This window comes from Balaenoptera acutorostrata, chromosome 18, assembly GCF_949987535.1.
Source record: "Balaenoptera acutorostrata chromosome 18, mBalAcu1.1, whole genome shotgun sequence".
Lineage (NCBI taxonomy): Eukaryota > Metazoa > Chordata > Mammalia > Artiodactyla > Balaenopteridae > Balaenoptera > Balaenoptera acutorostrata.
Window position 1 is genome coordinate 60137631 of NC_080081.1, and position 72089 is coordinate 60209719.

The following is a 72089-nucleotide window of genomic DNA, read 5'->3' on the forward strand; positions in this document are numbered from 1 at the left end:
ACCCCCGACTCCGTCGGCCAACTCTGCCCCCCCCCCCATCCCCGCCCTTTCCCTGTCTTAGGCAAAATCCAGCTTCAACTCTGCTTGGGGTTTGGAAAGTTCTCATCCCCGGAGCTTCATCATTGGAGCTGGCATTCTCCAGCCACTCCCTTCACAGTTCTGAGATTTTGTTAAAACCAAACATTTTCCAAACTCAAAATTCGCCATCTTAGTTTGCTACTTTAGAAAATCCCTGGGGAAACTCAGAATAATAGTGGCATACCTATGGTGGTTCTAGGTGTCAACTTGGCTAAGCTAAACGGCATCTTCTAGCATCTCCTTCCCGGTAGGTTTCCAGGCAGAGAGAAACCACAGGAGTTAAAACTGCACGAAGCATTAGTCCTCGCTTCTTGCTGGAGACTGAGGGCGCGCAGAGCCTGGCGCAGCGCATGCGCATTGTCATGGCTCTGCCGGCTTGCCTTGCAGACGCGGGGCGGCGGCTGCGCACAAAGCCCCTCCAGCTCGCGCGAGATCAGCAACACAGAAGGAGAACACTTACCGTGTACCGTTCACTTGTCCGGGAAAGCCAGTACTTTTAGTACAATGCGTTCTTTGTACCAGCATAGTTATTGCATATGCATTTGTGTTTACTCTCCTCTTGCAGTTGTATGAAACTCATGACAAAACTTTGTTTTGTGAACACCGAAACGACGAAGTCTCAGCGGCGTATTTCATGTTTCTTCTGGTGAGACTCATTTGGTTGCAAGCAACACAAGACTTCAAGCTAACTCAAGTAACGGGACTTCATATAAGGATACGAATAAAGTAATAGGGACGGTGGGCTGTCTTTCAAACTTGAAAGCACGTGCTCTTACAGGGACTGGGTCTGGAGAGGGTTTCTGGATCCACAGGCACCCTAGGGGTCTGAGTAGCAGACGTGGCATTCCTTCACTCTTAGGCTCTGCTTTTAATACGACTTATCTATACTCTGTGGGTCCCTTTATTCTTGTCCTATGGCCAAGAGTTTTTTTTTTTTTTTCTTTTCTTTTCTTTTTCTCTTTAACTTTTCTCATTGCTTTACCTTCACTTCTGTTTTATGTGAGACTTTTTCAGTATTATTTTTCAGCCCTTTAATTTTTTGGAACTGTATCATTTTTAACCTCAAAGAAATTTGTCTTCCTTTGATTATTTTTATAGTATCTCATTCTTGTTTGGGATGCACTACCTTCTCAACACACTGAGGATATTCGTTTTTTAACTTTCTATTTTGAAATAATTATAGATGGTTGGGAAGTTGCAAAGATGTATGAAGATGTAACACCAGGAGGTCCCAAGTACCCTTTACCCATTTTCCCCAAATGGTTATATCTTAGGTACTTGTGATACAATATCAAAACCAGGAAACTGACATTGGTACAATGTGTGTGTATAATTCTGTTATTTTATCACATAAGATACATCACCACCAAGATCAGCCTGTGCTATCCCTTTATAATCTTACCTTCTCTCCTCCACCATAGAATGTTAATTTTTTTCTGTTTTCAGCATGATCTGTTTCCTCCATGTTTGTTCTTTCCTTCCTCCCTCCCTCCCTCCCTTTCTTCCTTCCTTCCTTTTTCTTTCTCTTTCTGTCTCTCTCTCTTCCATTTTGTAGCTACCCACAAAATGTCTGGTGATCTTGCCTATTCTTTCACATTTAAGCACGAAGTAATTGCAAGTTCAGTTGTGAGTATTTGTGGGGCATCACCACAGGGAGATCAATTGGCAAGTTCCCGTTTTCATTTAGGGGGAGGGAGGTCCTCCGGTGTTGGTGCCTGGGATCTTTTTTCTTGGTTTATTCACAGGCTTCAGAGAAGAATCCTCGGAGTGTGGGGTGGAGGATGAGAGCCTACTATTCAATGGGCAGATTTTCACTTAATTCCCTTGTTTTCAGCTTGTATCCCATCTCTCCCCACCCCACTTCGCTATGATTCTCCCGAGTTTCTTAAGGTCAGTTTCTGTAGAGAATAAGCCTCCAGACTCTGAGGGGTGGGGAGGGCAGTTGCCAGACTTCACGAGGATGGGAAGGATGGCGAACTGCTCCAGAGACAGACTTCCAGAAAATCCCCATTCTCAGCGTGTTGCCTTGTGGGACTGCATACCTTGGGAAGCCTTTCTGTGGGTCCGAAGAGGAACCCTTGGCTTCCCATCCTGCCCCCTTCTTTGCAAATCCTCCATCACCCAAAATTGTGTTGAAATCTCTCTCATCTGATGCTGTTTCCTGTCCAATTCACTTTGTCCTCTTGGATTTTTGTTTTTTTTTTTTTTTTTACTACCTTTACAGTCATTTTAATAAGATTCTAGGAGGGAGGGTGGGAAGGGGCATGTAGTTAATCTGCCATGCTTATGCAGCACACAACAGTCATTTTTTTAAAAACAATATTTGAAATATATGATGAAAACCAATTTTTTCTGAGTGCATTTTCAATATAGATGTAACATGGGAGTTTAGTTCAGACAAGGTATTACAAAAAAAGATAAAGCTTCCTTCCACAGCTTCAGAACAGAAGTAATATTTTTTCCTCATTTGCCTTTAAAACTTTGTTGGGTGATATACAGCTCTATCTTCCACGTATATTTACCCCCCTTTGCTGCTATTGCATTATCAGTGTTGTGAAATTTGCCAGGATATGTGAGGAGGGCTAAGTTTAAATGAGCTCCAGACAGTAGGTACCTTTTGTCTCTGGAGTTAAATTACCTCTAATGAGAGACACGGACCCGCAGGGCTCTTTCTTCGGGTTCTTGGCAGATGACTTGAATGAATGATGATTTTGTCTGCTCTTCTTTGTCTTCTAGAATCCACACTGCTTCTGACTGACCATGGCCCAAGGGGATGTCAAACAGGGTGGGAGGGGGCTGAGTACAGGGGTTATTCATTGAAAAGTTGGCTTTGAAAGATATGAGTAAGGTCTCCTGAAGGTTGAAGACTGGCAACAAGCATGGAAGCAAGAGAGAGACCCCATCAAGAAGAAAGAAGTTAGTAAGAATGAGAACAAAGAGATAAGTGGACAGTAATGGAGAGAAAGACAGTGGAGAATATGTAAGAGAAAACTGAAAGCAATATGAAAGACAAGACACACACCAAACAAGAAGAAAGCTAGGACCATTAACCAGCAAATACTGATCTGAACAGAATTGAAGTCAGCACACTCATTCACTTAACAAACATTCATTAAATCTCTATTGAGCAGCTACTATGTACAAGCCCTGTATAGGAAGGAATAAAACAGACCATAAACGTATTTTTTTTAAGTGAGAAAGGAAAATATCAGATAGTAAGAATTAAAATAAGGTGAAGTAGTTAAGAGTGACAGGTGTCTCAAAGTGGTGATGTCTAAGCTCAAATTTTAATGACCAAAGGGAACCAGCCCTGTAGCTATCAGGGCAGGTGATCAGCAAAATGCAACTTTTTGTAATTTGGAAACTATCTCAAAAACGTTTAAAAAATTAAGGTATTAGAGCTAAGGGAGAGAAAGAGAAGTAGGGAGAGAAAGAGAAAGTGAAGGAGGAAGAGGAGGAGACCTTGGAGGAGAAGGAGGAGGGGGAGGGGGAGGAGGAGGAGGGGGAGAAGGAGGAGGGGGAGGGGGAGGAGGAGGAGGGGGAGGAGGAGGAAGGGGAAGAAGGAGGAGGGGGAGGAGGAGGAGCGGAAGGAGGAGGAGGGGGAAGAGGAGGAAGGGGAAGGAGGAGGAGGGGGAGGAGGAGGAAGGGGAAGGAGGAGGAGGGGAGGAGGAAGGAGGAGGAGAAGGAGGGGGAGAGGAAGGACTGGGAGAGGGAGGAGGGGGAGGGGAGGGAGGAGGGGGAGGAGGAGGGAGGAGGGGGAGGAGGAGGGAGGAGGAGAGGGAGGAGGAGGGGGAGGAGGAGGAAGGGGAAGGAGGAGGAGGAGGAGGAAGGGGAAGGAGGAGGAGGGAAGGAGGAGGAGGGGGAGGAGGAGGAAGGGGAAGGAGGAAGGAGGAGGAGAAGGAGGGGGAGAGGGAGGTGGGGGAAGAGGAAGGACTGGGAGAGGGAGGAGGAGGGAGGAGGGGGAGGAGGAGGGGGAGGATGGGGAGGAGGATTATTCCCTCTGAGCACATACATACCCACAGGCTCTCCTGCAACATGATTCCACTCCATAAACACACACCGTCAATGCTGCCTTTGCCATGAGGTTTGTAGTCTGACACCACCTTCAAAACTTTATCTTCATTGAGGAATTTAGTTGTAGGAAACTAGAGACCCAAACAAATTGCTTTGAAAAAAAGTGGGGGACAGGCTGCTGCAGAAGCCCCCCATCTCCTTTAGCCCTTCCCTGTCACACGGTCTCGTCCCGCCCACGGCCCTTGCGCCTCTTGCGGTGCGTGTACTCCTCTGTGACACCTCAGCCCCGTCCCCTCCCCTGCCGGCTTGGTGTGGTCACTCAGGCCACCCCTGCCCCTTTCTGCTCATGACTTGTCAGCTGAGCTCCCACGGCTCATCACCTCTGTCTTTTGATAACTTAGATCTCAGGGAACAGGGGACCCAGCTCGTCCATCCCACCGGGCCAGGAGCCACAGGTCCAGCCAGTTGAAGGACCGGACACCCTGGGCTCAGGTGTGACTGGAGAGGAGGGAGGAGGACAAAATATGGGTGAACGAGCCCCAGGGACTGTGGGTGGAGCAGGTTCCCTTAAAGGGGCCCTGGGTGTGAAAAATGCTCTCAGGCTCAGCCTGTCAAATGCCATCTTGAATACGTCAGTCCTCCGAGCTCGTCCGGAGAAAAGGAACAGTACAGAATCCGGTGTTTCTCTTTTTTTTTTTTTCAGTCTCTCACACACACACACACAGACACACACACACACACACCAGCAGCTGCCTCAGCTTGGCACTGCTGTTAACCCATTTGATGCCGTTCTTCCTTCCAGAAAGATTGTTTCTGTCCTGCCATCCAACTTCACAGAGAATGTTCCTGGAGTAGATTTCCTGCCACTATGTTGGTTTTGTAGGTCATGCTCACCAGCTCCACAGTTAGCCTCCTGTGGCTATAACTGCAAAATCCGGTGGTCGGATTCCGTCATCTGCAGGGTGGGGAGGTTGGACCAGGTGCAAATTTAGGTTCCACTCTGCCTCTCCATGGGCTTGACGTGTAGCCCATTCTAGAAGCAGGGACACACCTTATGCCTCTCTGTCGGTTCTCACATCTGTGGTTCAGCAGCTCAGGAGAAATCCGACGCAGGACGCGGGCAAAACTGCCTGCAGGGCTTTCCAACCGGATTTGAAAAATGCCTGGAGGCAAAACTGTGTGGCTGGCGCCCTCTTGTGGGCACATCTGACACCTCGAACAGCCACAGAGTCTTGAGGAAATCACAAAATCAGAGCACCAACAAAACACTTAAATGACAATGGTTAACGTTGAATTGAGGGCTTAGTAACTGTGGCTGCTGGCCGTTATCTCCGTTAACCCTGTGGCAGCCCTGCCTGGTGGTGATACTACTACTTCCACTTTAGATGAAACTTAGGAACCCCAGGCTGAAGAGACCTATCCACCAAAGTCACATCTCACAGAGCGATCCCACTCAAGAAGCAGGATTCCAAGCTATATGTCAGAACTCGACATTATGCTGCCTCATCAGAGGGAAATGTCTTTAAATGTTTTTTAAAATGGAAAAACCACTTTGGAGATCATCTTGCCAGCATTTCCCCAAAGGGCCCACTGTCTGGAGGTCATTCTGCATGAGGAAAATAAAGTTACGGGTCTGTGATGGTGGGGGCAGGGAGGCAGAGTGTCCCATGATCAAACGAGGTTGAGAAACTCTGGGTCAAAGAGCACGTATGGTGATGCTTCTGTCTTCATCATGCTAATGTGTGTGGAGAAAGAGAGTGATGGGATACGCTCCGTAAATCTCAAGCTCGTCAGACCAGGGTTTCTCATTATATCTTAGTTCCTCAACCTTATAATGCTCTGGGAGGGGTCATTCTTTGTCTTGGGGACTGTCCTATGCATTGTAGGGTAGATAGCAGCACCCCTGGCTTCCACCCACTAGAAGCCAGGGCAGCCCCCCTTTCCTAAGCTGTGACCATCAAAATGTCTCCAGACATGGCCCGATGTCCCCTGAGGGGCAAGATTGAAGAGACTGCTTTAGACCACAGAACTCTTTTCTTCATGGAGCAACTCAAAGGACTAATGTTCCAGGGAACTCACTGCTGGAAACACTGATTTACTTCATTTCTGCTCAGTTTAAAGGCAAGGAAATGAAGGCCCAGAGAGGTGAGGTGACTTGTTTATGTCAGTCATATAACTTAAATGATGCATGTAAGACCTATGTTTCCAAATCAACCCTGGCCCTTTGGGCTTCAGGCCTATCCTAGCCTCTCTTGGGTGACACTGACAATGTGGGCTGGGGGCGGGATCAGGAGACAGCCCTCACTCAGCTCTGTGAAGCCCTATCTTTGTCACTGGTGCTGCTTCACAGATATTCAAATACTGTACACATTTTTTTTCTCTCTCTTATTGATGCAGCTCATGGACCCAGGGCACTTAGACACTCACTGAAGGACAGACCAGCTCATGGCTGACCCTGTGGTCCTACTGTAATGAATTTCTGTTTTTCAACCGAAAGGAAGAAAAAGGCCAAGTTCAGAAAGAGTCCCTTTTCCTTACTGAATTCTCCAGTAGTCACTTTTCCTTGTGGATTTCCTAACAGTGGTAGTGTTGGGGCCAAAGTTGGCATCTCACACCTTCTTTCCCTCAAGAAAATTCCTTTGGAATGGGGGCAGATTTCCATTTATTGAGGCTGATTTGAATGTGGAATTAAGATCAGGGTGTAAATGACGGGGTCAGTTGACTTTGGGAGAGCACACACCGTGCTTTCTGAGGCCAGGACGCCTAGGAGCGGGAGGTTGGACCAGGTGCAAATTTAGGTTCCACTCTGCCTCTCCACGGGCTTGACGTGTAGCCCATTCTAGAAGCAGGGACACACCTTATGCCTCTCTGTCCACTCCAACTTGGGGTTTCGACCAACTGGATTCTACCCTTGGGAAAATAAGGAGGTATTCTGTGGCCAGTTGCTCCTGGCTTGGGGTGATGAGTGCTTGGTGCTCTGCAAAGCCGTTCTCACCCTTGAAATGCGCACACGCAATAGCGACAATATTCACCATCACTTGTATCGTGCTTCCCAATGCAGCCAGTGCTGCTCTGATGCTTTACACTTACAACCCATTTAATCTTCACAACAACCCCATGTGGCAGACGCTGCTGTTATGTACATTTTACAGGTGAGGAAACTGAGACACAAGCATTACATAACTTGCACAAGGTCATAGAACTAGTAAGTATGAGAGACTAGTACAGTACTAGTAAGTACAAGAGACACTTGAAACTCAAGTGATCTGGATCCTGAGGCTCTTAAGCTTTGTTCTGCCCATCACCCCTGCTCCACCCCCCCACCCCAGCCCCAGGTCTAAGAACAGCCCTGGGAGTTCCACCTTTAAAGAGGTAAAGATACTGTAGATTTACCAGGAAATCACTCCTGGTGCAGTGTGGTGCTTTGTAATGGCCGGAAAGATAGGATAAACCAGCTCTTCCTTATAAAAAGGTGATATGTTGTCCTTCTGGGAAAATGACATGTTTAAATTACAATCTGATCGACCACCTTCCTAAAAGGTGATTTTCTAGATGATGATAATGATTGATTCGCTGCTTCTTTGCCTGTAGAGACACCAAAGTGAGCTTGAAATGCTGTTGATTGTGGTAGCCTTGGTGTGCACGCTGCATTGCTTGGGCTCAAACTCAAAGCAATGCTGCCACCTGCTGTTGAGATGGATGATATTTTTTTTTTCTTTTTTTCTCTTTCCTCAACAATGTTAACAGTCATAGAAACAAAGGAGGGAGAGAGGAGATTATCAGTCTCAACCAATCTCCCCAAGTGCTGAGTGGGTGCCTAGCTGCGGTCATGGCCAAAGATGTAATTCTGTTACTGCATTTCTTCTCACAATTGAGCATAAGTATACTTCGAGGTCTTAATCACAACATTGATGCCTGGACAACAGACCATCAACTTCTCTCAACTCCACTGCTGCCATTGCAGTTTTCGGCACCATTAGCTCTTGCCTGGACTTGGGTTGCCTCCAGCTGATCACCCAGCCGCCATTTCTTCCCCTAAACATGCCCTTCTCCGGGGTGATCACTTTATTTATTTATTTAACTTTTTATTTTATATTGGAGTGTAGCCGATTAACAATGTTGTGATAGTTTCAGGAGCAAAGCAAAGGGACTCAGCCATACATGTACATGTACCCTTTCTCCCCCAAACTCCCCTCCCATCCGGGCTGCCACATAACTTTGATGATCACTTTTAAATGTAGAGCAGAGCATAATAATCACGTAATCCTCCAATGGGCTTCTGCTTCACACAGAACAAAATCCAGACTCCTTCCCGTGGCCTCGGCAGCCTCACGTGATCTAGCTCCTGCCTGCTCTCTGATCGCTGCCTGGGTTGCTCTAGCCATGATCTTCTGGTTTTTGGACACAGCAGGCTCCTTGGTACTTTGGGTCTTTAGCCTTTGCCATTCTTCCTGCCAAAGAATGCTCAGGCCACAGATCTTTGCATGTCTTTCTGCTCTTTGTTATTTAAGGCTCAGAATCAACGTCATTTCCCCAGAGAGAATTTCTCTGGCCATTTATTTTTAAATTAGAAAACCTCAGTCTCTACCACATAATAGATGCACAGTAAGTATTCATTTTCTCCCTTTTTCCAGACATCCCAGGCTCTGGTGCTGTTAACACAGACAAAGCTGGGGGCGAAAGAATTATCGTTTGAAGTCCTTACCTGCCCCCAGCTCTGAAGTTGGTACAAAACTGGGAGAACACAATAACCTGTTAGCCTAAGTTAGTATAGCTGGGAAGGCTGAGGGGATAGTCATAAGAAGGTGAGTTTGGCTTGTGTCAATGTGAGGCTGAGGTCCTCAGGACAGGGAGGTCTAGTTGGAGCACCAGAGGACCTCGTTAAAGGAACTGGACTAAACTAAGGGAAGGCCGGGATCCACAGCCATCCTCCCCCTACACACCTGCCTGTTCTCCCTTACAGTTACCCACACCCTGGGTCCCCCACTGCTACCACCAATCCACATTTATAAAAACAAACACCTCCAGATTAGGTCTCTCCTCTCAGGCTGAACATCAGAGAGGGGTCTTGGGGCAGAGAGAAATGAGAGTGGAAGGAAAGAGGATATTTCAAGGCCAGACCAGAAGTAATGGGCATCACCTCCACTTGAATTTCACCGGTCCCTCTTTTGCTACATTGGCTGAGCCAGATGCATGGGGCTAGGACCATGTGCCCAGGAAGAGAGGAGCAATATTGGTGGACGTGCTGCAAGCTGTAAACACATCCTTCTTCTTGGTTTTTTGTTTTTTGTTTTTAATTATTATTTATTTATTTATTTACTTTTGGCTGTGTTGGGTCTTCGTTTCTGTGCGAGGGCTTTCTCTAGTTGCGGCAAGCGGGGGCCACTCTTCATCGCGGTGCGTGGGCCTCTCACTATCGCGGCCTCTCGTGTTGCGGAGCACAGGCTCCAGACGTGCAGGCTCAGTAGTTGTGGCTCACGGGCCCAGTTGCTCCGCGGCATGTGGGATCCTCCCAGACCAGGGCTCGAACTCGTGTCCCCTGCATTGGCAGGCGGATTCTCAACCACTGCGCCACTAGCGAAGCCCCTCCCTGGTTTTTCTCATAGGCTCATGGTTCATGGGATCCACTGTCCATTGACTTGATGTAATAAAGGTTGCCCACCAGCTACTGATAAGCCATCTTCTGTTCAATGTTAATAGAGAAGCTGTCCCCAGAGGCCTCCCCCTTCAGTGGGAAGGCACGGTGCTCTTGTTTGCCACTTGTGGGGTCCATAATGAGAAGAGTTCAGGGCAAGGAGTTCAGATCCAGGTAACTAGGGTCTGGAGTCTAGCCCTTTCCCAAAGGTACCTTTATGTGCCTGGCGAAAGCACCCCCCTCAACAAATGGCCTATGGAATAGCTTCGTTCATTTGTTTTTCATGTTGCAACTTGTTTAAAGTGAATGGGACCGAGGGCAAGAACGACAGAGTGGGGATAGGGCGGTGGCAGAAGGGGACACTTCCCAAATGAGCAAGTAGAAGCTTCTCTGCCTCTGCCTGGGTGTGGCAGGAGGGCTCTGTGGGTGGAAGGCTGCTTTGCAGGCTCATGGCTCTGGACGCCAGGACTGGTGACCTAACGCATCCCGGCGGCCTCCCTGCAGCCGCCTTCCTCTTCTCGCCGAAAGGAACAGTGTAGACACGTCAGCGAGGAGTTGGGAACCTCAGTCCCTGCCGCCACGGCTCAGCTGGTTTCACGCCAACCAGATAACACATACGGGAAGCCTCCGTCACGAGACTTCTCAAGGTCATTTCCAAAGGGGGATATGGGAGAGAATCTCACTGTCTCACTGTCAACATCCTTTATAAGGTGCTTCCCCAAAACAAACGTTTAAGGATCTCTGTCTTTAAATAATTCCCCAACTGGTTTGGAAAGAGGAATCAGAGTTCTCTTTTTCACTTCACCAGAAACTAAAATAGTGCTTTCACGAGTGATGTCACAGATGGCAGACTGCAAACACAACTGGAAAACCTCAGCCTAAAACCGAGAAAACACGCTTCTCCACTTCCTCACACACGTAGGGCCAGCTCTCCTGGCCGAGAGGACTAAGGATCTGAGGGATTAACCCCAGAGTTGAGGCAAATCCTGTGCTTCTCTCTGCACTTTGTCAGGCCCCTGCCTGCACCTCGAGGCACCTCTCCTCCCAGGGCTGCTCCTGACCTTCATCCTGCTGCGTGCCTGCCTCCGTGCTCCTGCCTCTGCTGGGTGCTTCATTTTCATGTCAAATCCTCATATCCACTACCTTTCGTTATTATCCCCCAGTTTTCAAACAGAAGCTCAGGTGCTGATAATTTAAGTAGCGTGGTCAAAGTCACACAGGTAGGAAGTGGCAGATCTGGGATTCAGTCCATAGTTCTGGCCAAAGATTCTTACCCAAGTCATCGCACCAGAACGACTTTGGGATGGCTCAGCCTCCTCGCCCCATGTCCCCTGGGATAACTCCCTACTTGCAGCTGAGAATCACAACCGTAAAGGACATGTTATTGCGATTTTCTAAGTAAAGAGTATAAAGGCAGAAAATCGATCCCTGAGATCCTGGGACTGAACCTCGGTGCCTCACGGTGGGCGATGGTCTGATGAGAAACACTAGGTCTTCATCTACCTTCCAGCAGCCATGGGAAAACCAGGCAAGGAGTAAATCCCATTAAAGAGCAATATATGGGGCTTCCCTGGTGGTGCAGTGGTTGAGAATCTGCCTGCCGATGCAGGGGACACGGGCTCGAGCCCTGGTCTGGGAAGATCCCACATGCCGCGGAGCAACTAGGCCCGTGAGCCACAAATACTGAGCCTGCGCGACTGGAGCCTGTGCTCCGCAACAAGAGAGGCCACGATAGTGAGAGGCCCACGCACCGCGATGGAGAGTGGCCCCCGCTTGCCGCAACTAGAGAAAGCCCTCGCACAGAAACGAAGACCCAACACAGCCAAAAATAAATAAATAAATAAAAAATTTTTTAAAAATTAAAAAAAAAAAAAGAGCAATATATGTGACAACTAATTTCGTCCCTCCGGGGTGGGCTGAGGCCACTTCTCTGTTCCAACAGGTGCCTTACTGGGAAGGAGCCTCTGTTACCAGGGCAGGGAGGAACCATAGCCCAGTCAAAGCTGTAGACTGGTTATTTAAATGGCCTCGTTCTTCCTCAAAATAAAAACCCAAAAGCATCACTTCCTGGTAGCTCCTGTGCACTCTTCCTCAACATCAAAAATGTGTCTCACACCCATACGCACATGCACACACACACACACACACACCCACTCACCAGTGCCTTACAGACCTGGCAGCCTGAACACAAAGCCCTTCAAGCCATGCATAAGCCACAGCAACTCCCTCAAATCAACGCACGGGAAGAATGTGAGAAAGTACTCAGCCAATGCCACCAACTGAGGTTTGACCAGCACTTAGAAGTTAAAGTGTTTTTTTTGTATAATCTAAAAAAGATACCACGGAAGAAGTGGGGGGTTGGAACATGGTCTTTGGAGGCAGGCAGCATGCATAACTTGTGGGAACCTAGGTAAGTTACTTCTCTTCTCTAAGCCTCAGTGCCCTTACCTGTAAAATGGAGATATTGACATGAACCTCGTAGGACTGTTATGAGGAATATCAACATGCCCCTCGGATCCTAGATTCCTAAGACAGAATATAAGCTATGGGTAAAAATGAAAGTGTCTTAAATTTCATCTCATTTATCTTATCCTATGTGCTTGAATTTCTATTTAAAAGAGACCTAGCGTGGACTTCCCCGGTACCCAGTGGTTAAGACTCCCCGCTCCCAATGCAGGGGGGGCCGGCTTTGATCCCTGGTCAGGGAACTAGATCCCGCGTACATGCCACAACTAAGAGTTCGCATGCCACAACTAAGAGCCCGCATGCCACAACTAAAGATCCCACACGTGGCAACAAAGATCCCGCGTGCTGCAACTAAGACCCAGCACAGCCTAATTAATTAATTAATTAATTAATTAAAACACACTGAGATTTTTTTTTAAACTTAAAAAAATAAAAAATAAAAGAGACCTAGCTTAAATAATGAATGGGGGTACAGCTCCAGCAGAGGCATCTGGGACAGGAAAACAATTGATAGGATGAGAAGACACCAGATTTAGAGTAGACACTCATTTCTTGCAAGTACTCAATATCATCCCACTGAATGAAACACACACACATACACACACACACACACAACTGGATGGGGTGAGGGAACGACCTGTCCCACTTTATTGCTTGCCTGTGCTGTTTGACAAGTTCATTCTGAGTAGGTTTACTTAGGGTGTGAGAATCCTGGGGACATGACACCACATTCCAGACTAAAGATGTGCTGAGAAGGGACCCAGCCCCAGGGCCCTTTCTCAGGCAGGAGAAAGTATATAGGAGGTGGAAGAAAAGCATGTAAATGTAAGAAATAGTAGGAAAAAGAAATTCATAAAGGCTTAGTGATTCACTTAACCTTGTTAATGGCATGTCTATGATTTTAAAGTTATTACTAGAATCACATTGTTCATTAACAGCATTTCCCCACAGCGTATTTAAGTCTTCAAATATCTTATGGTCAATTTTATACCTATGAGACAAAACCCTGAAGGCCAGGGATAAAGTTCTACCCACCCATGCGTCCCTTGACTTCGTGGAACAGAGGTGACAAGTACAGGTTGTGCCACCTGGAAGAGCGCCATCTAGAGGCAACTACTTCAAACGGCACCTGCATGCCCGCTAAGCACCTCAAACTCATCTTGACACAGATGTAACAGCAGAAGTAATACGTACCCTCTGTACAAACCCTGGAATAAGTAAATCTGTAAGACTGATACAATTACAAAATGGGATTTAAGTTGGAAAAATAAGCCTGAGCAAACAGATTTTTGGTTGCCTTTTTGTTCCTTGAAAGTACCAATCCCTTTCACAAAACAAGCTTTACGGGAAGAGGAACTGAGTAATTTGTCTTGTCAGTTACAATTCATAAAAAATAGGCTCCACCATTAGCTAAATACAACTATTCAAATGCAATGTAAGAAGTATCAAAAGAAAAAAAACCTTAAAAAACCAGTAGCAGCAAAAACATTGAACATTTGTAAACAAAATCACCAGTAACAACCCTATGCTTAAAAACAAAGAATCTGCGTTCTTGTAAAATATTAAATATATATAATAAAGAGAATATTGGCCATCTTTTTTCTTTATAGACAATAGTCAATAATAAAACAGTCTTATCAATAGGAGACGTGATCATAACAAGTGTTTCACAGTCTTTCTCACGATAGTCAAGGGCACGACGTCGCCACAGAGGGCAAACTTTCCAAAAGTCTTCTCCTTGCTGTGATCCTCGCACACCGGGGGCACTCGGAGGGCCGGAAGCACTGCTTGTGAAAGCAAGCCCTGCATGCTGCAAGCAAGGAGGACAACCGTCAGCAAACAGGTAGCTGGTTTTCTCAAATACGTACAGACGCTCATCCCCATCCCGGGGAGAGGGGGGATCTGAACCCAGAAACCAGAGTCTTCCAAAGAGAAATCAGGCAGGTTGAAACTCAGAGGGACTAATAAAGTCCCCAGTAGGTCATGAGGGCCAGTAGAACATGAGGTTCAGAGAGCTTGATGTAGTGGAGGATGCTGCAGTGTGTCCCAGATCCGTCCAAAGACCACCCCCCAGGGTGCTAAGAGTGTCAGTGGCTGATGGCTCAGGAGGAGGCATCCCTTCTCTGGAAATGGCCCTGACTAAAGAGAGCTGGCTTGATCAAGGTCATGCCCCCTTGCTGGCCCCAGCCCGCATCTAGTGACTGGTCAATATGAGGTTTAAAGGCCTGGCTGGCTCTCTGTCTCCAGTTTGGGAAAATGCCGCGACACCATCCCAGCTCCCCCTGAGATGCACTGAGTCTTCATAGCACCCCCACCACAGTTCAACTTCTCCCTCTGCCCAACCCTGCTGCCTTCAAACTCTCGCAGGGGTTGAACCTGAGAAGTGCCCTGGTGAACTTGGGATTGACTGTGATTCGATTACAAAGCAGGGGCAGCTGTAACTTGCCCTGATGTGGAAGAATTGGGGGGACAGGCCAAACAGGGACCACCGCCTCTCTCCAAACCCTGTTCCATAAGACATCATCCGTTATCTCTGCCCCACTCAAATACTCCTCCCTATGCACCCAAAACTTTATTGGCTCCAATTCAACATAGAAGCACACACCAGCATTATTATACTTTAAAGAAATAACACAGTGCTTTAGTTATTAAGCTGTTTTAAGTCAATTTTGTGCTTAAGTCATCAAACTTAACTTTGCGCTTAAGTTATTAAGCTACTCTAAAGCTTAAGGTATTATCGCATTATGATACCTGAACATCTTCTACACGTTGCGGTCTGAAATGGGAAGATGACAGCTGTACTCCGGCAAAATTCACAGATGAAGCCCTTTCCTTGACACAGCTGTAAGAATAGGAGTCAAAAAGTGAGAGTCCTCATTGGTAATGTTTCTCCTGACGCAGAAGCTGAGTTACAACTTTCACAGAACTTTATAAACACCAGTTTTTCCCTCAGGTATTGAAATCTTTTATTCTAGCATCCCCCAGGTTGACTGTGGAAGTAACAAGTTTCTGCATTTAAAACGTTTATATAAATTCGGGAATTGCAATTTTCATAGAAGTCAAATGAAACATTCTGCATGGGACAAAAGATATGCCTAAGCAACATATCATATTTGCACAAGGCCACTGAATGTCATGGATATAAGTAACAATTAAAAAGCTTGTCTACGGCAGATGATGTAAAGATTTCAGTTTGGTATTCTATAAGCCAAGACTGTAAATTACTCTTAACTATACAAGAGTTCTAACGAGACAGAGTTCTGTAAACACCAGTTTTTAAATGTCTATGATTCTAGCCTCTAGAAGGAACGGGATGCTATATCCTGCCACAATGGAAGAATCAGAACAATAAATGTGCATTTGTTTTGTCTGGAGAAATTGCACATCAGGGCAATTTGAGGCACCAGAGAATGATCACGATTTTAAACATGTGTTCTTAAAGGATCTCATGTTGTTTCTGATAGCTCCCCTGTAATTCGTCAGTCTGTGAAGACACAGAGCTCCTGATCCACTGGATCCTGAGTCTACACGGCTGCACTTGGCACGTCAGGGCAGATGGGAGTCGAGGGAGGTCCCACGCAGCACTGGGCGCCCAGACTACCAGTCGCTTGGCCCAGGCTTGCATCCCAGTAGGATGCTCTTGGTCTGGTACTTAACAGCTCTGAACCTCATTTTTCTTATCTGCAAATAATGTTGCTGGCACTTTCCTCAGAGTTTGTGAGGGTTAAACGAGGCAAGTGCAGAACGCCCTGCCCAGGCCTGGCCACAGAAGGGACAGTTCAGGGATGCACCCACCAGGGCAGACAAACCTCACCTCACAGCTGGCCACGTGCGTGAGGGAAACTTTCAGAATGTCCTTGAGCAAGGGCGCCAGCAGCCCTTTCTTGACCCGGACCAGGTCCTCCAGGGAGAACAGGTGAAGCTCATCAGTCAAGTGTCCTGGCACCTGTTCAAACTCCTTTAATGTGCTGCCGGAAAGGAAACCAAGGGGAAATCAAACCCCACCCCCGACACAGGCCAGGGCAGAAACAGGGGGGTGTTTTTTCCTGGCACTCACACTGAATATTTTGAACTCAACTTTTAAAAAAATAGCCCCAGGAACAAGTTAACTTTACTCCCCGCTTTACATTTTGCAAATCTGCTCGGAAGCCAGGAAGTTAAAATTCCATAAACACCGATTTCAAAAAGCTGAACAGGGGCTTCCCTGGTGGCGCAGTGGTTGAGAGTCTGCCTGCTAGTGCAGGGGACACGGGTTTGAGCCCTGGTCTGGGAAGATCCCACATGCCACGGAGCAGCTGGGCCCGTGAGCCACAGCTGCTGAGCCTGCGCGTCTGGAGCCTGTGCCCCGCAACGGGAGGGGCCGCGATAGTGAAAGGCCCACGCACCGCGATGAAGAGCGGTCCCCGCACCGCGATGAAGAGTGGCCCCCACTTGCCGCAACTAGAGAAAGCCCTCACACGAACCGAAGACCCAACACAGCCAAAAATAAATAAATAACGTAGCTATAAAATTAAAAAAAAAAAAAAAGACTGTTTAAAAAAAAAAAAAAAAAAAAAGCTGAACAAGAAAAGTGTCTCTGGCAGCCTGCCCATGTGCACGTTAAGCAAAAGAAAACTGAAAATTTGTTTCTCCAGTCCTGAAAACGTGTACTGAGATAAAAATTACCACTTGATTCATTTCCACTAAATTTCAAGTCCATCAGCATCACTGAGTGATGCCTCAGGAGAGTTACTATGACTCCCAAACCACTGATCCAGCACTGAGATTAAGATTCAGGAATCCAACTGCAGGCTGGTCAAAGGCACTTGGACGTCCCAAGAGCATTCAGAACTGAACATAATCTTCTCCGAGCCCTCCTGATCTGCTCTGGAATTCCCTAAATCTGTTAGCAGCACTGCATTCCCAAGCCAGCCACTGCCTACAATGGACTTGACATTCTAGGGATGCCAGACCATGTTTAATTCTCTGCCCAGCCCAGGGTCCTCGCTCACACTACTTCGTCGGCCAAAGGATCCCTGACCCCTCATCTTCGCTCTGAATTGCTCTTCAAGCTCAGGCTTTGTCTCCAGAAAGCCTTGTCTGCTCGCTTCCCCACCTCGCCCCATATGAACTACATGCTGCCCGCCCCCAGCACTCTCAGGGCACGTGCACAGTGACGGACACACATTCTGGCACAAATGTCTCTGTGCCGACTTTCTCCCCAGACTCTCCCTTAACATGTGTACTGTTGCTTGTTTATCTGAAGCACAGAGTGGATATTCAAGAAATTTTCGTAGATGGTAAGATTGTGAATGTTGTTACATGTTACAGAGAAAATTGAGGTCCTGAGAAGAAATGAACCTCTCACCCCAATGTCATGAGGTGGAGCTCAAGGACAAACCACTACAGAAAACAAGTTCCTCCAGGAGAAATGTAATTCAAAAGCAATGCAGCGTCATCAAATAAAGATCAGAAACGGAAAGCAGCTTTAAAACAGAACAACAATTTTTTAAAACCTATGATCCCAACTATTATAACAAATAATCTTAACTCCTTGAGTAACCTACTCTTCCTCCACTTAAAAATATCTCTGCTAAATGAATTCATGCCTGTGCCTTTAAGGCCATGGTCTTCAGAAGTTCATCCTCAGGCCATACCTATGGATGTGGTCAGAGATTTAGCTAAAGCTTAGTGCTTTTTTTTTTTTTTAATAACAAAAGATATTTAAAATGTATGAGGCGTTCAGTAATAGGACAATACTTAATACCACATCATAGTACAGACTGTTACACAGCCAGTAAAAGTTGACATGCCTCTCTATCAGTATAGCAACACTAGTCACAATAAGCAAAAGAAAGCAACCCAAGAAGGATGGATGGATCCACAAAAGGTGGAATATACACACAATGCAATGTCATTCAGCCTTACAAAGGAAGGAAATCCTGACACAGGCCACAGCGTGGGGTGACGCTTAAAGACATGATACTACATGAAATAAGCCAGTCACAAAACGACAAATACTGTTTGATTCCACTCATATGAGGTACTTGGAATAGTCAAAATCATAGAGACAGAAAAGGGAAGGGTGGTTCCCACAGGCTGGGGGAATAGAGGCTGGGGAGATGGTGTTGAATGGGTACAGAGTTTCAGTTTTACAAGATGAAAAGGGTTCTGTGGATGGATGGTGGTGATGGTTGGCCAGCAATGTGAACGTACTTAACCCCTTAACTGGACACTTACAAAGGGTTAGGATGGTATATTTTATGTTATGTGTATTTTATCACAATTTAAAATAATGATAAGAATAATAATAGCCCACTGGCTAGAGTTGTTTCATCCTTATACTGGTCCATTCTTCTTAACATGTTAAATTCCCTGCTAGTGAGTTACAAGGCTTAGCAACATTCAAGAGGGGGTCCGCATCCCCAAGGAGAGTCACAAGGTGACGGCTATGTACTGGAGGAGCTGGGCCTGGAGGCACAAAGCATCAGCAAGTACGAGGGGTTATCAGACCTCCCATTCACAGGCCCGCCCACCAGTCCCAGCCAGCAGTAGCACCTTTCAGCAAACCTGCAGGTCTTCAACAGCTTCCCGATATGAAATAGCTGCTCCTGGATTTCCTGATGTGAGGAACCAAACAGGGGGAAAAGTAAATGTGATAAAAGAACACTGGAGGATAGATGTATACATATAGCTGATTCACTTTGTGATACAGCAGAAATTAACACACCATTGTAAAGCAATGATACTCCAATAAAGATGTTAAAAAAAAATAACACTGGAAATGTGTAAGTCAAAATTAAATGTCATTTCTAACCTTGAAATGCTACAACTCTAGAAAATAAGCCTTTGAAATACACAGTCTTTATAGCAGGGGTTCATTACTGAGTCCAGAGATCTACAGAGGGTCCAGGAGGGACCCAGGTCTTGGGGAACCTGAAGCTTATACAATGTTGGGGGCCTTCTTTAAGAAAAACACCAAACTATGTACAAAAGGAGGAGGTCCTGCGATTTAAGACACCAGGGATGAACCTGGAGGACATTATGCTAAGTGAGATAAGCCAGACACAGAAAGACGAAGACTGCATGATCTCACTTATATGTGGAATCTAAAAAAGTCAAGTACATAAAAGCAGAGACTAGAAGGGTGGTTCCTATGGGGGAAGAAGTGAGGGAAATGGGGAGATGCTGGTCCAGGGTACAGAGTTGCAGTTATGTAGGAAAAGTCTAGAGACCTCACGTACAGCATGATGACTACAGCTCATGAGACTATATTAAATACTGGAAATCTGCTGAGAGAGTAAATTTCAGGTGTTCTTACCACACACACCCAACAGGTAACCGTGTGGGGGCATGGATAGGTTAATTAGCTTGACTAGCAATTATTTCACCATGTATACGTATACCAAATCGTCGTGTTGTACACCTTAAACACGTACAATTTTTATTCAAAAGATAACAAAATTCAAAAGCTAGGTATAAATGAAAACTACGCATAAATGTGAAATTCGGTTTGGGACCACGGAAAGAGCCCAAGCAGGCGAGGGTCTCTGAAGCATAAGCTCCATCCGCTGGATGGTAAATCTGCCCCTTAGAGGGTCTGTCTGGATGTCCTGAGCTGGGGGAGATGTCCATTTACTGCCACAGGACCCTTTCAGCCGCTGGACTCCCTTCCCCGGAAAGGCAGCTACTCACCCTCACTCTGTCCAGCTCCTTGGCCTTCGTATACAGGCCATGGCCGACGTGCAGCAAATTGAAGATGGGCTGCTGCCATATGCTGTCCAGCAGCCGTTTGGAGAAATTGCTGACATAGTACCTCCGGAAGTCCCACATCCTGAGGATCCGGGCAGGGATGCACGACTCCGCGTACGAGTGGCAGCAGTCACAGAAATACTTGCCCAGGTATTCGCAGTACCGGAGCCGCTTCACAAACTCTGCGGGACACACAGGAGGATAAGCGCTGATCACGTGACGCTGGAAACCCTGTCCCCCACCTCCAAGTCCCACCCAAGGGCAAGACTCAGATCGCTGTTTTCACGACGCTGAAGCCGCGCTGGGGAAGCTCTGGCAGACACCGGAGGCCTTGAGTCATGGCCATTCATGAGCTTTGCTTTCGTGTAACAGATGTTGGGAAATAGAACCCTCCCAAAACACTCTTGGATTTGGAAGATGGGCCTTTTAAACTGACGTGTGGCCAAAAGAATATGTGATTCAGGGTCTGGGGATTTGGTGGGAGTCCGGACTCAACCCCTTACTGGCAGGAAGACTCTTACAAGCCCGAATCTCTTCAGGCTAACTGTCCTGAAGCCACAAAAACAACTCAGAACTGGATTCCGTGATATCACATGTATGAAAGATGCTTTGGAAATGATAACGCACTCTATGTAGACTGTTAGGAAGTAGCACCCCAAAGAGTTCCTGAATAAATCAGCAAGGAAAAAAATAAAAACATGCACAAAGGATGGGAACATATAGGAAGAGGAAACACAACCAGCAAAGATGTAAAAAACACTCAGTCTCAGTAACAAAGACATGCATATAAAATGAGTGAAATACTTGGCTTTGCCTCAGACTGTCACACATTTAAGAGATCCAGAGGTGGTGAAGTGTAGAGTAGTGGGCACTCACTCACATGGTTGACAGGAGAGCTACCTTTTAGGACATTTCCGTGATACAGTTCAATTCTTAAACGTGAGGCAGTAATCTTAATTCTGCAGCATTAGACAGAAATGCTAACTTGCACGTGTGGCAATAGAGAAAAGTGTTCATTACAGCACATTTATAATAGATGGGGGGGGCGATCTAAATATCCATTAAGAAGCAACTCGTTGAATAAGCATGACGCACTCAACAGTGAGATGCCTGAGGGCCTATGAAATACAGGGAAGAGTGTGGGCAGTGGACGTCCAGGTATAGGTGTGTATAATGTGATCTGTATTTTGTTTTTAAAAACAACCACACACAGTCCAAAAAAGTGCCCACCAGAAAGCCAGCACTGAATACTTCTAGAGGGTGGGGGAAAGAAAGGAGTTTTGCTCTTTGCACTTTTTAATTTGCTAAAATGAACATGCATTGCTTTTGGAAATATTGTTAGTAAAACATATTGACAAGCAAAAGGTATAGAAATTAATGCAACCAATACGTGGGTGCCCACGACCCGGCTTAAGAAAGAAAATGGCAGTTCAGTTAAGCCTCCTATTTGCTCCTCCCTCACGCCTAGGGTCTAAGACGAGCCGAGGCTGACATTTGTCATTCATGAAGGAAGCTGATTTTCTCCTTAAAGCACATCACAGCCTTCCTGTGCTTAGGAACACCAGACAGCACTTCAGCGCTATGCTTGGGGGCCATTATAAACAGCTGAAACCACCCCAAAATGCAAAAATGTAAAAACACGTGGCACTAAATAAACTGTGAAAAGGACCTGTTTACAGCATGAGAGCTGAAACCAGAAGGCAGAGCTGCCTTGTTCAATTTCAGCTGGGAGCAAGTGCATCGGGCAACTCACATTTCAGGCGATCAATTTTTCGGTGCTTTGCACATACCTGTGAATGCCTGTGAAAATGCCGTGAGTACTGACTTTGGAGTCACAAGTAAATTTTAGGGAGTAGGCAAATTTGCAAATACGGAATTCGTGAATGATGAGGGTCAACAGTAAGTACGTATGTACATACGCTATTGTCAAACTCTAACATATGACACTTCTCTAGGGTTGACAAATTATTTGTGAAGGACTTATTAAGTGCTTAATGATTTATGTCTGAGCTCTCAAATTGAAACTTTGAAAAGTCTATTGTACTGCGTCTATTTCCCACCTTGGATTAAGATCTCTGATATGAAGAATAATGAGTATTATTTTGCGTATGATAGGGCCTCAACATATTTTTTATTAAACGGGAAAAACACAGGGATATCCTGGCCCCTAAACTCTATTTTTCTGATCGAACTTAGCAAGATGTGAAGACAGAGGCGGACAGAAGGGGCCAATGCATTTTCCTGTTAGAATGCATCTTTCCCTAACATCTAAAATCCTAACGTTTCAACATCCCGCCACTCATTCACCAAATTTCATTGAATACGTACTAAGCATTATACTATCAATACAGAATGAATTACGTCCATCTCTTTTGGTTTCCTCAGTCCTTGAACTAAAACAGAACAAAACAAAGCACCCTAAACCTGGGTGGTTCTCGACCAGGAGTGATTTTCCCCCTAAGGGACATTTGGAAATGTCTAGAGACAATTTTGGTTGTCACAACTGGGGAGCTGCTAGAGGCATCTAGTGATGCCGCCCAACTTCCTACAACTCACGGGGTAGTCTCCCCCGTGCCCCTCCCAGCAATGCACAGCATAGTCTCTTCCACCCCATCCCCCACACATAACAAAGTCAACAGCACTGAGGTTGAGAAACTCTGCTCTGAACCACAGCTGTTCTCATCTCAGGAAAAGTCAGTGTCATAGAAAAAAAATAAGGGAAAAATTCTAGAACAGCGCTGTCCAACAGAGCTTTCTGTGAGGACAGAAAGGTTCTTGATCTGTGCTGTCTGATACAGTCACTACTGGCCAGAGGTAGCTGCTGGGCACTTGAAATGTGACCGTGTGCTGGAGGAACTGGATTTTTCATTTTAATTAATTTTAATTTTCAGTAGCTGCAGGGGCTAGTGGCTACCACGCTGGACAGTGCAGTTCTAGAATAAAGCTGACTAAAGAGAAATAATGACGAAATGCAATGTATGAAACTTGGTTGGAAACTGGGTGGACAAATTAGCTACAAGCGTCAGCTTGAGGACCACGAATGAATCTGGACTAGTATTAGACAATATTAGAGAATCGTCATTAATTTTCTTTGGTGGGATAACTGTTCATCATCCTTGTTTTTAGGACCTGCTAAAGGGTAAAATACCATCCTTTCTGCTGCTTACGTTTCAAATGATTCCGTTTGTGTGAGATTGGAGAAGAGTAAGAAGACACGACAACTAAATTCAATGTGGAATTCTGGATTGGACCCTGGAACGGATAGCGGTCATTAGTGAAACCCAAATAAACCCTGTAGGTTAGTTACTAGGATTGTATCAATGCTAATGTATCAGTTTTAATAATTATACTATGATTATTATAAGGTGAAGGATGGGTGAAGGGTATATGGGATGTGCTTGTACTATTTTTGCAACTCCTCTGTAAGTCTAAAAATATCTCGAAATGAAAAGTTAAAATTATCCTAAGAACTATAGGAAGTTCACAGGAAAAGTCCAAAATGATTTCCACGGTTGCTAACGCTCCGGCCCTCTGTGCTCTGCCTACCTCTGCAGCATGTTGTCTGCTCTTGTTCCTACTCTCCAGTCATACAGGACTTCTTTGCAGTAGCCTTGGGCCCTTTACATATGGTGACCACCCCCCAACCCGTACACACACACACACACACACACACACACACTCTCTCTCTCTCTCTCTCTCTCTCTCTCTCTTTTGGGGACAATCGCTTCCTTATGAAACCTTTCACCCCCAGCCCCCTGAGCCCAGATTAAGTTCCCTGGCTGTAAATCTCATAGCACTCTTGCCTTTCTCTTTCGTCGCAGGCATCACCCTGTTATTTACTTGGCTGATGACTTCCTGTCAGCAAGCCCCATGAGGGAAGGACCATGCTATTATCAGTGGTGCAGGCCTACGTCTCCACATGTGAACAAACTCTGGGAAGTACTTTAAAAGTTGGTGGAATCATAGTCACGCATTCACAGTTTCTGAGTCATGCATTCAATATTTACTGAGGCACCAGGATACAGTGGTTAAGCAAAGAGACATGGTCCCCACTAGACTAGCGGGGAAGAGGGTCATTCAAAGAAAATTAGTTACAACTGTGATGCATGGCAGGCATTATCATTCAACATGGCAGAAGGAAGTTCAGATAGATTTCTGCTTTCTATTTTTAGTTCTTGAGGTGGAGATGCTCAAAGTCTTTTTCCTTCCAAGCCTATCAAAGGAACCCTTTCCCACAAAGCTCCTCTTCCCAGCCTTCTCAGGTTAGATCTATGGATGCCTTCACAGCAAAACAAGTGATTCCCAGTCTCAAGTGAGCAACTCGCCTTTCTGACGGGGTGAAAACTAATTTTCTAGGCCCTGGGGCCACTCCCTCAAACCCTCTCAGAGGAGTCTGGCTAGCTCCTGTGTAAGCCATTCAATCATTCAACGAATATCTTTTGAGTCCCAACTGTGTGCCAGGCACGCTTGTAGGAGCAACAGATAAAGCAATGGATAAAACAGACCACATATCTGTCCTCATGGAACTTAGAGCCTTCTGAGGGAGACAGACAATAGTAAGAAAAATCAGTAAAATAGGAAAGAATATTTTAGGGAGATAAGTGGTTGAATAAAAAATAGAAAGGAAGGGGAATATAAAGTGTATATGTGTGTGTTTGTGGCCAGGAGGGTGGTGAGGTGGACAGTTTCGATAGGGTAGCCAGGGAAGATCTGTGAATGAAGAGGGGAAGGAAGGAAGGGAACCAGTCAGGGGGACGTTGTAGGGAGGGCATTCCAGGGAGAGAGAAGCACAAATACAAATCCCTGACTCAGGAGAGAGGCTGCCGCCTTCAAGGACAAACAGGGAGACCGTGTGGCTGGAGCTCAATGCCGGGCGGGGAGAAAGCTAGAAGAGAAGAGTCGGAGAGGTAATGGGCAGTCACAGAGGCTTGTAGGTCACGGTGGCCCCTTCACGAAAGAGAGGGCAGCATCGTGAAGCGCCTATAACTTCTCATCAAAGGCATGTCTGACAAAAACGATGCACCGCCCAACTTTGGATGTATAGAGGGATAAACAGGAAATATAAGAATTGGTTATTTGGGGGTGCTTTTTAACTTATAGTATTTTAAAATGCAAGGGTATGGATATGAAATTATGTAAATTTCATTCACATGCTTATGACTCGAATCATTGTTGAACAAAAGATTTGTTGCTGTGTAATTATTGCTTGTATGCATTTGAGAGAAAAATATACCCATACTTATGTTTTAAGAAAAAAATGTCATCCCCTAATAATCAGGCAACCCATTATCCATACTTACTAGGTTCTATTGGAGTTCCACAGCCAGCACAGAAAAAATTTTGGGCTGCTACCATGAGATCCCTCCTGAGGGCAGAAAACGATAAGAGTTACATTTCAGAAAAGGCCAAGGGGGCATTTTTCACTGATTGGAAGAGAAATTGACATCATCATACTTTTCTTGGCATGGGGGCTTAATTTTATCATTTTTCATTTGGAAAAGAAATAGAATTATTCAATAGAGTTTTCTAGTTGAACTATCTAGGTCTTTTAAAAGCCCCTGCTGCCACCAAAGCAGAAGTCAGTATCACAAGTAACTATTCCACCAAGGGGTCTTTAGAGACTTCTCACTGGGCATACACAGAATTCTCTCTCCACGGAGAACTAGAGGCACGTAATACATGGGAGAAAGTTCAGGGGGACGAGACACCAAGAGATGATGCACTTGGGTGGCTTACAGATGGATCCAAAGACATTTAGATGAATAAGAGGTAATATAAGACAATGCTATCAAACCTTTTTGGTGAAAGATAGTCTATTGAAGTGTTTGCTATTGAACTGTTAGTGTCACAGTTCCACATGGGATTTGGAAATACGGAGGAAGTTGTAAAATTTCAATACAGTTTAGGGTCAGCAAAAGTGGCCACAGTAAAAATATGTGGAACCCTACTCATGTGCCTTTGAGAGGACCCAGGGAAATCCCAGAGGAAAGACATCCCACACCAAGGGAAATGACCCCTCAACAAGGCTTGGAGAGGGGGCTCTTCTGCCCAAGCAGCCCCAGAGAACTTCCTGGCATTCTCTCGAAAGAAAAAAATAAACAGTCAGTCTATAAGGCACCTCCACAGGGAAGGCAATGACCCTTACCAGTCCCTTCATAACTCTGCAGTTTGTACACTATATTAAATACCAACCAAGAGGAATGAAAAAAACTGTATTTCGTTACATGTCCCTTTGTCTACAATGTCATCTACTCTCAGAATAAACACTACTTTAAATTATTATATATATTTATATACAATGTATTTATTTCCTTTTTTTTGCACCATCTTAGTTTTTTTGTCTTTTAGGATTTTGTTACTTCATAGAGAACAAAGATATTTTTATTTGCATTCTGTTATGTTTCTTAACTATAGGTGCGCTTTTCAAGATTAAATTTTCCTTTAAAAAAAGTAATTCATTGATTTTTACTTCACATTGCACTGGAAAATAGAGTGGTCTAGTCTTAAAATTATTGTATGTAATTTTTAAGGCTCACTATTAGCCACTTAATATGAGCCTATTTACTTTTCAATTGTGATGCAGTGTTCATAATTAAGGACACATAGTTAAATTCTCAAGTTGTCAAAACTTACAGAACCCAAAAGCCCATGATAAACAGGGTGCCAAGAAAGCTAACTCAGAAAAAATATGCCCAACTTTACTCTTCCTAAAACAAATTTTTCTTTGTCCCTTGGTGTATTATTTTTTGCCTTCACCTATTTTCAGAACGAGTCAGGTGGGACCCATCACCACTTGTTTTAACGTGACTGGAGGGTCCAAGCAGCAACCAAGACTTACTTGAGTGGTGGGTGAACATTAAATATGATTTGAAACCTAGGGGGCGCCCAGTCTCCAGTCTCTCTGATCCTCGACTTCAATTTAATTTCCTGTACTACATCCGTGCTGGATTCAAAGTCTTTCTGGACACATTCTTCATTTACAACCTGCATAAATAACCCAGAAGAGGATTTAGGAGCAGCAAGCATATTTCAGGAACTGAAATAAAAGAACATTCAAATGTGTTCCCAACATTCAAATTTACCTTGAGAAATGAAAACTGCTTTCATCTGAACTAAAGGACCTGGGCAGAGAGCCCTGGTCTAAAACCCTCTGCAGGAGAATTGCTTAAGACACCACGCAGCTGAGATCACTTTGCTTGGTATTTTCAGTTAGTTCTTTTGTTTCCAGACTTCGAATTGCTGTAAGTAGGTCAGTGTGACCTGGAATGCTTTCGTGCACAGCAGAACCTTACCCTGCTGAGTCAATAGGCTGACAAATGCTGCGGATCAGAATCCCCTGTTGCAGTCAGACTTTTCCAGAAGCAGCTCTCTGCAGACACTTCCCGGCTTACACAGGTGCAGAGGCCCCTCTCCCAACCATTATACTTTCCTCTTAGCATCTAAAATCCAAACTCCTGAACTTAGCATCTATGCCCTCCATAGTTGGGTCGCTTTTGAGCTTAATTTCCAAGGAAGATTAAGATTAACTGTCCCCAAAACACACCCAGCTACACACAAACACACGTTTTCCAACCACACCGAATCACTCTGCTCAAGAAACACGCCATGTGGACTTCCCTGGTGGTGCAGTGGTTAAGAATCCGCCTGCCAAGGCTTCCCTAGTGGCGCAGTGGATGAGAATCTGCCTGCCAATGCAGGGAACACGGGTTCGAGCCCTGGTCTGGGAAGATCCCACATGCCACGGAGCAACTAGGCCCGTGAGCCACAACTACTGAGCCTGCACGTCTGGAGCTTGTGCTCCGCAACAAGAGAGGCCGCGATAGTGAGAGGCCCGCGCACCGCGATGAAGAGTGGCCCCCACTTGCCACAACTAGAGAAAGTCCTCGCACAGAAACGAGGACCCAACGCAACCAAAAATAAATAAATAAATATATTAAAAAAAAAAAAAAAAAAAAGAATCCGCCTGCTAATGCAGGGGACACGGGTTCAAGCCCTGGTCCGGGAAGACCCCACATGCCGCAGAGCAACCAAGCCCGTGCGCCACAACTACTGAGCCTGTGCTCTAGAGCCCGCGAGCCACAACTACTGAGCCTACGTGTCACAACTACTGAAGCCCGCGCGCCTAGACCCCGTGCTCTGCAACAAGAGAAGCCACCACAATGAGAAGCCCATGCACCGCAACAAAGAGTAGCCCCCTCTCGCCACAACTAGAGAAAAGCCCGCCAGAAGAAACGAAGACCCAAGGCAGCCAAAGATAAATTAATTAATTAATTTTAAAAAATATTAAGAGAAAAAAAGAAACACACCACAGGGACTTCCCTGGCGGTCCAGTGATTAAGACTCTGAGCTTCCACTGCAGGGGGCACAGGTTTGATCCCTGGTGGGGTAACTAAGATCTCGCATGCCCTGCGGCATGGCCAAAAAAAAAAAAAGGGAAACACACCCCACACCTCCCTGACTTTTGCTCCAGCTGCCCTTTGCCAAGAGTGCCCTTCACGTGCCCCTACCTGCTACAGTTCTGCCGGGCCTGATGCTTAACTTGAATTCTGAGATCGCCTATCAGCCTTCCCAAGTTCCCCTGATGAAATGGAACACTGCCTTCCCTGCACTTCCAGAGTGCTTTTCTCCCACCCCGACTTTAGCCTCTGCCACACAGTCCTCTGCCCCAGTGGGTGGCCTGCTCGGCGGGCAGTGTGGAAGGGAACCAGCCTGGGCTTTCAAACGAGGCAGCCTGGGGCTCGACTCCCGCCGCTCTACCACTGACCAGCCCCACTGAGGGTCTGGAACTAACACTTGAAAATTAAAATAACAATAGCATCTACCTAATAGGAGACTTGTGAGGATTAAAACATGAACTGCTGGGCTTCCCTGGTGGCGCAGTGGTTGAGAATCTGCCTGCCAATGCAGGGGACACGGGTTCGAGCCCTGGTCTGGGAAGATCCCACATGCCGCGGAGCAACTAAGCCCGTGAGCCACAACTACTGAGCCTGCACGTCTGGAGCCTGTGCTCCGCAACAAGAGAGGCCACAACAGTGAGAGGCCCGCGCACCGCGATGAAGAGTGGCCCCCGCTTGCCGCCACTAGAGAAAGCCCTCGCACAGAAACGAAGACCCAACACAGCCATAAATAAATAAATTAATTAATTAATTTAAAGAAAAACAAAAACATGAATTGCTGAGCACAGGCCCTGGTGCATCACAAGCGCTCAATAAACATCAGATTCATCAGCACCCAGCAACAAAGAAAGACAGAAACGTCGGATGTGAACAGCAGGCAAAATGAGAATTTAGGAACTTTGGATTCAAGGTCAACTTCTGTTGATACTTACTATGGAGCCAGCTGCATTCAGGGAGCCTGCCAGCTGATAATTAACTTCTGACATCCAGCACTTCTTGAATACGTGGTATAACTCTTTGGCTATTAGCTCAGCCGAATTGAAGTTTGGCTCATAAATGACACTAAAATGTAAGAGATGCAGAAATGGAACACTATATTCATGACAAGTGTGTTAAGGGTCTTGTGCTTCAGGTTTTCAACTCTCCTTCCCTCTCCAAAAACCAGAGGAGGTGTCGTACAGCAGACCGTGCGTCAACCGCCCACCGCCGGTTATCTTACTCGACTCAATTCCTCCACGCTCAACAGGGGAGCTTGTATTTGTTGAGGGTACCAAGGTGGGGAGGGGTGGTGAAAAGAGCACCAGATGTAGAGTCAGAAGACCTGAGTTCAAGTCCAACCTCTGCTATTTAACAGCACGGCGTCCTGAGGCACATCTCGTCTGAACCTCAGTTTCTGCATCCATAAAATGGGGTTTAAGAAAACCCTCCCATCCCACCCATGAGGATTAATGAGAATGTGTACAAAAGTCTTTTAAACACTCTAAAAACACCGTAGGAACTTTAGTAGTGATTGTTTCATTTCTAAGCAGTAATCCTTGTTATTGGAACTGGCTGAATTTGGCCCAAGACGTCAGAGGCCTGGGGTCCACAGTGCCTCAGAGGTGATGGCCTGGGGGCCTGTGTGCAGATGATACCTCTTAGAGGAGCTGCAGGAACATCCACAGGTCTCTGTGGCATTGCTGAAATCTCCAAGTTCTGTGGGAAAATCAAAGAAAGGGTAGTGAGGTCTTTTAATCTGTTTCACTTAATCGTAGTCAAGTTTATGAGAACACAGAAATAGCTGCCTGCATCTCAGAAAGGACCAATTATTCAGCATCTCCATACTTCACATTCTTTTGCGTTTCTACTATGAGACTACAGCTAATGACCAAAGATGGGATTTCAAAATATGCCCATGTGAAATTTCATCAAAATATAATTGAGGCGCCAAACAGATATCGGACCATAACGAGCACCTGCTTTTGCATTCAGATCTACAAATGAGATGAGAGATTAATGTCGAGACGTCTTATTTTTTATATCAGGGACATTGTCTGATCTTGGGAGGAGCTTCTCTGAATGCCACGTAATGCGGTACTGTGTGTGATGAGTGTCAGTATGTATGTGGGGAGGAGGGTATCTAGTCACAGATCATGAGTTTCCAAACCTTACCTACGATAACGAATTCATCCAAGTCACATTTGCAGTCCTCTTTCATCACATCACAGTGAGTAGGTGTTTCCACCACTGGGCTGACCTGTAACACAGCACAACCTAGAAGAAGAAAGGAAGGAGTTTTCACCAACAAGAAGAAAAAGGACTGCCCAACCTGCAACACCCAGCTAAATCGAAATTGGGGAATGAAAGGGCTAGTTGATTTTTTAAAAATTTTAAAATTCAGCTGTAAGAATTAAAAAGTACAGGGAGCTCTTTTTGTGTTGTTCTTATATTCACATGATTAAGTGAAACAGACTGCTGAGTCTATTGGGGTCCATAGGAGTATTCTGCCTGCTTTTATGTAAGCTTGAAATTTTCCATAATACAAAGTTTTACAAAATGAAAGAGGGGGAAAAACACTTTTCTTTTTCACAGTGAGGCAAAGAGTATAGGTGACAAACATTGTACTGGGTTGAACATGTCCCCCCAAATCATGTCTACCCAGAACCTGTGAATGTGACCTGATTTGGAAATAGGGTCATTGCATTGTAATCAAGTTAAGCTGAGGTCGTACAGGATCAGGGCGAGCCCTAGATCCAATACGACTGGTGTCATAAAAAGAGGGAGATTTGGACACAGACACAGATATTCGGAGAAAGAACATCCTGTGAAGACGGAGGCAGAGTCTGGAGGCATGCGTCTACACATCAAGGAATATCAAGGATCCCCAGCAACTGCCAGAAGCCAGGAGACAGGCGTGGACCAGAGCCTCCGGAAGGAACCAACTTTTCCAACAACTTCATGGCTGACCTCTGGCCTCCACGACTGTGAGAGGATAAATTTCTGTTGTCTTACGTCACCCAGTTTGTCATATTTTGCTACAGGAGCCCCAGGAAACTAATACAAATATGTTTATGCTTTTCTATCCCTAATACCAGTTTGGGGAATTATCCTAAGAATGTCATTAAACAGAGAAAAAAAAGTGAAAGGGGAAGGTTTTGATCACAAAGGAGCTATCTGCAGTCCTTTTAAAGTGTTAAAATATTGAAAGCTACCTAAATGCCAAATAATTGGGAAATGATTTTGCAAAACATGCTATTACCTCAAGAAATACCCTCACTGAAAAATGTGATCATTGAAAAACCATTCTAGCTGGGGGACAATCAACTTCTCAGCTTGGTTTCCTCATGGGTTAAATGCGGGCAATGTCACCCACCTCTGTGTTTCTCACACTCTTTCGATCACGATCAGCAGTAACATACAATTTACATAGCAACCTAGTACAGGCACAGAAATATACTTAACTGATAAAGTTAAGTATATTTAACCTGTGCTTAAGCACCAGCACCCAGCGCATCATGGGCTCCTTGTTATCGGAATGAATGAAAGAGGACTACGGGGGGAAGGAAGCCTGTGTAAGAAGAGGGATGCTGAGTGACAAGACAGAGGAAGAGGGAAAGCAGGATGGCGCCCAAGAAAAAAGCACATCGATTTCATAACTGAACGGAGCACAGTGACCAGTTCCAAGCCAAGCGGCAGAAATGGTGGGCATTGTACAGGTTACTCCAGAAGCTTTAGACAGAGGGTTTGACAGAGGGGATGCAGGTGGCAAATACAGCAGGAAGCTTTCTCATATTTGCCCCACTTGCCTTCAGAGCCACTGTCGGACGAAGTGGAAGAGCCAGATTCCTGCTTTATGTGGCTATAAAACGTCACTTCCGAGTCTGCCTGCTCGTTCCCGAGCGACCCGCTGGCCTCTCCTGGACTCCAGGTCTCTGTGCGCTGTTGACTCAGAATACTACACTTCATATTCTCCATGACTGATATAATCATATCTGCAATGTAAAAGTGAGCATTTTCCTGCAGAAGAAAAGATGATCAGTTAAAATTCTCACAAGCATAATCAACCTTTTTTTCCACTGAGGGTGTATTAGATTGAAAAATCAAGAAGTTGTATTTAAGTGGAGTTAATGCGTAGACATATAAATGTTTACTTAACTGCGTTATCACAGGTCATTACATCAAGTACAGCCCACATCTTCCAGAGACAGAAGATTTAGCCCACTGCAACCAAAAGATGACCCAAGTTGAATTTCTTGTGATAGGAAACCCTAGACTGGTGATGCCTCAGTGGGAGACATCATTCCTCAATCATGGAAAACTTCCCAGCTGAGTGCACACACTACCAATCAAATGCTGAAATGAAACTTATTTGTCATGCCTCATCCAGTGAAGTTTCCAGATTGAAATCAGAACAGCACATTCTAAGGGATTAACACTCTCGGTGGTTTTAAAAAGAAAAAAGAAGCTATGTTCACCTTTTCTACATCCACAGGGAGCACGAATGCCTCTGGTGAGAAGGAATTTGAAGAAACGGTTCTTCCGCCGACTTGAATAGCACCTGCCAATACAGCAAGTTATTAAAAATAGAGAAAAAGAAGTTCAAAGATTATCTAAGAACAATTCTAGGGAGTGGCTTTTAAATGCTGTTTTAAAAATCAGCACAGGGTCTTCCCTGGTGGTCCAGTGGTAAAGAATCCACCTTGCAATGCAGGGGACGCAGGTTCGATCCCTGGTCGGGGAACTAAGATCCCACATGCCGCGGGGCAACTAAGCCCGAGTACCGCAACTATTGACCTCGCGCGCTTCAACGAAAGAGCCCGCATGCCACAAACTACGGAGCCCACACGCTCTGGAGCCCGTGCGCCACGTGCCACAACTAGAGAGAGAAAACCCACACGCCACAACTAGAGAGAAGCCCTCACGCTCCAACAAAGAGCCTGTGCACTGCAAGGAAAGATCCTGCGTGCCGCAACTAAGACCCGACGCAGCCAAATAAATAAAGAAATAAAATAAAAAAGAAAATAAATAAATATAAAAAATAAAAATCAGCATAATTCTAGAATAAATTAGGACGACAGAAGAAGAAAGACCCTTCTGATGGTAGACCCTGAGGGTGGCAGAGGGTCATCATTTCTGCAAGAAGCCTCCAGAGTAACTTGGGAGGAATCCTCAGAGAAGGATTCCCAGAGAGCCATGGGAATGGAGGAGACCAATGAGGAAAGAGGGTAGAAAGAGAAGAGGATCATGGAATCTACCTACAGGAGATGGAGGGTGAGAAGGAACAGTCTAGAAGCAGGGCCTTAAGAACTGTGGGATCATTCCTCCAACTCACTGCATTTGACCTAAAACTTCCTGTTTACAGAAACAAAATCTATCTGAAAAAGGTCAGCACTGCTTCTCTAAAACGTTCTTCCTCCAGTCAAAAACAAGAAGAAGCAGCCGAGGATATATTCGGCTGACTCATCCATTCTGCAACCTTATTAAGCCACTCCATTACTGGCAATGAACACCACCAAGACAAAAATGAGGCCTGTCATGGGACATCTTATTGCAGCATGTACGGCAAAACATTTCTGTGAGAGCCATAAGCGCTGTTGTCCCAACCTGGTGAATCAGAACAAAATGCTACAGATGTTTTGAAGGCTTTAAAGCTCTCGTGGTGGCAAACAGAGAGGCAAGCAGTATCCCTCCAACCCCTCTGTCTCGTCTTCAAGAACTCCACTGTCGCATGGAAAACTTTGGACCTCTTTGCTTCAGAAGCCATCTGGGGTGGGCAAACTTTTTCTGAAAAGGACTAGGTAGTAAGTATTGTAGGATCTGAGGGCCACACAGCATCCGTTGCAATTACTCCTCAGTTCTCCCACTGTCCTGAGAAAGCAGCTATAGACAAAACAAACACAACTGTATTTGTAAAATCAGGAGTCTGGCGGGGTTTGGCTACAGGTCATAGTTTGGGGACCCTGAGGATAGAGGGAAAAGCACAGAGAAAAATCAGACAGTGGATTCCAGTTCCAGCCCTCCGTTCACCAGCTGTGCCTCTGCAGTAAAATTTCCTCATCCCTGGAATTGGGATAATTATCATTATTGGGATGCTTACCTTATTAGGAAACTGCAGGAGATAAGGAATGTGAAACCACTTTGTAAAACGTGTAGATTCTATGCAGACAAAAGGAATTGTTTCTTACAGCCCCAGGAAATGCTGACAGGCTCAGGTGTCTTTCCCTCCCAAATAATCTAAGAAAGGAAAACCCTGCTGCTGCCATTTGAGAGGCAGCAGATCCAGGAAAATTCCAGGCCTTGTGGCAAATGCCTGCTCTCGCCACTGCTGCCCCCGTATCAAAGAAAGAAAGAACCATCTCACTCGGGACTTCTTTTTCTTAAGCCCATGGAATGAATCCCCTTACCAAGTTTAAGAGATACTCTCAAAAGACAGAGTGGTTTCTAAAGGTACTTAGAGAGATTGCTGGGAGTCACTGTTTTTGGACAAAGCGGCTGGGGTGCCTGTTTTCTTTCTTGGAGAAAGGATAATTTGAAATTGCAGAACCACTTCCTGTAGAGGAATACGAAAAATGATTTGGGGCAGGGGTACACCAGGCCCTACAGGTCACCTTCCGTCACTTTATAAGTTGTCGTGGTGGTGGCCTGTGGGAGAGAGGGCTTTCAATTTTCTCTGTTTTCTCCTCACTCTCCCCTGAGACAACCTAGTAGGAAACTAATTTCTCACTTTTCAACCCGTGAATTTACAAGTCACTCTTTTCCTGAGAACTATCCGGCCAGGTGAGCGAAAAGAGAAAAAAGGTCTATAATCAGACTGTGTCATTTTGCTCAAATTTGGTTCTTAACTCAAAGTTAGCCCACTGAAACACTGTCCAAAATCTGCTCTTCTTAAACTATTAATAATATGTTAAAGATTGTCACCATCTTTGACTTTTCAAAAGTTTCAATAGAACAAATAAACCCCGTATTTTAGGAAAGGGGGAGGACTGGTTCCTGCTAGTGAGAAATAAATACACACACACACATACACACACACACACCCACATACAAAGGCAGGCAGCTTTTAAAACTGTTTTGAAAGAAAAAACTTCATTGACTATTTGAACTAGGATTCCAACAGAAATACACGCTAATGCAAAGTGTGAATATAGCATAATGAACGTTTAAAAATAAACTAAGCGTGCCACCAATTCTAACAAGAATTGCTAATTTATTGACTCTTGAGTGGCGTTTGGTATAGATTATCTGATTTTAGGAATTTCAGTATTTTAGGAATATGTGTGTGACCTCATAGCCCTGGTTTTAACAGAAAAAGGTTTTGTCCAGTTTGGAGGAATTGTGGTTACTGTTTTTAAGTCTTACTTTTTTTTCTAGCCACACCCTGTCCAGGTAAATCTAACAGGGGAGGCGAGTTCCTCTCCTGCCTCAGCACTGGTGTGAACTGGAGTCCACTCTGTCTGGACCACCTTCCATCACCACACTGAATGCAGAGCCCTTCTGGTGCTCTCCTGCAGGGCACACACCTGCTCCAAGACGGCAGGTGACACTGATTATCAACTAAGTTGAGCTAAGATGACATTTCCCTGCAGTCTAAGGAGAAGGGGAATCCTTGACTCTGCCCATCGTGACCCATTGCGCTGGGCCAAAGACAGCATGAACTGAGTCCATGCCCTGGATCGTGGGCAAAGTGGAAACCCAGGAGCTTTTCCCTCGCGAGGAACACCTGGCCTCAGCCCCGGGCAGAGCTGGTGTGAGAACAGACAGGAAGGAGGGCAGTCTCCACCAGAGTTACCTGCATCAGTGGAAGCTGTCAGCTGGGAAGGCTTGAAAAAAGCATTGTCAGCCTCACGACACGGGCGAGCAGCCAAATCAATCTTGGAGCTTGTGAACAGAGCCGTCCAAGGACAGCGTCCTGGGAGCACTGCCCGTTCTTCCTTTGAGGTAAGAGAGGAGTCACTGCCTTTTTCAGCTGAGCCCCGGGCAGGGGAGCTGCCCATGGAGTCCACAGTGCCCTTCGACAATGACGTCTCCGCCACGGAGTCCCCAAGAGGTAACGGTGAAGGGCCCAAGGGAGATGCAGCGTCCCGAGCAGCACAGCTCTCTCTGCTCCCCACTGCTGGCACCTGGGGGGGCGAGTCCTGCACCTGTTGCTGCACACACTGGGGGTTAATCCAGGCAGCTCTGTGCCTCGTAAACCTGATGTTTGATGCGCAAGAGGGGTGGTCCGTGTCCAGGAGGCCGGGCGAGCCATCAATGTCACCAGGGTCATTGCTGATTCCTTCCCAGGGGTCCACAGGAGAGTCCTGCCGGCCCGCAGACTGTGACACCATCTTCGAGGCTCAGGGCTGGTGTGAATTCCCTTGTGCTGTTGGATTAGGACCTTGAACTCACCACCTGGTCAGCTAGAGGGCTGGGGAGCTTATCTGCAATGAGCAAGAATCATTCACGATAAACAAGGGCTCGATCATATTTTTAACCCCAAATTCTTTTAAGGAAGCAAAGAAACAAGAAATAAAGTTTGTACTTCGCCCTATACAACACAGTAAATTCCGCTTGGATTTAAAAGGAAAAAATTAATAAATGAATTGGCCGTAAAACTAGAAGCAAATGTAAGGGATATGACATTGGGATAGGAAAGGGATTTCAAAGCATAAAAATATTATTTTTATACCAGGATAAAGTCGTATAAGGATACTGCTGATAAAAAAACAGGTAAAAATGTAATACATACATGCAGTATTCCAATAAAATTAAATAAACTCAAAATGGGAATGCCATCTGGAAGTAAAGACACATTTTCATAGTTTCTTATTTTTATTTAGTTTGTGTTTGTATTTCAACAAAGTAGGCAAGTGGCATGTGAAACTGACAACAACCAATAGCACTGAAAACTTTCTTCTGTATAACTTTACATGAGTTTGTAATACTTACTCAGATTATAACAGCAATACGAATTTATGATTAGCTTATAATATCTAAAGACCACACTACAAACCTAGACTCTGTCTTTAAAATGGTCCGCTCACTTTTCAGCTCCGTTTGTAGCTTTAGTAAATTAGGTAGTGATTACAATGTTGAGAGCCACACAAATGGAACGCGCTCTCGTCACTAATTACAGGTCCAGCACATGTGTCTTCCTAATGTTCTCCCACTGTCCTTCATGTTGTAAAGCTCCAAACAGCCTTCAACAGCCAAAGCAAGGGTGGCAGGGGGAAGGTTTAGAGGTGGAGATGTCTGCTTGGGCACTGACCCTAAAGGAAGGGCGAAATCCATGGGCACGCTGCAGTGAGCCTGAGACTTTGGTCCTCATAAAGTTCCAGGGCTTTAAACACCATCATTATATATAGGCGGCTCCCACATGGATCTCTATTCATGACCTCCCATAACTCTGGGCTAGCGTATCTTACTGCTTATTTGACGTTTGTCCAGGGGGCATCACAGCCTGATATATCCAAAATAGACACTGATTTTTTTTCCCCCCAAATCTGCTCCTGCCTGGTTTTCCCCATCTCAGCAACCCCCTAGTTGCTGAAGCCCCAAATGCAGGAGTCAGTACTGACCCTACCTTCCCAGGCTCTCCACCTTTAACCTACCAGCAAGCTTATATCTACAGCTACCACCCTAGTGTAAGTCAGCATCTTCTCCCACTGGACCTCCTGCCATCTTCCCAATGGTCTCCGTGCTTCCACTCTCAACCTATTTATAATCAAGTTATTCAGAGACATCTTTTATAAACCTAAATCATTCCCCTAATCGACCCCCGCCCCCATAGCTTCCCATCAAATCTGGAATAAAATCCAAAATCCTTACCTTGTCCTCCAGGCATGACATGATCCTGTCCTGCAGACCTCTCTCGCCTGTCCAACCTCCGGAAGTCCCAACCACGCAGCAAACTCTTGGGTCCCACACGCTCTCGCCCCCTCTCTGTGCCCCGTCGTAATCTCTCTGCTTGGACCACTCTTCCCTCAAATGATCACACATCTGGCTCCTTCCTGTGTTATGCGTGCCTGGGTTTATGAATGACTTCCTCAAAGAAGTCTTTCCTAACTACCTCTCTTAACGTAGTTCCCTGGTTACGCCTTCTCACATCACTTCGCTTAATTTTCATCACAGTAGTGCTCACTTCCTGATACGGTCATCTCTGTCTACCCCCCTGACTAGAAGCTCCAGGAGAGCAGGGCCCTTGTCCAAGAGTGGCAGATGGGGGCTCAGTGAAAGTTACAGACTGAGTGAATAAATCCAACAAAGTGGAAATAAAGTCACGGGTAGAGGAAAGACTTTTGTGGTCGATACAACTGCTCTATTATGGTAGCAGACTTACTCATCCAGGGATGGAAATGAATCAATGTTTCCTAAAGATACAAAATTTTTCTCACCCAGTGCTTGCAAATAGACCAAAAGAAGGTAATGTGGAAACTGGGTTTTCTTGATTTGTGGGTCCTCCATTGTAGATCATAGTTTCTGGAGTGATGTAGGACATCTATATATATATATATCATCCTGAGAACACGGCACAAGCTCCAAATCACCAGTCACAAAATATCACAGGATTTGGTGATAACGGCCAGCACTCACTACCTGAAGTGTTTCATCTTCCTTCTCCTGACCTCAAATCTCACTTTGTGCCCCAATTTCTCTTTGTCACACATCTTTTCCTCTCCAGTAATTTCAAGTGTTATAATTACCAAAAAACCCACTCATGACTATGGTTTTATAAAATGCTAAAAACACAAAAGCCTGGAGTAAAAAGTGAAGCAGTGCCACTGCACCAAGCCCCCACCAATCCTACTTCTTTCCCAGAAATAACACTGTCAACCATTTTATTCCATCCAGACCTTTTTCTGTGAATTAACATACATATGTCAGATCAGAAGATATGTCTTATTTTCTTTTTTATATACACATGAGATCATAGTAAACATACTCTAAACATACCTTCTTTTTCTCTCAGCAACATGTCTTGAGGTATATATTCTTTTTTTTTTAATATTTATTTATTTATTTACTTACTTATTTATTTATGGCTGTGTTGGGTCTTCGTTGCTGCGTCAGGGCTTTCTCTATTTGCAGCAAGCGGAGGCTACTCTTTGTTGCAGTGCGCGGGAGGTAGCTCCTCTTGTTGCTGAGCATGGGCTCTAGGCACGCAGGCTTCAGTAGTTGCAGCACACGGGCTCAGTAGTTGTGGCTCACGGGCTCTAGAGCTCAGGCTCAGTAATTGTGGCGCATGGGCTTAGTTGCTCCGTGGCATGTGGGATCTTCCCTGATCAGGACTCGAACCCGTGTCCCCTGCATTGGCAGGCGGATTCTTAACCACTGCGCCACCAGGAAAGTCCCATTGAGGGTGTATATTCTTTACCTTAACTATTTTACCACTTTTTATGGTACAAATGTACCATAAGTTCTTAGCCAGACTCCTATTGATGAAACTTTTCAGTTTTTCACAATTATAAAATATACAGCAATGAACATCTTCATTCATGTTGCTTTTGATTGACTTTCTTTTACTAGATCTTTTCTTTCACTAGTGCCAATTTTAGTTCTGAGTCCATAGCCCATGATAATCTCACTATTTCCAAGAGGATGAAGCTATGTCAGTCATGTTTTATTCTCAATTTTCTGCACATCGTATCTGGTTTTGTGTGTGAGAGATGATTACAGATATGAAATCATATGAAAAACACACAACCTCAAACAAATGGTAAGCAGTAGTGATACCTGTGTTTTTATAAACAGTTTAAAGTTAATAATTCAAAGAGAGTGACGTTATTTATGAGCCTCCCAGATATGGAATCAACTGCACTGGGCAAAAACAGACTTCCTTATAAAAAGTAATTTTCAGAAGCAGATGCTTGTTCTACTTCCTTCTAGAAAGGTGTTCTTGCTTCACACAAATAGCCAGCAGCTGCTGGCTTTGCCAGGTTATAGAATAAGAACATTTTAGAGCTGGAATAGGCCCACAGAAATTCAAAGCCATATCTAAGGTCACAGCTGGGTAGTGGCAGAGAAAGGATGACAAGCCAGGTTGGACACTCATTAAGGAGCATGAGTTTCTCTGACATGCAGACTGACACAGAGGAGAGAGCAATGATTGGAAATAAAGTCCAGACCCTGGTGATGACAGATCATCTCCATTTCTTGATCTTTGGGGCAACAGATAATTCAGGAGATACCAAGATATGGTTGCTGGTTGTGTTGCTTATTGCCACATTGCTTGTAGACTGTTATTCAATTAAACCAATATTTATTGAGCGTCTACTACATGACTGGCAGTGTTTTTGTTCTGGTAGCACTGGGGTAACAGTGGTGACTAAAGTAAGTTTCCTGCCCTCCAGTAGCTTACATTCTGGTGGAGGGGAGACAGGGACTAAACACATTCATAAATTTCAGGCACTGACTGGCAGCAGGTAACATGGGTCTAAGGAATGCCTGGCATCTTCTCAAAGTCCTTCCCACTGTCACAAATGAGCTCCCTTGAATCAGAGATGCTTAGTTGCAAAGATAAAATCAATTTCCAAACACATTTTAAAGGAAGAGAAAGCCAGTTGCAAAGCTTACTGTCATTTCTATTGAGATTTTCCTACTGAAGGTAAACACGGGCCAGATTACTAGTTAACACATGTGCAGCAGCAAAGGCCCTAGACAAAGGAAAGACTCCAGGACTCGACCCGCAACACCCCAAGTCATTCTGGAAGGTGCCTGAGCACTGGAGTCATTGGTCCCATTGAGAATGACTGCATTACTAGGGACACTGCTGAGATACAGTGTCCGCTGCAAAGATGTAACCTTTGCAAGAGGGGCGGATCACTCACCGTGAACCTCTATAGAGACCTGCAAGACAAAAGTCTTGCAGACCATAAGCAGCCAGCATTTTGATGGTAGCGAGACGGCTTTAGCTCCTAATACCCCTAACAATCTTAAAGATACTCCAGGGCTAGGAGCAAGCATGTCAGGTTTAGGATTTAGGACTTTCTCTGCCTCAGCACTAGTACCTGAATACATTCCTGGGAGCATCAAAGACTCATCTTAAATGTTACCTTCTCTGTGAGGCCTCCCTGGTCACCCTGTAAATAATGGCAACTGCCCCTCCCCCGTAGTTCCTCTCCCCCTTCGCAACTATCTTTCTCTCCTTACTCCTCAGCACTAATCTTCATTTCATTTAACCTCAGTGACTAACACCCACTAGAATGTAAAATCTTTGAGGGCATTTCAAAAGCTTTTAATTTTCTTCACTGATCTGTCCCTAGTATCTAGAACAGGGGCATATCATAGGTACTCACTAAATATATTGAGTATATGAATAAAAGAATGAACAAACTAACCAACAGTACCTAAGCATGGTTATATTAGTTATTTCCGTTGCCCAAGAAAGGAAGCCAAGAACAGATGTCACCCTGTAGAAGAAACTGGAGATCACGACCTAAAATATCTGCCAACCATTTCCTTAGAATAAAGGGTGTTAGAGAAGAGAAATCACAAACAAGAGTTGAGGGTAAAAGGTCAAATTCATTTCTCTCAGTTTTATGGTGTCTTACTGAGCATGCCAGGTAAGAGACAAAAGCAAGCAGAGAATGAAATGATCTTTAACCACAGCATGTGAGCTCTTTGGTTAACACAGACCCCAGAACCTCTTCCCATCTTTCTGTATCTACTTCCCTTCATGCTTTGACTTTAAGCAAAGGCTAATGTCCCCCCAAGGATGTCTACAGACTCAAGCGATCACAGATCACACAGAAACCTTTAAGATGCCCAATAATGCAACTCCATAGCTTCTATAACAGTGGCCAGGAATCAGAGTAAACGGCAGTTTTGAGACAGCTGCACCTTCACTGCACATGTGCTGAATGCTGTGTTCTCATACGAAAAGCACCAGGAAGGTAACAGTGCCGTACCACAATGGTGGCTGGTGGCATCCCACGACTCCTCTCCGTCCAACTCAACCTTTGGCAATGACCCTTCATTTTGAAGGTCTGTTGTCAGAAGAACACAGAGGAAGGACAGAAAGCAGGGTGGGGTGGGAAGGGGAAGACCCAGACAGGAAAAAGGTCAAGGAAACCCAGGTATTTGCCTAAGAAAACTGCAGGGTTGCACAAGATGCACAAATGACTAACTTTCTGTGTTCACTGCATATGTCACACTTACCACTCTCGTTCTGCACAATGAAGATTTATGATATTTCGGGTGTTATTAGGCCAATTTGGGAACTGAAATGCAGACCTTTAGGGGACTTGCCCAAAGTCTCACCATTAGTAATCAGCAGAAGTAGAATAAAAATAAAAGTCCAACACCTGATCCAAAGTTCCTTCCACTGGTATTTACATGTTCCATTTGGGCTGAAATTAGCAGGATATTTTCAATTTCTTTAGCAAAGTAATTTTAAGAATTTCCCCATCAGAATTGTCACAAAGCATGGGATTAATAACCACACAGCTACATATATTTGATCCCATGCCTTTAGAACAGTTGTCCCCAGAATTTCATATGACTTCCTACTTGTAAAAAAAAAAATCGTTGCATTTACATCTCCAATATAGGACTATTTACTTATAAACCTTACATATACACAGATATTCTAATGCATTGTATAATTATAAAGCATCATTGAAAAGATGCAAGAACATAGCATTTTGTTCTTGTTTTCCAATGAATCATCTTGTACCCTAGAGGTACATAACTTCCACTTTGGGGATCACTGCTCAAGTAATGCTTAACTCAAAAATCAATAACAGGGACTTCCCTGGTGGCACAGTGGTTAAGAATCCGCCTGCCAATGCAGGAGACACGGGTTCAAGCCCTGGTGCAGGAAGATCCCACATGCCGCGGAGCAACTAAGCCCACAAGCCACAACTACTGAGCCCGTGCACCACAACTACTGAAGCCTGCGCACCTAGAGCCCGTGCTCTGCAACAGGAGAAGCCACCGCAGTGAGAAGCCCACGCACTGCAACGAAGAGTAGCCCCCTCTCGCCGCAACTAGAGAAAGCCCACGCATAGCAGCGAAGACCCAACGCAGCCAAAATATAATTTGAAAAAAAGAAACAATAAAAAACATCAATAACAAAAAAGACTTATACATGAATATAATTCGATAACTAAATAAGACTTAGAAAAATATTAATACAAAAATTTACCCAAAGTAAGGGTGGGTACCTGCACTTGAAAGATAGCTAGATTCCCATATTTGGGCAAAATAAAACGGGGAGCCATATTATTGATAGAAAACGGTCTGACAGTTCCTCAGATGGTTCAACATCCAGTTACCATTTGAACAAGCAATTCCACTCCTGGCTATATACCCAAGAGAAATGAAAGTATATGTTACCACAAAAACTTATACATGAATTTTAAAAATCGAGATGTAATTGACATACAGCCCTGTATAAGTTTAAGGTTTACAGCATAATGATTTGATTTACATACACTGTGAAGCAATTTTCACAGTATGTTTAGTGAACTTCCATCCTCTCATATAGGTACAAAATTAAAGAAATAGAAAAAAACTTTTTTTCTTCTGATGAGAACTCTTAGAATTTACTCTCTTAACCATTTTCATATATAACATACAGAAGTGTTAATTATATTAATCATGTTGTACATTACATCGCTAGCACTTATTTGTGTTATAGCTGGAGGTTTGTACCTTTTGACTGTCTTCATCCAATCCCCCTCCCCTCCCCCTCCAATCTCATCACTGACAACCACAAGTCTGATCTCTTTCTCTATAAATTTGTTTGTTTTTGAAGTATAATTGACCTACAACACTATGTTAGTTCCTGTTACAAAACAGTGATTTGATGTTTCTTTACCTACATGAATGTTAATGGCAGTATTATTCATAATAGCTAAAAAGTGGAAACAACCCAAATGTTCATCGATTGAAAAATGGATAAACAAAGTACACTACAGCCATATAATGTAATATTATTCAGCCATAATAAGGGAAGTACTAATGCATGCTACAACATGGATGAGCCCTGAAAACACCCTACTAAGTAAAAGAAGCCAGTGACAAAAATATTTCTTATGTATTTATTTATTTATGAATGAATGAAATGTCCAGAATAGGCAAATCCATAGGACAGAAAGTAGATTAGCAGTTGCTTTGGGGGATGGGAAGATAGGGGGTAACAGGTAAAAGGTATCTTTCTGAGGTTCTAAATGTTCTCAAACCAGCTGTGGGAATTCTGGCACATACCTGTGAAGACGCTAAAACCACTGGATTGTACACTTTAATTGGGTGAATTCTATGTTACGTCAATTCTATCTCAATCTCAATAATGCTGTTGAAAAAATGAAATGGGCCAAGTACCCATCTCCCTTCAAAAAGGTCTGGAAAGACTACAGAGCACTGGTATTTTGTGGGCCACAGGGATCAAAGGAGCACAAGCTGTAAGTCAGGCTGAGAACAAAAGCACTGAAAGCTAAAAGGGGAAAAAGAGAGTAGATACAGGGAGTACGGAATAAATGTCCCTGAAGTAGGCATGGAGAAGGGAGAGAGTAAGTAGAAGTGAAAATGCCATGACTGAACTATGTAGGAAAAAAAAAAAAAACCCAAGGGAGAGTAAGGACAATACCATCGGCATGATGGCTGAATAACGGGGCACTGATTGTCTACACTGAGGGCTCCAAGCGTCCACCCTTATCTTTACACAAGCACTGCAGGGGAGGTTCTGCTGGTCCCAATTTAGAGATGGGAAAACAAAGTCAAAGAGATTAAGTATCATGGTCATGTTTGGTTAAGTGCCTATCTTTTAGACATATATACAGAAGGATTTGGAAATAATTGATAGAATTTCTTGAATTTGCTTTAAAATAAAACAGTGCCAGTGGGGGGATATGGATGAAACACAATTGGCCACGTTGATCATTGTTGAAGGTGGGAGAAGGGCACATGGACCGTTCTCTCTACTTAATGGTTGAAATTTTCCATAAGAAAATTCCCAAGTTAAAAAAAGACCTTCAACATGTGCTATATCTGTCCGTGTGTCCCTAAGTTACCTCTCTGACCTCCTTATCTACCTCTGTACCCCTACACCTCTATACCCCTCTGCAACCCTACACCACTATACTCCTCCACACCCATACACCCTTCTACCCCCCTGTCTTACTCAAATTTACCTTTGGGTTGAGAATTTCCCTATCACCCTGTTAAAAACTGCATCCCTACAAGTATACACTATCCCCATTTACTGCTTTTTTTTTTTTTTGCCACACTGCACAGCATGTGGGATCTTAGTTCCCTGACCAGGGATTGAACCCGTGCTCCCTGCAGTGGAAGCGTGGAGTCTTAACCACTGGACCACCAGGGAAGTACCTGCCCTGTTTCTTTTTCCAAAGCACTCATCCTCTGAGAGCATTCATCATCATCGGTTCATTACTAACACTTAGATGGCATTTACTATGTGCCTGACACTGTTCTAGGCTTTCTACACACACACACACACACACACACACACACACACACACACACACACCTGATCCTCCTAACAAGCTATGAGGTAGATATGACAACACTGTCTTTAGTTTACAGATGAGAAACTGAGGCACAGTTAGTCAGTGGAGCCAGTTTCCCGCCCAGGCAGTCTCGCGCCAAGTCCACATTCTTACCTACAACAGCACAGGGGTGAAGGGAAGACCTTTAAATAGCACAGATCCAAACATCACTCCAGATCATCAAAATTCACCAAGCACGGACTGGCTGCTGTGAGCCTGGCCACATCAGTAACACTGACACGGTTCCCTCCCTCAGCCCAAATCTCCATCAAGACCACAGTCTAAATTAAGAGTGAGAACCGCCCCCCCCAAAAAAAGATTTTACATAGGTCACAGGGCAGTTCAAATGATTTGACAACTGAACTGTATTGTTTAAAATAGCCTTAATATAAGCATATACAGAAGTTCAAGTTCCCTCACCTACCAGATTTAAACTGGCTGTCCCAAAAGCTGTCTTCTAAGAACAATTGCCAAAGAAAGAAAGAGAGGATAGGGAAGTAACTTACATATATTTTCAGGACTCGGTTGTTCTCTGACCCACTATAGCTTGTTGGAATAAAATGATGTAGAATGTGAGGATTAAAAAACAAACAAACAAAAAAACCCCTCCATCCTCCAATTTTCATCACCTGAACTCAACCAGAGAAAAGCATGTGCTGGCTGTGAGTGTTATTCAATGTTACTTGCCAGAAAAACTTTGAGGTCTAATTTGCATTTATCTCTTTTAATAAATGTAATGCTAAGGATCCAAGAACAGAACTAAAGAATTTTTTAAAACAATTTTCGAACATAATTGTTGGGTAAATCACATTGTGTGTAGTCTCCTCCAGCTTTTACTCATTTGCCACCTGCCAGCCTACTGTTAACCGATGACAAAAACACTTTGAAACTTCCCTTTACATGCTGAGAAGTATTTCTTTCACAGTTCACACTCCATGTTCAGGTGAGAAATAAAGCGTTCACTCAATTTGGGATTATCATCACTATTTTGTGGATGAGAAAACCGAGGCTCAGAAAAAGGAAGTAAAGACCACACAGCAACTTGGCAGCAAGCTCAGGGTCCTGGATCCCTGCTCCAGAGCCCTTAGTCTCACTCCTGACTGCCTGTATGTGTGGGAGAAAACCCAGCGCAGAAGTTAAGAAACAAACACAAGAGTACCAATCAAATGTAATTGTTATGCCAATCTGAGAGAAATTCCTCACTACTAGCTGTGTGACCTTGGGCAAGGCACTCAACGTCTCTGTGCTTCAGTTTCTTTACAGACTTTTGTGAGAACTAAATGGATTGTAACACGGAGTCTGGCACACAATAGTCTATAAAAGTTAGCTTTATTATCACCCTTTGTGTTATTTGATAAAGATTTACAGTTCTGTATGAGACAATCTAGTTTTATTTCCCAATCTCTTAAATGAGTCATCTTTCAACTCCTTTCAGTTAAAATGGAAAAGCCAGCCAGAGGTCTTGTTTGGTATCATGAAAAGATACAATATGACATACAGGCTCTAGTACTGCTCATGTTTATAGCCTCTGGAAGGCTGGACACGCTTATCTCAAATGGACTGCTTAAATTTTAACAGTAACACAACCAACCATGCGAATCTCTCCTTTCAGTATTAGATATATGAATCTAAATTTAGTAATAAGAGAAATTATCCTAACTTGTCCTTGCTATTATGTGCTATGATTTGTGTGGGAAACATTTCCTGAGCTCTTTACTTAGCTTCCTCTAAAGGCATTCGAATTAAAATGCTTATTCTTGGATGTCTATCCTTGGCTCTGACAGAATTTTCCCCGCGTCAGAAAACAAGAACTCCAACTTCAGAAAGCCAGCAATGCTTTCAGAGCTAAACCTGACCTCCCGAAGAACATGTCCAATCAAGTCTAACCCCCCAGCCGCTCCAACAAAGACTTTCAACTTTCGTGCACTCTCCGAGCACCTCCCCCGCTTTGTACCCGCCCTAAAGAAGCTGATGAACAAGGCAAAGTTCCTGTCCCCTGATGTCACACTGTGCTGGGCAGTTTCACGATGGCTGTGCCGTGAAGAGGAACTGCAACAAGAGATTGAGAAACCGACACAACTCGCCCCTCTGACAGGTAACCAGGAAAACGCCCGCACTGCCGCGAAGTTTCTGCCTTAACTCGGCTATGAGCAAGGTTCCGTTGGTGGCCAGGAAAAAGGCGTGGGCAGCAATGCTTAATTTGTACAAACCACACTTTATACTTTTCAAAATACCACCCTGCCTCCAATTCTCTTCCAAACCACCCGGTGAGGTGGGGCAGGAATCATCCCCACAGCTTCTCACACAAGCAAACTGAAGTTCAACGAGGTTTCCTGACTTGCTGAGACCTCACTGCTATTCGGCCTCAGGACAGGGTCCAAGAAACCCAAGTCTGCCGACCCTCAGTCCTTTGCACTTTGCCTGCACATCTTCAATTTAAAGATCCTTCCAAATTGCACTGGCATAACACAGGGCAGCTCTCGAATATCCCCTTTCCTTTGAGTCTTCGTGCCCATTAAGGCTAAAGGACCCCTCTTCTGAAGGTCCTCTACCTTCTCCAAGCCGACAGCATCAATTTCGCAGGAGGTCGGTAGCAAACCTCCCGCGCGGCCACGGGCAGGCGGGGTGAGGGTGACACGCAGCATCCGCTTTCCCCGCTGCAATCTCAGCAGGTGGATGTCACACCTGGCGCCCGGACGAAACCTTGCGCGGCGCTTTCGCGCTCTAACCTAGTTCAGTTAAAGCAGCCAAAAGTTGCTTGCCACCAGGTTTGGGCGTGTTAGGCGCGTGCTCCTCCGCGGGCCTTCGCCTGCCGGGTGGGCGCTTTTTGTGGAACCGGGAGAAGCCACCGAGTCCGGAGCCCAGCGTCCAGGACCACGCAGGGCGCAGGATTCGCGCTGAGAGTCGCCCTGCGCAAAAGTGCCTGGTGATCCGGCTCCTGCGCCCCTCCGGCCCCAAGCCGAGCACAGGGTGGTCCCCACCCTCACCCCCTGCACGGCAACTCCACAAAAATCCGCCACCCTTACCCAGATGCCCCCTCCTACCTTCTCCCTGGGGCGGGCGGGACTGGGCACTGCCCTGACCTACCTTGGGGTCCCCCGAGTCTCCGCTCTGCTCTCGCCTATCTGGAGTCCCTCCCAGCCCCCCACTCCAGCTGCCTCCCCCTCTCCCCCCGCCTCCCGCAGCTCTCGCGTCCCCGGCGCCGCCGGGCTCAACCAAGCGGCGGAAAACCATGTGGGCGCCGCGCGGCGTCTCCTCTCTGGCGCGGCTCCGAGCCGCGTGGCGCGGTCACTGCGCCCCCCAGCGGCCGAGAGAGGGAGCGAGGAGGGGGGAAGCGGCGCCCTGACGCCGCCACCCCCATCTCCCCGCGCCAACCAAAAAATCCGGGGCTCCGGCAGCGATCCTAGAAGCTCCCCAGGGAAGCGAAGCGCCACTCCCCGGCCTGCTGCCCGCGGGGAGACGCCAAAGAGGCGAGCTGGAAGCCACTCGGGCCCCCTGCGCTCCCCCCGACACCGGGCCCTGGGTGATGCGGGCTGGGGACCGCCCGAGCAGCTGTGCTCCCTTCTCCCTCGGTTCCCTCCGGAAATCCCACCCTACCCCTCGCTGGGGGCCCAGATGGAACGGCGCTTTCCGGGGTCGAAACGAGATAATCACACACCTGGCGGACTTAAATGTCCAACCCCAAAGCTCAAAGCATTGGTCTTTAGCGTCAGTGCAATTGCCTGAAATGATGATCTTCCTTAGTAATTTGGATTCAAGTCTGCACTGCAATCAATGGGCCCAGCGGGGACCTGCAACTTACCCGGAGCGCGAGCCGCGTCTTTCTGACCTCAGCGGGCTGCTCCCCGCGGAACCCCACTCCGAGGACGCCACCGCCAGCGTTCGTCCAACCTAATCGTCCTTGACCGCTTGCAGCGAGGGTTTGGAAACCCATCACAGCTGTGCCGCGCAGAGCACGCAGATCGCGGTGGAGGCTGGCGAGAAGCAGCCAACCAATACAGAAAGTTTTCACAAATAGAAACCTAAGCCCTGACAGTACGGCTGAGTGCACGACGTCCCCCGGCCCCTAGGGAGCTTCAGCGCGCTCCAGCAGCGCCCTAACTAACGGCTCTAGGGGAAAGAATCTCCCAGTTACCTGCCCCGGTAACAACACGCAGGTGAGAGCCAGTCCTGGCCTTTCTGCTCGGTAAAACCAAACCCGCACCGCAATCCTTTTGGTTCCTTGGCTTTGTCCTTTGTCACTTCCAGGTTGTGGAACCATGCCAGAGGTATTTTTGGCTTTATTTGCCGGGGGTCTCTCTGAAACATACCTCCTTGGCGCAGCCTGGCGTGGAGTTAGTTAAGGGGCGGCGGCGCGTAGACGCTGCTTCTTCAGATGGAAACCTAAGTGAGAGCCAGGATCACAGGCCGGGTGAACGCTAGCTGTCAATCACCCGCTTCCGTGAGGGCAGCCGGTGTGGAGCCCAGATTGGCTTAGACCTGAAAGAGCTCTGGACATTTGGGGTTCTGTCTCAGGAATTCAAGTCTGCTGAAGGCCGACTGGGAAGGGCTTACACTAAACTAGATCAAGAAAGAAAAGGGCATGGGATGTGTGCTAACGTTTGCCGAGTCTCTGCTACGTGCCAGGTACTTTTTCTGATTATTTTCAGCAGTCGTATCAACATCCCCGAGAATAACAAATCATTTATTCCCATTTCACAGAGGAGAGATCTGTGGCTTAGAGAGGTTAAGTTACTTGCCCAAGGTCACACAGCCAGGGAGTAGCACAGTCAGGCTTTGAAAGCAGATGTATCTAACACAAAACCCTATGTCCAATTGCCACTGTGCCACTAGCAAGACACAGAGGAAGAGTGAAATGACACAGAAGGGGCCAAGCCAGAGCCTTTTTAAGGAATATTTAAAGGAGGAATCAGGAGGAAGCTGAGAGAAAGAATCTTAAAACAAGGGCAAATGTCATGCAAAGTAAATCAGAGAGTCTACTAGTCAAAAACAAACAAACAAACAAAAAACAACAACAAAAAAAACTGAGTAGGTGCTAGACTGGAGAGTCTCAGGCAAGAAAAGCATTCTTGTAGGGAGACTAGGAGATTCTGGACCAAGACGGTAAGGTTTGGTCAGTTCCCTCTGAAGCCACTTTGAAATCAGCTTTACTAACAGGTAAGGAGGTAAGTAGCCTGGCCTATGGACTGTTGTGTGGGGCATCCTATGAATTTGAATGTACACATTCCACATCTAATCACAGATAAAGGAAGCCCACATTCTGGAGGAGTATCTCTAGAATTAAGAAAATTCGAGGACAGGTTTTTTCAAATTAGGAATACTCACTGGAAATCTGCCCTGACCCCTCAGGGATCTGGAAGTAGAATTTTCCAGTCACTAAATGCTGAGGGATAGGCTTTCCAAGACTGCCTTATTGACTGGTCAGTCCTGAAAAAGTCACAGATAATTACAAACCAAGAACCATGCGGGAGAAGCAGAGGCAAGTTTTATTTTTTCATGGGGAAGGTCATCTGCCAGGTCACAGTGCCCTCCAGGCCCCAGGTCTCAAGGGCAGTGAGAGCAAGTACCAGGAAGAACTTAGCGCTTCAGCCAGCAGGGCTCCCGCCCAGCACCCGCTAGTCACACACAAAGCTCCTTTGTGACCGGGACGGCCTTGTAGGAGACTACAAGCCTGGCAGCTGCCCGTCCAAACCCAGCCAGGCTGCACAAGAAGTTATTTGTGCCAGGAGCAGAGATGCGACCCTGCTTTTGAGCTCAGCTGACAGAGCCAGCAAAGCGGAAATCAGCTTCTGTGCAGAACAGGAAGGAACTGAGCTGAGATGAACGGCAGAAGGAGCTTCAAGAAGGCGCCTAGGGCTTCCCTGGTGGCGCAGTGGTTGAGAATCTGCCTGCCAATGCAGGGGACACGGGTTCGAGCCCTGGTCTGGGAGGATCCCACATGCCGCGGAGCAACGAGGCCCGTGAGCCACAATTACTGAGCCTGCGCGTCTGGAGCCTGTGCTCCGCAACAAGAGAGGCCGCGACAGTGAGAGGCCCGCGCACCGCGATGAAGAGTGGCCCCCGCTTGCCACAACTAGAGAAAGCCCTCACACAGAAACGAAGACCCAACACAGCTATAAATAAATAAATAAATAAATAAATAAATTTTAAAAAATAAAAAAGAAGGCGCCTAATGGTATGGTCACCATGCAGACGTGCAGGGAAAGAGGGACCATCCTGCGTGGGAGGGAAGCCAGGACACGCGCCAGGGAGTGGAAGAGCCAAGGGAAGCTGCATTTGGCTTGTCTCCATTTCTTTTCTTCCTGTCTGTCTGTCTGAGAGATACCCACTTTTTTTTTAACCCACACAACCCCAAATCTGTATGATTCCATTTACATGAGGAAGCTAGAATAGGCAAATTCATGGAGACAGAAAATAGAATAGAGGGTACCAGGTCCTGGAGGAGGGAAAATGGGGAGTTGTTTCATGCGTACAGAGTATCTGTTTAGGATGCTGAGAAAGTTCTGGATATGGATAGCGGTGATGGTTGCACATTACTGCAAATGTACTAAATGCCACTGAATTATATTCTTAAAAAATGTTTAAAATAGTGTTATGTATATTTACCATAATGAAATATATATATGTATTTTATTATAATAAATACATATGTATGTATTGAAAATCTACTATCACGATGTGATACTTCTTTGGAGTAAAAGCCCAAGTGAAAGCACTATGCTAAGAGAGGGGCCCCGACCTCTGGGGATTAGTTTCTTAAATTTTAATAAATCTTGCTCTCTTTTGCTTTCCTTTAGGGGTGTCAGAGACCGGCTTTTGGGTTGTTGCACGTCTCCCATTTGGAAGGAAGAAGAGTCCTGCCCTTTTACTATTTGCTTCTGCTGTGATAGGTAGCCTGGGGTTTGTTAGTGGCATACTCAGAGATACCACACCCTGAAAGAGCCTCTTTACCTGTAAGAGACAGAGGCAGTTAAAACAAAAGGATTGTGGCCCCAGGTGAAAATACTCTTTGCTTCAAGGAATACCAGGCACGACAGTCCCACAGCTTCAGGCAAACCCCGATCCCCAGGGTCAGCCTGTTCCATGGAGATGTCAGGATGAGGGGCCGGTGCCCTTGGCCTGACAGGTAACGAGTAAATATTGTCCCCTAGTCCTCCTCTCTCTCTTCAACACACAATTCCTGCTTTTCCTTTTTGAAGATGCTCTCAGCTGGATGAGTAGAACCGGAAGCTGCACCTGTTCTCTGGTCTATTTTCGTGATGAAAAATGTGGTATGCACAAAAATCTGAGGTCTCGCATGAGTGCAATGGTAAACAGTTATCTGCGTTAGAACTAAAAATAGTAAGTTGTTTGTATTCCGTCTTGCCCACTAGATTGTGGACCCAGAGGACCTTACTTATTTCTGAATTCCTTCCCCCACGATGCCTCCTTCCCAGGACCTAGTCCTGTACTTCATATGTTTTAGGTGTTTCATTAAAATTCCAACTGTTCATGTGGCTTGTGGGGTGTGATTTGAATGCCATCCTACAAAAGAGGAAGACATTCAGCTAAGATTATCCCATGTTTGGAGACAGTTAGTGTGTCCAAAGTTCAGTGTCATAGTCAACATTTAAAGTGTTCTTTACTGTGGTCTCAACCCAATTTTCAGTCTCTTCTTTCACCCCTGCCTCAATTACTCTAAGATCCACAATGGCCCACCAATTGCTCTGGGAGAATTCTTCATATTTTCCTACCTTTGTAACTCAAGCCATTAACCACGTCTTATATTTTTCACACCTGCTTCCCAGAGCTGACCCTTCAGTGTTTCATGCCTGACATTTCATTAGTTTCTGTGGGAGCCTTCTTTTCCACATGGATGGTTTGATAAGGAAAGGCTGAAACACCTAAATAAAATCCTGTATGGCTGGTATTGAATTTTTCTCCAAAATTCTGTTACCATAACAAAGTTACCTTATTTTTCTAAATTTTTTTTCTAAATTAAATTAAGTTTAACTTGGTGTCTCTACTTGAATAAGTGGCAAGAAAAATCTGTCGTGTATTAGAGAGCCTTGCTCCCTCCCTAGATTTTCTCAAGAGCCCAGATGCTTACGTAATGTTCGAGGAAAGATTTCTGGTCTTTGTTCCATCATGGTCACTGCATGATTCTCATTGTTGAAGTCTATTACTTTGGGAAGTTCCATCACTCTGTGCCAAACGTGGGTGCAAGGATCCTTCGCCAAGCTCTTAGGGATGCATTTACTCAGCATCCAAATGTCCCTTCAGAGAGTCTGACCCTCTCTCACAGGCCCTCTCCGTCCTTCCCATCAAAAATAAAAAAATAAAAGTAAAAAGTAAATAAAAAGAATCTCTCTTCCTTAGCTCCTACTTGAAGAAGCTACTTCCCACTCAGGCAACTCCTGCCTTTTTGCTTATCATATGAGAAAACCACAATTACACCAAATACAAAAATCTCTTAACTCTGACCTGGGAGACTCAAAGCCCTGCTGGCCCTTTCCAGGGAGGTAAGAGAAAAGTGGTCTCATTCATTCAGATTTTTCTGCAAAGCAGTAAGAACAAAACAACTGAGTTTCTTAAGAAATTATTTTGCCACATGAAATTTAAAAGATTAAAAAAATTTAACGTGCCAGTACAATGAATACCAATGGATGAACGGAAGTTATGTCTCTATAACATAGATGGATCCAACCAACAGCTTCTGTCTCACTGATTCATTTCAGCAGCCATTAAAATCATTCAGCTTTATTTGATGTTCTGATTTCATGTTCTCCAAGCTATCTTCTATTTAAAATTTGATTTTCTGTGTCAATTTGCCTACAGGGAAATGAGATGCTGACCAGCCAATATGGGCGTTCCCACCTACTCTATTTCCCCAGAGTTATATTTCTCACAGTAAATAGTAATAAATTATCATTCTTGCTTATATATAAATCTCCAGTGAGTTTCATCAGATTAAATCAGATCCCGTGATAGGGAGAACAGTGGTCCCTCAAAGATGTCCACATCCTAATCCCCAGAACCTGTAGCTATGTTATGTTGCATAGCGAGGGGGAATTTAGGTTGCAGATAGAAATAAGGCTGCTGATCAACTGACTTGGATGATTCCCCACGGGCCCATTGTAATCACAGCATCCTTATAAGTAAAAAAGGGAGGCAAGAGAGTCAAAGTGATGCAAGCGACAAAGATTCAACCAGCCATCGCTGGCTTTGAAGATGAAAGGAGGCCATGAGCCAAAGAATTGCAGGCAAGACCTAGAAGCTGGGAGAGACAGGAAATGGATTCTTCCCTGGAGCCTCCAGAAGGAATGTAGCCCAGCTGACACCTTGATTTTAACCCCATGAGACCCATTTTAGACTTCTGACCCCCAAAACTGTGCAATAACAAGTTTGTATTGTTTTAAGCCACTAAATTCTTAATATTGTGAATCAGCAATAGGAGACTGCTACAGCTCTACGATAGGGAATTGTTACTACTATAGCGATAGTACAGACCGCAAGAGACTGAGTGATTTTGATTGCACTGATGAAGTGCAGTTCCTGGAGCTGCAGTCTCGTATCCGTGTCAAACGGGTTCCTGCACTCCCCTGAAAATATCTCAATTTTTTTCCCTCTCTCTGATCAACAAAGTGCTCTGAACATAATATAGGCCCTTAAAAATATTTGTTGAATCAATGAGTTTTGGGCAAAATATAGAGACCGTGAGCCATAACTGGTGTATTATTGATAGTCTGAAAAATTTAAGGCTTAACCATTTCTCTATAACTAGTTGTGAGTGAATGCCTCTATTATCAAGAAATTGGTAGTTAAATTATATGGACTTGAAGTAACAGAGAATTTGGGATGAGAATACCCAGCTCTCTTTTCCACTTACAGGGAAAATGTGAATTCAATTTAAAAATCAATGCCTATTTCTGACTTACTTCACTCTGTATGACAGACTCTAGGTCCATCCACCTCACTACAAATAACTCAATTTCATCTCTTTTTATGGCTGAGTAATATTCCATCATATATGCTAACACATATATATGGAATCTAAGGAAAAAAAAAAAAGTCATGAAGAACCTAGGGGCAAGACGGGAATAAAGACACAGACCTACTAGAGAATGGACTTGAGGATATGGGGAGGGGGAAGGGTAAGCTGGGACAAAGTGAGAGAGTGACATGGACATATATACACTACCAAATGTTAAATAGATAGCTAGTGGGAAGCAGCCGCATAGCACAGGGAGATCAGCTCGTTGCTTTGTGACCACCTAGAGGGGTGGGATAGGGAGGGTGGGAGGGAGGGAGACGCAAGAGGGAGGAGATATGGGAACATATGTATATGTGTAACTGATCACTTTGTTATAAAGCAGAAACTAACACACCATTGTAAAGCAGTTATACTCCAATAAAGATGTTAAAAAAAAAAAAAAATCAATGCCTAGTCTTAGCCTCGGGTAGTAACTTCGCTCCTGCAAGAGGAAGCTTCATTTCTATTCCGAGGCGTGTGGAAGCTCTTCAGGCTGGCTGGTGAAAGAGCTTGTGACATTCTTGTCCACACAGCTGACACCCATATCATGTCCAGCACTAAACACTAGGCCTATTTGAAGAAGGAAAGGCAAGGAGAGCACGTCAATGAATCATGACAACGTTTGGTGAGCTAAGAAGAGTTCCCGAGAGTCCTGTTGTCATTCTCTGGTATTGGAGCTGCTGCCAGAGAGTCAAAGCAAGTGTGAATAAAAAGGTCCCTTGGAAAATGCCATCAGTTGGAAGTTGCTGACTCAAGAACCCTTCTGGGAAGAGATGTGCTTCTCACGTTGAGCTGTGTGCGGAGCTGACGCCCTGATTTGGCCACATTCACGCTCGCCAGGCTCCTACGGGCCAGGAGAGCTTTTTTGTATGTTCATTGCTCCTAACTGGTACTATATTTCTTTGGCTTTAGAACACTCCTATTTCAGTTTGCAGAAATATACGCAGCACATAGAGCAAAAAGAAAGCCTGGCTCGTTCGCACAGCTGCTCTAAGTTGAGTTTGGGTAGAATATAAGAGGGAAGAGGAGGGAGAGGTGCCTGGAGACTGAGTCTAAAGCCCCATTAAGGAGTTGGAGTCTTATCCTGATGGCAGTGGGAGCTCCTAAAGGGTTCTGAATGGTGGGACTGATGTTTGCATTTTCCTTCCTTGGTGATCTAATATTTCTTAAGTTCTCCAACGTTAATGTGCATAGGAATTACCTTGGATCTTCGTAAAATGCAGATTCGGATCCAGTAGCTCTCAGGTGGGGCCCCAGATGCTGCAACAAGCTCGTGGGTGATGCCGGAGCCGTGGACCACGCTTTCGGTAGCAAAGGCCTAAACAGAATTTCTTGTCTGCATTCACCACTGATTTTCTTCAGAGCCTGCAGGAAGGCAAGGGAGCAGCTGGAGGGCACACACAAAGCTCTTTTCCATCCTCAAAATGACTGTGTGTTTTCCTGGGGTGACCTAATAGCCCGGACAGAGAACATTGTGGCAATGTCCTTGGTCATTCATTCTGAGTGCTTCGTTTGTTCTGGACCATTGCTCAGACTCTCTGCACTTTTAGCTCAGAACTCTCTGTCTCATCTTGCCGTCTGTGTGCTTAGTTACCAAATAGGCATTGAAATCCCTTTTTCCTGCTGTCTTTAGCAGGATAGGTTTCTCCAGTTCTTGAGGATGACACCAAACCAAGAACATCACATTCTTCAAAAATGACCACTGTGCTGTGGTTTGGATAATTTAGGGATGTGAAGGAAGGTTGCAGATAAATAAATTAGGTTCCTTTAAATTGACATCACATAGAGAAACACAGGACTCTTAGAGCCTTTGCTTGGTCAATGTAGTATATATATACACCATTGTACACTATAAATGAAATGATAAATGTAAAGTATTTCAGCACAGTGTCTATCTAGCACAAAGGAAGCATCCAATATATGGTAGCTATTATTATTATTTTTACAAAATAACATACTAGTTTATTCAATGTTTTGCAACAATAGATTAACACCACCTTTTTGAAACAAATCACATCCAGTCTTATCGAATTTCTTTCCTCAATTGTAAAATAAGCATAATAATACTTGCATCTTCATGTTCATATAACTTCGTGGGTTCAAATTCTGGCTCTGCTACTTTTAGCTCTGTGACCTTGGACAAGAAACAGTGTCTCTGTGCCTCAGTTTCCTCATATGTGAAATGAGGCTAATAAGAATAGGTATCTCATAGAGTTGTTTTAAGAATTCAGTGAATGAATAGATGTGAAGTGCTACAGCAGAGGCTGAAACAAAGTCAGGCTCTGTAAATGTTGACTATCATTATTATTATTAGGGGAGGATTAGCTATGATAACGCCTGTGAAAATGAGTTGTCACATTGCACAAATGTAGGAGGAGCTTCAGGTGTATATGTGTGGGTGTGTGCATTTTTGGTCCTCGCCACAGCAATGAATAGTGGTTAAAGGTGTGGGCTCTGTAGCTATATTGTTCAGAATCAAATTCTGGATCCACATGTACCAGCTGTGTTTATTGGCAAATTACTCAACCTCTCTTTTCTTAAATATCCTCACTCATCTTAAAAGTGAGAATAATAATAATAATAGTAATAATACCTCCTTTATTGTATAGTTTTGTGGCATACATGCAATAATACACGCAAAGTGCTTTTCCATTGACTCAGCATAGTAAGTACTTAATGAATGTTAGCTCTTATGATTAGCTCTTATTTGTGATGGATCCAACGTCACTGAGGCCTTAACGTACCAACACTATTAATTCTCCAAGTTTTACAGCACAGTCTGACCTTGTGTGTCCATTTTGGCTAGTAAAGCGGATGGTGAGAGGCTGAATATTAAGTCCCAGCCTTGGATTTAGCTTATTCTACCTTATAACATGCAAACACTTAACACTAATCTGGATTTTTCCCCCCCTGGCTAATCATTACTTCTCAAAAATGCTGACCAAATCTGAAAATAATCTTCAGATCTGTCATTAATTTAAGACGTAATGCTTTCCAGTATGGCTAGCTTTCTCAAGCCACTCTCCCGCTGAATTACATTCATTACTGTAGTGGGTATTCAGTTTTGCCAAATTAATCTTTTAAGAGGGAGTAGTGACCATAAGAGTTGGAGTATTTTTCTTCTCTGAGTGGGGCATGGAGCTTGTTTATTTTTTTTATTAATTTTTATTGGCACGTGGTTGCTTTACAATGTTGTGTTGGGGCCTCCACTGCACAACAAGGTGAAACATACACATACAGATATCCCCTCCCTTTTGGACTTCCCTCCCATTTAGGTTACCACAGTGCATTAGGTAGAGTTCCCTGTTATGGTAGCTATTATTATCAAAATATATACTTGATAGACAGGTCGTGAGAGTTAAGTAAAGTAACGCGTGAAAAGCGCTTAGAACAGCACAAGGTAGATGTCGAGCACACTATAGCAATCACGTGATGATGATGATGGTGATGATGAAGAGGATAATGAGGAGGAAGAGGATATGATGATGATGGGCTTCTGTTCCCTCTTCTGTCAGTAGAATTACCTCCCTAGGATGAGATTTTGGGAGGATTAAGGAAGTAAGGTAACTTGCTTAAACACATTTCAACAACCAACAATAATCACAACGCAACCGAAACTCTTTCTTGGCATTTCTTGAGCATCATCAAAGGTGATCCCACTCATAACTCTCCACCCCCACTTCACTGCATTCCTTTTCCCCCTCCTCTCCAATTCATTTACACCCAGAATCTACTCCCAAGCACCCCTCTCTCTCTCTCCAAATGCCACTTTTTGCGTCGAGTTACTCAACTCACTGTAGCTTTCTTCATTTGACACAGAGTGCATCATACAGTGAGGGCTGAGCAAACAATTCCAAAATTGAATGGAGTTTTATCAGAATACAGAGTCCTTACTCCAAAAGTACTAGAGTAAATGGCTATTTCTTACCAAAAAAAAAAAAAAACAACCCTTCAACTTCAGTCACCTCTCTCACCCATCCAAGACAGAAAAGAGCACGAGGAAAAGGACGTGGGTGTCTCCTTGACAAAATGACACATCAGTCCTTCCCCATCCTATCATCCTATTAGATTAATTCAATAAGACAGGGACCAGGGAGTGACCTCAATGAAAGTCAGGGTGCTGTGTTCTCCTCTCCAGCTCTGCAGTGATCCTAACTCCTTAGGATGGAATGAGATGTTCTTCCCCAAAAGTGCACGACCTAGTTTTCCCCTAGTTTTTACCAAGGGGAATTGAATCCCATTGTGCAAATTAACCTCTCTTCACCTCTGTCAACCCAGATACGCATATACACCTACTCTCGCTATTCTGGTGAGAGAAGGCTCCTGTCACTGCTTCCTCGGATCACATGACAGCAGCAGAATCCTCAGAGGCCTTTGTCTCTAAGGCAAATATAGTAGGCTATTAGATAACACTTCTAAAAAAAAAAGAAGAAAAAAGCTTATTCTGAAGTTCAAGAGAGGTTTACAATCCCTTTAAATATGGTGGTAACAAAAATCAAGTTTACAGTCTGATAAATGACATTTTCTGATTTGTAATCATAGAATTCACAAAGTTATAAAAATTGTGCTAAACTTGCTTAAACACTTACTAATTTGCTTTTATTGTAAAGAAAACAATAGAATTTAATCGCACTTGTCTGGAATATCCATGAAACAAGGCTACCTTGCCCATGTGGGTTTCGTTGAAGTGCCAATGGGCATAATTCTAAAAGCAGCTCAAATTCCCTAAATCAGCTTATATGCTTGTGACTCTGTTTTTTTCTTTCTTATAAAATTTAAATGGCTTCAAATTTACTTCAACACATTTCAACAACCAGCAAAAGTTATAATGCAACCAAAACCCTTTCTTTGCATTTCTTGAGGATCATCAAAGGTGATCCTGCTCATTAACTATCCACCCGCTTCACTGCTTTCCTTCACCACCTGCAACTCATTTACACCCAGAATCTACCCCCAAGCATCCCGCTCTCTCTCCAAAGGTCACCTAAACTCTCTCTCAACACACAAGTCAAACAACTTTTGGCTTCTCTCTTTTATATTATATAAACCTTTGTAGACACTTTCCAAACAAGCAAGACTCTTCGTGTAAGTGACAAAGTGGGAGAAACTGAACAGGCAAATACAGGATTTGTTTTACAGGGTGCATATGGTGAGGAAAGACCAGAATACTTACATGCTGATAATTTTTTGGTCCATCAGATATTATTGTATTCAATACACCTTTTCACCTCCCAGGAACTTTTCTTAAAATTTTATGTGGCTTTATAATTTAGTTACTATATTAAACTCTATTAAACTTAGGTCTTCTTTTCCTTCCAACCTCAGAAAAACAGTATAACTCACTAGTGAATGCTAAAGGCTTTCATTGACTAATTGATCAAGGGAACAAAAGAGAAAGTCCAAACACAGACTCAGAGATTTATGGTCACTTGATTGACAACAAAGGTGTCACTGCAGTTCAGTGGGGCAACTATGGTCCTTTCAGATAAATATAAATGGTGCCTGGGCAATTTGATTGCATGTGGAATAAAACTGAACGCTTACCTCCACCTCACACAATACACAAAAAATTAGCTTGAGATGCATCACAGACCTTAAAGGGAAACAATAAGCCTTCTTTTAAAAAAACACATAGGAGAATGAATACCTTCATGATTTGAAAGTGAACAAAGATTACATAATCAGGACACAAGAAGCACTAATCATAAAAGATATGATTGGTATTTGAAATAATATATTCAATAATACCTACAATTTAGCTGTCTTTTATATTAGCTATGGTTTGTATTTATTAGAGATTCACAATGTATTGTGAACGACTACTCAGATGGACCCAGATGCTCACACACACAAAGCCTTACATTTCACATTGATTTTGTGGCTGCATTACAGTTGCAAAATACCAGACCCTTTCCCAACTCATGATTTACAAGAGAGAACAAACAAGAGGAATCGGCTGTGCTTTCAGAATCCCCCTAAAAAGACCACAGGATAGGAAGAAAACAGGCTCTCAGGGCATAGAGCTCTTGATGAAAGTGTCAGCATAACTTGAGTCATGGGACCCTCCCAGCTACTGGAGTGATGATCTTGTTTTTCTCAAAATTTTTTCAGCAGGTGATTCACCATCAGACGAAAGGATGAACTTATTGACATTAAAGGTTGGTAGTTCTGGGGAAGTCTTTAAATAAAATGCAAGACCATCATCTGTGCAATGGTACTTTGGATTCCTCTATCAGAAAAAGAGGATAATAAGGTAGATAATTTCGGAAAGCCCTGTGACTTTTTCTTTTTTGGCCATACCACAAGGCATATGGAACTTCCCCACCAGGGATCAAACCTGTGCCCCCTGCAGTGTAATCGTGGAGTCTTAACCACTGGACCACCAGGGAAGTCCGATTCTTTATTACTTTAACTGCTTTTTTCCAAGCTAAAAATTTATGTCACACATTTGATTCATTGACTTCAGTTACCATCTTATCCATTTTATTTTCTTCCATAAATCCTTATCTTCCTCTTATGGTTTTTGGTTCCCGACTCAAATCTTTTCGAAGTTAACAATGAGAACAAGCTGAAACAGGATTGGTGTAGAAACCCAGTCTCTCTTCCTCACCCAGCAGCCTTCCCCTCAGTTCAGTTTCTGAAATGCTAAGCTGGGTGTTTAGTGCTGGGGCTCAGAGACAGACATCTACAGGTTCCCATCCTCTTTGCCACTTACCAGCTATGTGCCTGGAGCAAGATACTTCTCTCTGAGCCTTACTTCCCTTCTTTGCAAAATGAACATAATACTAATACCATCTAGCATGTAGCATTAGACATCCAGATCGTAGCACAGGGTCCAGCAAGGGAGAGTTAACTATATGATGATCATACCTCTTTTGTGCACCAGAGCTATGTTTCTATTTTTGCCCTACACTCATACTCCTTAAGATTCAACCCCCCAAATGCTTCATGTTTAATCAGGCTCTCCTTAACTCCTAGAATCTATGCTTCCCAGTGTCCCAAACAATAGTGTATATCACATTATTATGGAAACTAAAGAAAAATGGGCAGCCTTAATAGACTGAGATGCAAGTTTGAAGACATTTTTAGTTTTTTAAGGACCCTCCACACTGTTCTCCATAGTGGCTGTATCAATTTACATTCCCACCAACAGTGCAAGAGGGTTCCCTTTTCTCCACACCCTCTCCAGCATGGGTTGTTTGTAGATTTTCTGATGATGCCCATTCTAACCGCTGTGAGCTGATACCTCATTGTAGTTTTGATTTGCATTTCTCTAATAATTAGTGATGTTGAGCAGCTTTTCATGTGCTTCTTGGCCATCTGTATGTCTTCTTTGGAGAAATGTCTATTTAGGTCTTCTGCCCGTTTTTGGATTGGGTTGTTTGTTTTTTTAATATTGAGCTGCATGAGCTGTTTATATATTTTGGAGATTAATCCTTTGTCCGATGATTCATTTGCAAGTATTTTCTCCCATTCTGAGGGTTGTCTTTTCGTCTTGTTTATGGTTTCCTTTGCTGTGCAAAAGCTTTGAAGTTTCATTAGGTCCCATTTGTTTATTTTTGTCTTTATTTCCATTTCTCTAGGAGGTGGGTCAAAAAGATCTTGCTGTGATTTATGTCAAAGAGCGTTCTTCCTATGTTTTCCGCTAAGAATTTTATAGTGCATGGTCTTACATTTAGGTCTCGAATCCATTTTGAGTTTATTTTTGTGTATGGTGTTAGGGAGTGTTCTAATTCCATTCTTTTACATGTAGCTGTCCAGTTTTCCCAGCACCACTTATTGAAGAGACTGTCTTTTCTCCATTGTATATCCTTGCCTCCTTTGTCATAGAGTAGCTGACCATAGGTGTGTGGGTTTATCTCTGGGCTTTCTATCCTGTTCCATTGATCTATATTTCTGTTTTTGTTCCAGTACCATATTGTCTTGATTACTGTAGCTTTGCAGTGTAGTCTGAAGTCAGGGAGTCTGATTCCTCCAGCTCCGTTTTTTTCCCTCAAGACTACTTTGCGTATTCGGGGTCTTGTGTCTCCATACAAATTTTAAGATTTTTTGTTCTAGTTCTATAAAAAATGCCATTGGTAATTTGATAGGGATTGCATTGAATCTGTAGATTGCTTTGGGTAGTATAGTCATTTTCATAATATTGATTCTTCCAATCCAAGAACATGGTATATCTCTCCATCTGTTGGTATCATCTTTAATTTCTTTCATCAGTGTCTTATAGTTTTCTGCATACAGGTCTTTTGTCTCCCTAGGTAGGTTTATTCCTAGGTATTTTATTCTTTTTGTTGCAATGGTAAATGGGAGTGTTTCCTTAATTTCTCTTTCAGATTTTTCATCATTAGTGTATAGGAATGCAAGAGATTTCTGTGCATTAATTTTGTATCCTGCAACTTTACCAAATTCATTGATTAGCTCTAGTAGTTTTCTGGTGGCATCTTTAGGATTCTCCATGTATAGTATCATGTCATCTGCAAACAGTGACAATTTTACTTCTTCTTTCTAATTTGTATTCCTTTTACTTCTTTCTCTTCTCTGATTGCCGTGGCTAGGACTTCCAAAACTATGTTGAATAAGAGTGGTGAGAGTGGACATTCTTGTCTTCTTCCTGATCTTAGAGGAAATGCTTTCAGTTTTTCACCATTGAGAATGATGTTTGCTGTGGGTTTGTCGTATATGGCCTTTATTATGTTGAAGTAGGTTCCCTCTATGCCCACTTTCTGGAGAGTTTTTATCATAAATGGGTGTTGAATTTTGTCAAAAGCTTTTTCTGCAACTATTGAGATGACCATATGGTTTTTATTCTTCTGTTTGTTAATATGGTGTATCACATTGATTGATTTGCATATATGGAAGAATCCTTCCATCCCTGGGATAAATCCCACTTGATCATGGTGTATGATCCCGTTAATGTGTTGCTGGATTCTGTTTGTTAGTATTTTGTTGAGGATTTTTGCATCTCTATTTATCAGTGATATTGGTCTGTAATTTTTTTTTTTTGTAGTATCTTTGTCTGGTTTTGGTATCAGGGTGATGGTGGCCTCATAGAATGGGTTTGGGAGTGTTCCTTCTTCTGCAATTTTTTGGAAGAGTTTGAGAAGGATGGGTGTTAGCTCTTCTCTAAATGTTTCATAGAATTCACCTGTGAAGCCATCTGGTCCTGGACTTTTGTTTGTTGGAAGACTTTTAATCACAGTGTCAATTTCATTACTTGTGATTGGTCTGTTCATATTTTCTATTTCTTCCTGGTTCAATCTTGGAAGGTTATACCTTTCTAAGAATTTGCCCATTTCTTCCAGGTTGTCCATTTTATTGGCATAGAGTTGCTTGTAGTAGTCTCTTAGGATGCTTTGTATTTCTGCGGTGTCTGTTGTATCTTCTCCTTTTTCATTTCTAATTTTATTGATTTGAGTCCTCTCCCTCTTTTTCTTGATGAGTCTGGCTAAGGGTTTATCAATTTTGCTTATCTTCTCAAAGAACCAGCCTTTAGTTTTATTGATCTTTGCTATTGTTTTCTTTGTTTCTATTTCATTTATTTCTGCTCTGATCTTTATGATTTCTTTCCTTCTGCTAACTTTGGGTTTTCTTTGTTCTTCTTTCTCTAATTCCTTTAAGTGTAACATTAGATTGTTTATTTGAGATTTTTCTTGTTTCTTGAGTTAGGCTTGTATAGCTATAAACTTCCTTCTTAGAACTGCTTTTGCTGCATCCCATAGGTTTTGGATCGTCGTGTTTTCATTGTCATTTGTCTGTAGGTATTTTTTGATTTCCCCTTTGATTTCTTCAGTGATCTCTTGGTTATTTAGTAACGTATTGTTTAACCTCATGTGTTTGTGTTTTTTATGTTTTTTTCCCTGTAATTGATTTCTAATCTCATAGCACTGTGGTCAGAAAAGATGCTTGATATGATTTCAATTTTATTAAATTTACTGAGGCTTGATTTGTGACCCAAGATGTGATCTATCCTGGAGAATGTTCTGTACACACTTGAGAAGAAAGTGTAATCTGCTCTTTTTGGATGGAATGTCCTATAAATATCAATTAAACCTATGTGGTCTATTGTGTCATTTACAGCTTGTGTTTCCTTATTAATTTTCTGTTTGGATGATCTGTCCATTGGTGTAAGTGAGGTGTTAAAGTCCCCCACTATTATTGTGTTACCATCGATTTCCTCTTTTAGAGCTATTTATCCTGTGTTCATTGATTTTTTTCCCTAATCCAAATGGAAATCATAAACCACATAATCTGTTTGAAACACACATTTCCCTGTAGTGCTGTTCTCTCTCCTCGAGTCATTGTCATAAAAAGCCAGTCACTTCCCATCTAACTTCTCATAAAGCCCAGCTGGTGTGGTCTTTGTCCCAGTCCATCAGACCTCAGGTCATTTCCCTCTTAGTGAATCAACATCATCTTTTTTTGTAGACTTTTATATTTAGATTTATGAGTAACTTGGTAATGTGGTAATGGGTCCCAATAAATGTCTTTTTTTTTAAACAAAGAAGCATTTGTTTAAGCAGCTAAGTAGAGTAATTACTCAATACATTTTTTTTCCCCTCCACATACTTTTAGGAAAGGAACTGTGTTCTGTGTCAATGACACAAAGCAACGGAGTACAAATGATGTCTTTGTTTGATCTTGGGCGAGATGGTTAAGGTCTCTAAACCTCAGTTTGAAAGTTAAAATAGACAGTATGAATATTTAGTACAGTCCTGTTTTTGCTTTAGATGACTAATTATCTATTAAAGGCATCTAAATCATAGGAAAAAAGGTCTTCCTATTTCCCATAGAGTTAACACACATTTGTCCCTGTGGTCTCCATTTCCAGCACTCTGCAATCCTTTGTGTAGATCCAGGTAGAGCTGAGGTGGAGCATAGGGCCACCAGGTCCCTGCAGTTCCTGTCTAAGCCCACACTGTCAGTGCAAGTCTGAGATCTCTAGGCTTCCTGGGAGGAATCCCCTCAATGTCAGCACATGGCGGTTCACCAGTTACAGAGGGTGTTCAATGGAGTTGTAAGCAAGTGAGCACCTTCAGGTTATTCTTGGGCATCAGTTACCTCCTGGCAGTGATAATGCCACTGACCAACTCAAGGAAAAGGACTTCGAGCTGCTTCTCCAGCACTTTTCGGTAGCTTTTTTTAAAGAGACAACTCTGCAGATTTGGGGTAGCATGTGGCCGAGAAACCAAAGGGAATAGTTTGCAAAATGATCAAATTTATCTTCCTGGCCTTATCAACATCTACTTTAATCACCTTCACTAGTGTTCCAGAAAATAGATTAGACACTTTGGGAGTTACAATTCTTTGAAATGTTCAAAACGTGGATTTTATTTCCCCTAATTTTAAGTAAAATATATCCATTATAGGATAGCTGGAATGGAAAAATATTCTAAATTTCTAAATCATACATAACCCTACAACTTATAGACAGCCACTCCAAGTATTTTGTTATATTCCTTTCATATTTTTGCATCTATATGTACATATATGTTATATTACATATGTATATGTATACACACATGTTACAAAATGGGAACTTATCTTGTATATACAGTATTATTCAGTTTTTAAAAATAATATTATAGCATCAGCGTTTTTACAATTAATGAAATATCTTTTAAAAAACCTGATTTTGAGTGACTGGGTAATAGTCCATCACATGACTGATCCACAATTTATTTAACCAACACTCACTGCTTCAGATGATAAAATTATCATTCTACCACAGGGAATCTTATAGAAAGAATGAAATGCATCTCAGGTACTGCCTAATATATATTCTCTTTCTGTGGATATAATTTGCTCTTTTAATGCAAAGGGTGGGTCAAGCTCTGTTTGCATAGTTAGAGACCAAAGGATACCTTAATGGTTTAAATATCTGAAGTGGAAGATGTACAAGAAATGACAGCAGGTAAGTACTTTGACTGGGTCTCCATTTTTTCACAACCCCTTAACTTTGCCTTGAAGGGGGTCACACAATGACTGATGTGTCTGTCTATGGAGATAAACACTTGGTAAGTTTTTACATTGATTCCCATATTTAGTTTTTCACTCACATATTCCCAGAGGATCCTAAAGAATAAAAGCCCTGATGGTGAATGAATTATTTGTTCATTTGATAAACTAACTCCTACCATATGTTGCTATTCCTCTTGGCCATGCCGAGTTGTAGATGAATGAATTCTAATGCGAGAGGAGATTTGTATTTACAGTTGAAAGAAAGGGATATTCAAACTAAGTGAAATGTATATTTTAGACTCCACATACAAGTGATATCATACAGTATTTGTCTTTCTCTGACTTATTTCACTGAGCATAATTCTCTCCAAATTCATCCATGCTGCTGCAAATGGCAAAATTTCATTCTTTCTTTACGGCTGACTAGTATTCCTTTGTGTATATATACCACATCTTCTTTTTTTTTTTTTTTTTTTATTTCTTTCGTGTGAGGGCTTTCTCTAGTTGCGGCAAGTGGGGGCCACTCTTCATCGCGGTGCGGGGGCCGCTCTTCATCGCGGTGCGCGGGCCTTTCACTATTGCGGCCCCTCCCGTTGCGGGGCACAGGCTCCAGACGCGCAGGCTCAGTAGTTGTGGCTCACGGGCCCAGTTGCTCCGTGGCATGTGGGATCTTCCCAGACCAGGGCTCGAACCCGTGTCCCCTGCATTGGCAGGCAGATTCTCAACCACTGCACCACCAGGGAAGCCCCAACCACATCTTCTTAAACTAATAGGTACCGATGTGGGGTGGGGAGTAGGGGGTACAAGCTACTGAATGTAAGAGAAGCTCAGTGATGTATTATACAACTAGGGGAATATAGCCAATATTTTGGAATAGCTGTAAATGGAAAGTAACCTTGAAAAATTGTATAAAAATTTTAAAATATCTTTTAAAAATCAATGCAAAACTTTAAAAAAAACTAAGTTAAATGTAAACTCTTCCCATAAATCCTAAACATATCTAGATCTTCCTTTTATTTTCAAAAGGTGAGGTGTCGACTGATTTTCTTCCATTAAAAACTCTTCTTCTGGCATTGCCCCGCTTTGCCCTTGAGCCAGCCCCACTCTCTGGCCCATGGCAGCCCCAGATACCTGCCACCCTCCGCTGTGAGCTCTGCCTGGCCCTCTGGGGATGGGTTTATGAGGAACCCTCTGTTCACCGCTAGTCTCATTTTAATAATCGTCTCTTATTAACAGAGCGGCTGAGGATGAGAATTGACCCTAAAACCGTAATAACTGCAAACATCTCAGTATCCTATCCAAAACACTAAAAGGAAGTCATATACCAAGCTGACTACTTTCGAAACTTATAAAGCACTGCAGAATTTAAGGACTCTTTCATTAAGAAAAAAAAAAATGCTGCACTACATTCTGATGGAATGGGGATGTATAATACATGGATTTTATCCAGAGCAAACGGAAGTAAAGTGAGACTTTGGGGGAGGGGTGAGAAGGCGGTAGGAGGAGGCAAGGAAGGACATCTAATCACTTAACTTTGTGCTGGGATTTTTTTTTTTTTTTTTTTTTTTTTGGCCTAGACGCGCAGCACATGGGATCTTAGTTCCCACCCCACCCCTGGCATTGGGAGCGTGGTGTCTTAACCACCGGACCACCAGGGAAGTCCGGGATTTGTCTTTTTTTAATCTGTTGGCAGCAAATGAGAGGACAGAGAAAACGCACCTCCCAGCCCCACTTGGGTATGTTCCCGGGTTGGAGAGGTAAAATCAGTTCCGAAGTTGAACTCCCAGCATCGACTCTTTGAAGGGTATTTTTACGCTAAACTCTGCCGCGTGTAGTCTCCAGAAGCCGTGGCACCCTGACCTGTGGCGGCCAGAGACAGCCCTCAGCTGCTTTTTGCGGTCACCCAATCTCCCTCCGCGTGGACCTACCCAACTGCCTTCGCTCCAGGAAGGAGAGGTCTTGACAGGAAGCTTGGCTGAGCACCGAGAGGTCGTCTAAACTTCATGTTTCATTTCCTCCTTTTTTCCTGTATTTGATATGATATCCTGCAAACGGTTATGTGAGAGCTAATCTCGCCCATTCCTTAACTCATTGGTAGGAGAATGTTTGGCTGTGCGAGGGGTAGAAACACAAAGGCAACCGGGCTGTGCGGGTTTGCCTGAGGATAAGAGTGGCTCGCTAAGATTGCATAAATCCAACTCCTCTTCAGCAGCTGGGAGCCTGGGTAAGAAATAGAACCTGCTGATGCAGCCCTTTGTAACCACCACGCACTGGCCACACTACCCTAGTGCAGAGCATGAATGAGCTCAGAGCGGTGGGTGGATTTATGCAACAATTTCTTGGAAACACAATGGAAGCGTCTGACTTGATTGCCAACATAAGAGGTTTTTATTTATTTATTTATTTATTTATTCATTCATTCCTTCTTTCTTTGCCTCAGAATGATCACACTCAAGAGTTTAAGTCAGTTCTGGGTGATACCACTGATACAGAAAGCCACGTTTGGAACAAGGTCAAGAGGCGTGACTTTTCGTTACTCACGGCAACCCAGAGAATACACTCAGGCCCTATTTACAAGATTGTGTGACACAAATACAACTGCACAAAACAGGCTTCCCAAAAGATTTAGCTTGAATCAAAAAACTCACTAACATCACTACTTTTAAAAAATTGTTATACTCTAGAATTAGACGATCTCAATTCTAAGAGATATGAATGTGCTCTAGAATTGGGGTACTTCAAAATGTATTAGTGTGTTCCCTTTGAAAGTCCTAGAGAAAAGCTTCTCTTTATAAGAGATTAATTGTTAGCTGCTCCACGTTGATTGTTTTTATCCAAGATTGGCTAACTCTTCAATATTCTTTTCCTACCTCAGGACAATGGCCTTAGGAATTCTCTTTCTTTGTCTACAGAATAAGAGCTTGTATATGTACATACTAGGTGCCAATGCAAGTCACTGAGCATTTGGATCTCTACTACAAATGTGCAGATGTAGAGATAAGAGAGCATCTTCTGTTCTTTGTTTGGTTGAAGGGGTGAGTAGTAGGCAGCTAGGAGGGAGTTAGAGTCTGTGCTGCAGAACTGGGTTTACTATTACCAAGAAATCTGGAAAACATAGCAATAAACCCCGCCTGGAAACTGCAGGTCACATTCCAAGGAAGCCTGGACTGAGAAAAGGGTGAACATAGCAATAGCGATTCTTGCTAGATTCTGCTAGTACAGGCAGAATGGCCAAAAAGGAAAATGTGTTTTAAGAACAACTTTCTCAGAAAAAATTGTGACCATCAAAGAAGTAAACATAAAAAATACATATGTTTTGTTTCCATTCATATAAAGTTCCGAATAGACAAAATTCAACTTTATTTTTTAGGGATGTATACATAAGTGGTACAGCTACAAAGGAAAATGAAGAAATAAACACAAAAGTCAGTGTGGTCGTTCCCACTAGGACTTGGGGTGGGGACGGGTTGCAACTGGGTAGAAGCATCGGGGGTTGCTTGATTGTTGGTCATGTTCTATTTTTTAATCTAGGTGGTAGCCATATAGGTGTTTGCTATATAATTATTATTAAATGACACATGTGTGCTTTATACATTTTTTTCTGAGTGCGTGTTTTACTTCACAATTTTAAAAAAGAATATGAAACAGATGGCTGCTTTAATCATCCCTAGGAAGGTAAACACTCCCTCAAGGATGAGACCACTGACTATTCAGTGACGGGCATACTCTGGGTTGTACCAGAGGGAAGCTCTCACTTGGAGATCTCTGAAAGCCCTTCATATTTAGGACTCGAGGCTGAGAGTGACACTGACCTTGATGTCGTCTTCTCCGTGGCCATCCTGGGACCCCAGGCAGCAAGGGCAGGAGCTGGAAAGAGGAGGGTTGGCAGCAAGGTGAGGGAGTAACATGAGTGAGGCAGAAAGCACAGTGCAGCCAGGGAGACCAGAGGTCACGATGGGGGCTGAAGGTCCAGTGGGCAGAGCTATTGCTGGTAAGAACAAGGCTATGCAGGCAAGCAGAGGTGCAGACATCTACGAATATTGGCAAGTTGTCAGAATGGAAACTTAGTGCTCAGGAGATGTGATCCTGAACCTCCTGGCATGAGCCAACTGAGCTGGGGAGGGAGAGAGAGGTGGGAACTGGAAATTACACACCTACTGTCATGGCAGCAGCACTTGGGGTCGCAGACAGGCTCTGTAAGAAATAACAGAGCGACAGGCAGTTTAGCCTAAGGATTCATTAAAATACTTATATATATATTTTTTGGCCGCTCAGCTTGTGAGATCTTAGTTCCCCAACCAGGGATTGAATCTGGGTCACCGCAGTGAAAGCGCCAA

The 72089-nt window shown here is 44.0% G+C and overlaps 1 protein-coding gene across 4 annotated transcripts; it reads right to left on the reverse strand.

Annotated features, from left to right (window-relative positions):
• Positions 1-11620: 11620 nt before the first annotated feature.
• Positions 11621-49676, reverse strand: RUBCNL (rubicon like autophagy enhancer). 4 transcript variants are annotated; one of them, XM_057533203.1, is made up of 14 exons: positions 49588-49676; positions 36089-36719; positions 32775-32857; positions 32106-32316; positions 30472-30573; positions 29955-30015; positions 29253-29382; positions 26763-26908; positions 25225-25289; positions 19868-20106; positions 18731-18792; positions 16008-16161; positions 14945-15035; positions 11621-14003 (listed from the first exon to the last, which is right to left on the reverse strand). In XM_057533203.1, exons 2-14 carry the CDS (start codon positions 36624-36626, stop codon positions 13882-13884), a joined length of 2004 nt encoding a protein of 667 aa, XP_057389186.1. In that variant the 5' UTR covers positions 36627-36719; positions 49588-49676; the 3' UTR covers positions 11621-13881. The 4 variants fall into 4 exon arrangements, with proteins under 4 accessions (XP_057389186.1, XP_057389188.1, XP_007186899.2 ...); XM_057533205.1 differs by lacking the exon at positions 49588-49676 and adding an exon at positions 48873-48918; XM_007186837.3 differs by lacking the exon at positions 49588-49676 and adding an exon at positions 38107-43932 and having other exon boundaries at positions 18743-18792.
• Between the last annotated feature and the right edge of the window lie 22413 nt (positions 49677-72089).

Excerpts from the sequence above, each read along its gene's own strand:
- RUBCNL (XM_057533203.1), bottom strand. The coding sequence starts at position 36,626 with ATGGTGTCACAGTCTGCGGGCCGGCAGGACTCTCCTGTGGACCCCTGG. Across the intron at positions 29,383-29,954 it reads TCCTGCAGCTCCTCTAAGAG|TGTCATTTATGAGCCAAACT; the intron begins GTATCATCTGCA and ends CTTACATTTTAG. Across the intron at positions 20,107-25,224 it reads TGGAACTCCAATAGAACCTA|AGTTTGTGAAGCGGCTCCGG; the intron begins GTAAGTATGGAT and ends TGTGTCCCGCAG.